At 35.9% G+C, this 72060-nt stretch overlaps 4 protein-coding genes across 6 annotated transcripts; 3 read left to right on the top strand and 1 right to left on the bottom strand.

Annotated features, from left to right (window-relative positions):
• Window positions 1-30569: 30569 nt before the first annotated feature.
• On the top strand, window positions 30570-31066 carry LOC143534907 (uncharacterized). The gene has a single exon (XM_077029277.1). The coding sequence runs from the start codon at window positions 30581-30583 to the stop codon at window positions 31052-31054; it is 474 nt and encodes a 157-aa protein (XP_076885392.1). The 5' UTR covers window positions 30570-30580; the 3' UTR covers window positions 31055-31066.
• A 4071-nt stretch (window positions 31067-35137) lies between these two features.
• On the top strand, window positions 35138-46156 carry LOC143534938 (uncharacterized). Of its 3 annotated transcripts, XM_077029305.1 has the most exons (5): window positions 35138-35421; window positions 38589-39069; window positions 39185-40328; window positions 40409-40475; window positions 45440-46156. In XM_077029305.1, exons 1-4 carry the CDS (start codon window positions 35163-35165, stop codon window positions 40436-40438), a joined length of 1914 nt encoding a protein of 637 aa, XP_076885420.1. In that variant the 5' UTR covers window positions 35138-35162; the 3' UTR covers window positions 40439-40475; window positions 45440-46156. The 3 variants fall into 3 exon arrangements, with proteins under 3 accessions (XP_076885420.1, XP_076885419.1, XP_076885418.1); XM_077029304.1 differs by lacking the exon at window positions 45440-46156 and having other exon boundaries at window positions 40409-40596; XM_077029303.1 differs by lacking the exon at window positions 45440-46156 and having other exon boundaries at window positions 39185-40596.
• Window positions 46157-48006: 1850 nt separating this feature from the next.
• Window positions 48007-51505, top strand: LOC143534939 (dormancy-associated protein homolog 1-like). The gene is made up of 3 exons (XM_077029306.1): window positions 48007-48162; window positions 49108-49306; window positions 51348-51505. Exons 1-3 carry the CDS (start codon window positions 48081-48083, stop codon window positions 51382-51384), a joined length of 318 nt encoding a protein of 105 aa, XP_076885421.1. The 5' UTR covers window positions 48007-48080; the 3' UTR covers window positions 51385-51505.
• A 2346-nt stretch (window positions 51506-53851) lies between these two features.
• LOC143534908 (putative E3 ubiquitin-protein ligase RING1a) lies at window positions 53852-60458 on the bottom strand. The gene is made up of 10 exons (XM_077029278.1): window positions 60137-60458; window positions 59970-60033; window positions 56584-56642; window positions 56255-56336; window positions 56055-56175; window positions 55913-55954; window positions 55282-55770; window positions 55027-55137; window positions 54742-54921; window positions 53852-53944 (listed from the first exon to the last, which is right to left on the bottom strand). The coding sequence occupies exons 1-10, from the start codon at window positions 60222-60224 to the stop codon at window positions 53909-53911; spliced, it is 1272 nt and encodes a 423-aa protein (XP_076885393.1). The 5' UTR covers window positions 60225-60458; the 3' UTR covers window positions 53852-53908.
• Between the last annotated feature and the right edge of the window lie 11602 nt (window positions 60459-72060).

Genomic DNA, 72060 nt, shown 5'->3' on the forward strand with positions numbered 1-72060 from the left:
CGACAACAGGCCGATAGCCGCCAAACCCATCACCTGAACCCAAGGGAAATCCATCCAAGAGGTCAGGCAGATGGGAAGGAGGCAGAGATTGGCGAGAAGCCCCAAGCATACCTGAAGGATCGGTCGCAATTGCCGACGTCGGAGGAGGCATGGAGGCCGCCGCGGTAGAAACCAACGGAGGTGAACTCACCGGAGGTGAACTCACAACCGTGGTCGCCGCTGCGGAGAAGCCCGCAGAAATAGTCACCGCCGGCTCAATGAAATATTCAGTAAATATGGCACTGACAGCCGGCGGAGATGTCATCACAGTTGGAAAAGTTGGCTCAACTGGGTGAGCAACTGAACCAACTGAAGCAGGCGCAGTCGCCTGGGTCACCGCCTCAGGTAGGTTGACCAAGCCTACCGTCATGGGTCCGGATGTGCTCCTCCCCGCTCCACCCTGGAATGCGGTAGCATCCACGCCTGTACAAAGAAGATATAAGTATAATGGCGGAAATATATGAAGTTAAAAGTAAAGCAAGTTTGTACTTACGGGTTTTCTTGAGCCTAAAAGTGCGAACAGGCGGGGACGAACCCGATGGAGCCGGCCTCTTCACGCCGCTCACCGTCGTCGTCCTGGGCTGTTCGGAGGGGACAGTCGTCTCCGCCTCCGGAGCAGTGGTCTTATCCCCACCAGGGTTCCCCGCCACCTCCTCGCTTTCGGTCTCTGAATCAGACTGATGCACCGGATCGGCAGTGGAGGCAACCTTCGCCTTCCCCTTCCCGCCGGCAGCCTTCTTTTTCCGCACCAACGGAGGACCATCTGCGGATTCCTCATCAGAAGATGACAAGATTAGAGGAATTCCAGCAGAGGTTTCAGCATTGAGAGGTCGAGGGTTGAATAACTCCTTACCTGGCCGCGTGGCGCTCAGAATAGGGTGGCCTGGCGGGTAGACCTCCACAAACCGATCCCCCGTTTGCTCCAAGATGGGCAACTCGTTCTCATCGAGAGCACGAGTACCCATCCGGGCGGGACCATCACTCTCCCGCGGCTGCAGGAGAGACTGCAAATCGTTTCCCTCTGAAATAAAAAAAAGAAACAGTTAGAAGAAAAACCTATATCAACAAAGAAGATAGAGCATACCGTAAGGGACAGAGTTCAAACCGTATTCGAGGACGATAGGAATCTGGGACGCCTCCTTCCACACCCGGCTCATCCCAAGCATCACCATCCCAGACTCCGCAAAGCGGTAAACCGGAGTCTGGATCCGGGAGATCTTGGCGAACCACTCCGCCTCCTGGTGGTTGAGGGCGTGAAGGGCGGGGAGTGCTCTCCCATTCTTAAACTTCATCGCAAGGGGGACGACGCGAGCGGAGATATAAAAAAACTCCCGCTTCCACGACCGAAGACTGCGCTCGGTAGCGCAGATCTTCAACCCCTTGATCCGATTGACCAAGGTGTACCACCCCTGGATGCACCTCCAGGAGTAGAAGGTCATCAACCGGTCAACATGGGGCTCCACGCCCAGAATGAGGCACACCCACTCAAAGTGGCGGATCTTGGCGATCGCCATCGGGTGTACCTCCGTCAAATGCACACCGTGCCTCTCCAAGACACGGTATACAAACTTCGTCAATGGGAACCTGAGATTCCCATAAACGAAGAATGCAGCATTGTAACATCCTAAAATTTATAATGTTGAATAAAGGAAGTTATGTTTAGTGATTTCGCGTAATTAATTAAGGTCGGGTAAGGAGCTAACCATGGACTTGGATTAATTGAGATGGGTTAAATGAGAATGGGATTTAAGGGATATAAATACCCCCTAAACCCAAAATATCTTCATTTCCATCTTATCCTTTCACACTTCCAAAACACACACACCACACACTACAACCGCCGGCCGACCGGAAGAGAGGAAGGCGGCAGATCCGAGGGAGAGAGAGAGAGATTAGTTGTGATAACGAGTAAACAAGACCCAAACAAGCTCAAAAAGGTATGATTCTTGATCTTTGAAGTTTAAAGATCCGAGCTTTTAGTGTATAAACGACCGAAAATGGTCGGGAAGCGTAGTGGGTGATGTTGGACCGTAACAAGGGTGTTAAAATCGCTCGAAATGTTGGACAGAAACCGAAACAGCGGCTATCTGGGCAACTTCGCCCTCATCTGGGCAACTTCGCCTTCAAAGCGATGAACTTCGCCTGCAAGCCAAGTTCGCCTGATGAACTTCACCTGCAAGCTAAGTTCGCCTGATGGCAACTTCGCTGTAAAGCTAAGTTCGCCTAACTGGCAACTTCGCCTGAAGCTAAGTTCGCCTGATGGCAACTTCGCTGTAAAGCTAAGTTCGCCTGATAACTTCGCCTAGAGCTAAGTTTGCCTGAGGTTTAACTTCGCCTAAAGCTAAGTTCGCCTAAGGTTTAACTTCGCTTAAAGTCAAGTTCGATTAGAAAATAAATTAAAAATCTAATGAAAAATGTGTTAAGACAGTTAATGGAAATACATTATGAGAAGTGATAGTTAATTGATACGTATACTTGTTATTCAGTCAACCGTGCACAACTGAAGAAAGAGATTACGATTAACGGTGAACGTAACCGTGTTCAGGTGAGTTTCTAACCCCATTTATGTGTTACGTTTTCGGGGCTGTGTGCATACTCAATATGTTTGTTAATACACTTATCCTAAGAGATAAGTGTATGCCTTATGTGGATAATGTGAAATGTATGAATGATTGCTTGATGGTACGTGAACGATCTTCGGATATTGCACGTACTGTCAGGTTGTAACGCTATGTATAAGGTAAGTATGTTATGTATGTTTATGTGTATGAACATGATAGAGATAATAGAAGAAAGAAATGATAATGTATGGTTGTATGGTTACGAAAAGGGTACCGAGCCCTAATAATACTCGAGGTATGATGTATGGTTGTATGGTTACGAAAAGGGTACCGAGCCTTACTAATACTCGAGGTATGATGTATGGCTGTATGGTAACGAAGAGGGAATCGAACCCTACTAATATTCGAGAACTAGGGAACCGAACCCTACTAATATTCGAGGAAAGAGGGTACCGAGCCCTAATAATACTCGAGGAAAGAGGGTACCGAGCCCTAATAATACTCGAGGAAAGAGGGTACCGAGCCCTAATAATACTCGAGGAATGTAGGGCGTAATGCTCTTTATAACGTAAGATATGAAAGTAAGTTAATATAAAAGAAAGTAAAAAAGTATGAAAGTAAGAAAGTATGAAATTAAGAAAGTATGAAAGTATGAAAGTATAAAAGTATGAATGAAAGGATATAATTTTATGTGTCTGGTATGATTATGTGATTAACTAGAACTCACTCAGCGTAGCTGACTTTTAGTATGCACGCAGGTGAGTAGATTGAGGCAGCTTGCTTGAGGAGACACGTGGCACTGAACAAGAGTCTGGCATCTGAAGACTTATGATGTTTTAATTTTAATGTTTTAATGTGAAAGACAAAGGATGTTTTGAGACAAGTTATGAAATATTGTAATGTTTTATGAAAGTTTTATATTCCGCGTAAATGTTTTAATTAACTCTGATATTTAGAACTGTGTTTATGAGTAAATCCAACACGAAAGTAGGGTTACCGGTAACGGGGCCTTACAAGCATACACCCCTATTTTGCCCTTGGGGGCATCGTACACCGTCTGGTGTGGCCCCGGAAACTCAGGCTCGAACGACTCGAGCATGAACTTCCGGACGATGTACTGAAAAAGCTCGGCCGGAAGAGCACACTGGCACTCGCCAGCAGTACTCTTGTCGTCCTTTTCAGACGTCGACGTCGGGTTCTCGACGAACAACTCCGACTCCTCGGCAGTGGCCTCAAAATCACGGGTAGAAGACATGTTTCGGATGAACAGAAGCGATTTCAGAAGAATGCTCGACGGAATAGTGAGTATTCGCCGGAAATCGTTTAGAAGATGAAGAGAGAAGTGAAAGTGTGGATTACAAAGGACCCTCTCCCCCTTTATATACTCATCGCAATTAATGCGATGAATTTAATGCGGAAGAGAGAGAAATCGTAGGTGCAATGAAACTATGACACGTGGTAAAGTGCAAGCTGGCAACAGCTGTTGAAAGGACGCGTGCCATTAAATTCGCGGCCACGCGCCCGAAAAATCGCGCCCACGCGCCTGAAAAAGCGCCTGGAATGACCATATACCGTCGCGTCGCCATAACTTCCTGCACGTCCTGACACTGTCAGAAGAAACCGTCGGACGACGTTTTAACAGTTTGGACTGTTCTTATCCTTTCACCAACTCTTCGAATTTCAAAAAGATTCAAAATTAAGTGGGAAAATACCCCTTACCTTGGCAACCAAGAAACTATAAGACAGGTGCGAGTACAGTGTTAAGGCAAAACCCTTCACATACTTAGCACCTGCAGGGAATTGAAGCCAAGAACACCTCGGCAACCAAGTAACCATAAGACGGGTGCGAGTACAGTGTCAAGGCAAAACCCTTCACATACTTAGCACCCGCAGGGAATTGAAGCCAGGAATACCTTGGAAGTAAAGTAACTATAAGACGAGTGCGGGTACAGTGTCAAGGCAAAACCCTTCACATACCTAGCACTCCGCAGGGAATTGAAACCAAGAAGGATCTTCTGGGCAGTGCTTGCGGAAACGGGAATAACATCCCCGCATAGCGGGAACGTCGAGAACTAGATTGTTTGAACCTCCAAGATGGAATTGGTTGTTTAAACATAATTGATCACTTTGTTCAAAACTACCAAAACCTCATGGAGAATCTACACAAGTGGAACTCAACGCTCCTGACTTGCGAGGAGGTTACAGACCTACCAGCATCACACCCAAAGATCAAGCAGAAAAGTCGGGAATTTCTGCACGTGACATTAGGACTTCCGCGGGAAGAATCCCAATGGAAAACCTTAAAACTAAAACCTTTTCAAAACCCCTTGTTTAAGTCCAAAAGTTCACCTCACTTATTAACAATTCATGAGAAGAACATTGGACTGGGGGGACTTGAAGAGGTAGGTACCAGCAGAGCCCAGTTGGACCCGCAAGACTCACCTTGAAAAGGGACGTCTGCGCAGAGACCAACTGGATCCGCAGGATCCACCATGCTCAGAGACGTGACGTCCTTACGCGCAGTACGCAAGCTGTTCCCGCAGGAAAAGTCTCCCAATGGTGAAGTACTCTGCCTGTTCCCGCAGCTGCGGATACAAGCCATCAGGGAAGGCTACCTGCGCAGCAAAGCTACATGCACAAGGCACTTAGCTCTCATAATAATTCAGTAATGTCACCTGAAGAAGGAATGAGCAAAGCCGGGAACTCTCCCGCACAAAGCCGGGAGAACTCCCGCCCAAATGAACCAGTCCGTACGATACTGGAAGATCTTTTGTACTGTACCTGACGAGGTATGGACAAAAGATCTGACCAAAGATACGACAGCTCACTGACAATAGTATGACGAGCAGCACGCTCTTGTACTGTATGTCACTATTAGCCGCTGCCTACTCACCAACCTGTCGGAGGACGTGCATAGCCTGCAGTTGGTGGAACAGGAATAGTACACAGCCGGCCTGGTCACTATCAGCCGCTGCCTACCCACCAACTACCAGCATGGCATGTGCGTAGCCCACAGTTGGCAGAACAGGAACACTATTCAGCCGGCTGTACCTTCTTGGAAACCTACCTTCGGCTATAAATACTCCAACACCTTGGAATGGTATATCATCTTATCATCTCATCTTATATCTTATACCTGATATCTGCTCTAGCAATCTCTTAATATACACTTATATTCAAGAGCAATCTAGTCTGATTCTCACGCCGGAGGGTGGTCACAAGGAGGTACCCCCCCCCCTTCTCAGTGACGAGCTCACGGTGTCTGTTTTGCAGGTTATCAGAGGAACCATTTTTGCCGGGTCTAACCCCTCGTGGGAAACATCTATTTAACCCCCAGATTATCCGTAATCTGCCCGGGGTCGATTAGTGTTTCTTCAGGTGGTGAATCGAAGGGACAAACCGAAAGAAATCCACAACTTTTTTGCTTCAAAATTCATGCTCCTTGTCTATGAGGTTTTTAACAATGTCAAGGTGAAAGCCAAGTTGACCTTTACTTGGGTGAGAAACTGGATCAACAAAACTCTTGATTCAGACTCCGATCCCGAGGAAGTTGTTAACAATGACAAGGCCAAAAAGGCAAAAGGGAAGAAGCTTAATTTGCGGAAAAAGTTTTGGAAGAAAATTCAAGAGAGATCCAGCCAAAGAAAGCTACATTTTATATTTTTTATTGCTAACGTTTCAATGTTATAACCTCACAGAAAAAAATTCATTACTGAAATTTATGGTCTAATCACCATTGTGACTAGGATTACTGGAGTGACTATATTCAAGGAGTATGCTATTTCGCAAACCCGTGCTAGTGTCCACAACACGATGAAGCTTCTAAATTTCGCAAACTCCTTGTATATCCGGTAATCCCAGTCCCAATGGTGATTAGCCCATAGATTTTGGTAATGAAAATTTTCCAGTGAGGTTAAACATTGAAACGCCAGCAATAAAATAAAATAAAAAAGATTCAGTAGTAAAATGTACCTCTCATTTGCCAGATCCTTCTTGAATTTTCTCTTCCGAAAAGTAAATTTCTTCCTTTTTCCCCTTGTTTTTGTTAACTTCTTCGGACTCGGAGTCTGAATCATAAGTTTTGTTGATCCAGTCTCTCACCCAAGTAAGCTTTCACCTTAACCTTGTTAATAACCTCATAGACATGGTACATGAACTTTGAAGGCAAAACTTGTGGATTTCTTTCGGTTTGTTAATGTGCCGAGCCAGACGCGGCTTTTTTTGCCAGGATCACGAATCTCGGCGGCGTAACGGCCCCATGGGCGCTTTCTTACGCCTCTAAAATGCGCCTCCTTGGGTTGTGTTTGTAGTTGTACACGTGGAATTGAGGTTTGGTTGTTGTGTTTAACGGCTGTTGAGGTAGTGGTGTCTTTAGGTGACAATAATAATAATAAAGGAAATAATAATATTAAGTAAAATAAAAGGTGATGGTGGTTTGGGGAGCGAGGAAATGATGGGTTTGGTTTTATAGGATGAATAAAGGAGAATGAGTCAACGGAAAGAGATGGGGCAGCTGCCTGTAAACGCGTGGTTACGTGGCATGGCGGCTTGTGTTTTCTGGTTAGACTCCACGCTATAGGTGCGTTGGAGGGGCATTTTTGGGCGCAAAACACCATCAAGACGTGCAGTTAGGGGTGGCTTCCGGACGATGGGCGCAGTGGAGGAGAAAAGGAGGTGGGGCCTTTCTCCCTCTCTCTCACACACATACATATATGTATATAGAGAAAAGATATATTACAATAATACCAAAATATACAATAGATACGCAAATACCATATATTCACGAAATCGATCAATTAAATCACATCCCAACATCTCGGAATCGTCAATACATATCCAATTAATCATTTGTTCAACGAAAAAAAAACAGTTTCGGATCGTTAATCGATCAATTTTTTATTTTTTTTTCACGAAAACCGTTTTTGAACATTTTAGGTTTTTGCTGAACGTTTTAGAAGTTTTTGCTATTGAGCGTTTTTGTTTTTGTCTTTAAGCGTCTCGCGTACCTATCGTACGTTAAGCAATTATTGTACAATAACATCACCATATGTTTGTGTGTGTGTGTAATTGAGGCGCCCAAAGAGCTTCATAGTGGGATATTATAGGTTTGGACTTTGTTGCCCACAGTGTTCACGTGGCGTTGACGTGGCACTGTGGAGGATCTTCGATGCCCCCACCGTAGAAAACAGCCTAAAGACTTGGTTACGTGGCATGGCGGCGTTGTGCAATTATAATAATAATAATTATTATTATTATTGAATGGACTAAAGGCTATATTTTCCATCTTGGTAACTAACTATATGCAACTGGACAATTTCAAAAATATTTTTCAAATACTTCAATATTATTTACCGGATAAAAATGGTAAAATTTATAATCCCTATTCATGTAGTAACATCATTTTAAATCCATTCAATTTGAATTGGTATTTTCTCCATTACAATTATTGTGAAGAGACATATACAATCGTTAATCTTGGGCAGTTTCTTTGTGAAAATTTATGTATAGCCAAAAAAGGCCCGCATTTAAAATCAGGTCAAGTTCTAATTATTCAAGTTGACTCTGTGGTAATACGATCAGCTAAGCCTTATTTGGCTACTCCAGGAGCAACTGTTCATGGACATTATGGGGAAATCCTTTACGAAGGAGATACATTAGTCACATTTATATATGAAAAATCAAGATCTGGTGATATAACGCAAGGTCTTCCAAAAGTGGAACAGGTGTTCCTTGACGTGGTGGAAGTCATCAGTTCGAGCCTGATTATCCCTAAACCCAATGTGAGTTTTTCATTTTGTTTTGCTACCCCGCCGTGATTGAATAAGAATGGATAAGAGGCTCGTGGGATTGACGTGAGGGGGCAGGGATGGCTATATTTCTGGGAGCAAACTCCGGGCGAATATGAAGCGCATGGATACAAGTTAGGCCTTGGAAAGAAAGACAATTCCGAATCCGCTTTGTCTACGAACAAGGAAGCTATAAGCAATGCAACTATGAATCTCATGGAGAGTTCGATCCTGGATCAGGATGAACGCTGGCGGCATGCTTAACACATGCAAGTCGCAAGCGTTATGATGAAGAGGATGAGCTTCAAGAGAATGATTCGGAGTTCTTGCAGAATGAGCTTCACTTAAATTAAGATCTCTTTTAGGTGAAGGAAGTATGACCGCTTTACCAATAGTTGAAACCCAATCGGGAGACGTTTCGGCTTATATTCCTACTAATGTTATTTCAATTACAGATGGACAAATATTCTTATCTGCCGACCTATTCAATGCTGGAATCTGACCCGCTATTAATGTGGGTATCTCTGTTTCCAGAGTGGGGTCTGCAGCTCAAATTAAAGCTATGAAAAAAGTAGCCGGTAAATTAAAACTGGAACTGGTACAATTCGCAGAATTAGAAGCTTTTGCACAATTTGCTTCTGATCTCGATAAAGCTACTCAGAATCAATTGGCAAGAGGTCAACGTTACGCTTTTTGGGGGGAGAGATACTATTTCAGCAATCGAGTCACAGGTATCTAACATATTCATACCTAAGGCTTTTCCACAAAGTGGTGACGAAACGTATAACTTGTACAAATCTTCCCATTTTCCAACTTGATCCAATCCATTCGTTTGTAGAGCTATTTACTCGATCGCAGACATTTCTGGAACACCTCTAACAGAGGGACAAATAGTCAACTTTGAAAGACCGTACTTCAAGTAGGTGATGGTATTGCTCGTATTCATGGTCTTGATGAAGTAATGGCGGGTGAATTAGTAGAATTTCAAGAAGGTACAATAGGTATTGCTCTTAATCTGGAATCAACTAATGTTGGTGTTGTTTTAATGGGTGATGGTTTGCTGATACAAAAAGGGAGTTCTGTAAAAGCAACAGGAAGAATAATCACATGAATAGTTGCATTGACAGTTATCTTCAGTCTCAAATCTGTATTGATAGTTACACTGTAAGTGGTAGTGACAATTCCAGTCACAATTACATTTCTAGTTCCATTTGTGGTGAAAGTGGAAATAGAAGTAAAAACGCGGATGCCAGAACGAGTGATCAAATTATATGAGAAAGTTCTACTGATTTGGAAAGTTCTACTGATCTGGATGTAACTCAAAAATACAAGCATTAAGTGGTATACTATAGGATAAAAAGGGATTCTAAATAGAATTCTCTATTTTTTTCGAATTTTGAATTCTATTTATTAGTTATTATAAATTGGTCGAAATTGAAATTGATTTTTTTTATCCTTTCTATTTGATTATCTTTATAGAACAGATTTAATTTCCCTTTTTTATGAATATGTCCTTTTGTCTCTTTTTTATTAGTGGTTTAGAATAGAACAAGTAGTCACAAGTAGTCAGATGTAAGAGAATGTAGAGGAATTTTCTTTAGAATAGAAGGGTAGAAGGGTCAAGGGTCTTGATATATTACTTTTATTAGAATCCAATCCCAATGGAGGATTTTCTATCGAAAGATAAGACTAGGTCTAAGTAAGGTATACTAAGCCTATTTTACGTTGTTGACATTTCCTTTTTTCGTCCCCATGCCGCCGGTGTGGTGACATGGGGACGAAAAAAGGGGGATCCTATCAACTTGTTCCGACCTGAGATAATAAGCTCATGAGCTTGGTCTTACTTCACTGTCGAGAAACGAAAAAAGACTTCCATCTCCAAATTTAACTCAGACATAGCTCCCTTCTTTTTGGGTGTGAAGCAGTGTCAAACCAAATTTCTAAATGTCGGGATGAAATTTCATTGACAGAAGCTGTTGGCAACTGTCTTCTAGAATTAATATGGGTTACTTTTGTTATTAGATTTTGTTAGGTTATTTTGGTGATGTTTCTTTCTTATATAGTGTGCTTACAAAGAATTATAAAGGACAAAATAAAACAAAATATACATTATGTTATTAGATGTAGATTATTTGGACTTTTCTAATGTGTCGAATCTCTTTATACACATATCTATAATCATATGGACTTATTGAGTGTAACAACTCGTCCTTCATATCACTGATATTTATGATAGTCATCTCCCGAGCTAACGGGTTATCCGAGTCAGAGTTGGCTCAACTGGATCCAGCCAGCTTAGGAGATGGCTATCATAGTAAGATTGTATGTTGTTATCTCGTGAGGAGCTTAAAATTTTGTGTTTAGTTGTCATTTTTGAAACTTCCCAGCAAATCACCCAACAAGGTATTTCCCACACATGATCATGATTACCTATAAAGTTTTTATTATTTTCACGGTCAAAACACACACAAAAACCTTGACGATATTTAATGTGTAATTCTTGTAAACCCAACATCACTTTTGTGACAAATATAACAAAATGGTATGGGATTTATAAACTATCACACTCGGAAATTTCAAATTTATCTACTTGTTTCAACTTTCAAATCATCTCCAACATTGAAAATACTACACGTGCCAACCTCACAACAAGACAAGACAAGACATGTTAGGGAAAAGTTTAAACGTAGGATTATTTAATATTTGCATACAGTCCCATGGATAATGGATATGGATGATACGATGATAGTTTACATACGAAATAAAATGTGACCGGCTGCCGAAAGAGTTACGTGTCGGATTAAGGCTGAGGGGTGTGGGGCGCTAACCTGGGCGCGTGAGCCCCTCCACTCGCGCCCCCAGGCGCTAACCCCACACCACCGGGGCGCGAACCGGGGCGCGAACGGGGCGCGAGCGCGAGCCCCCAGGCAGGCGTGAGTGTGGTCGCGGGAGAAGAGAGAGAAAGAGCCGTTGTGGAGGCAGGAAAGAGCCGTTGAGCTCCAATATTTAAAAAAAAAAACCTTAAAAACCTCTATATAATACCCCAAATTACTCCCATTTCAACCATATCAAAACACAATTTCACCTTACAAACTCCTATATAATATCCCAAACTCCTATATAATACCCAAAAATGTCTGGAAATTGGTACCCAAACCTAGATTCAGATTATATTGACGACGTTTTTTGAATATATTTATAAAAAAATAAAAAAAAAATCCGCTGGAGCCCCTGCTGGAGCCTCTCCACACCAGGGCCAGGGGCTCCAACGGGGGCTCCAACACCCCCCTTATCCAGTTTCTCTCTCTGCCACACGTCACAATATTATTGGCTGGAGCCCCCACTCGCGCCTCCATTAGAGCCCCCCACACCCCTCAGCCTAAAAAAGACAACAGTAGACTGCGAAGTGGTTTTAAGTTTGATTGTTTGAAGATGGGACCTACCACAGTACCGCCCACACCCTTGTCCAAATCCCACCTTACACGCCACCTTGTCTTTATTTTTAAAGTATTATTATTATATATTAAACATATTTTTTCTATGTTAGTTTTCATCAATTACATGTTCATGCATTATATTCATTTTTACTAAACCATTTTAAAACTTTTTTTTATCTATACTCAGCTTACTTTACATTTAGGGTATCAGGGGTATTTGAAGAAATGCCTAAATTATCTGATTTGAAAAAACCAATTAATTCATTGCATCTAAGTTTACCCAAACTAATATTAAAAAAAAGGTACCCAACACATATGGGGTTGTGTTGAAGAAGTACCTAATATTAGCTTATATGAAGGCTTTTGAGCCTATTTAGTTTGGGGTGGAAGGATCATCTTGGCTTCTTTTTCTTAAGTTGTTTAGCCTATAGTTGTTCTCTATAGATAATAATATCAATGTATGTATTGTAGTCTTTGTATTGAGCATAATAAATAAACTTTAGTTGCGGCCTGTAAACATAAGTCTTTTTGATCAAATTACGTAAATTTTATGTTCATGTGTAATTTTTTTTTCATTTGTGCGTATGTGTGATTTTATTATTCTGCTCCGTAGTTACTTTAGTCGATACCTAACTCCCAAATCACAATTCACCTTCCACACAAAAACAATCAAATCCTTAACATTCGGGTAGTAGAAGCAAAATAGTTACCGAAACCACAAACCAAGTTAAGGGCGTCAATATTATTGATGAAACTGATTGAGTATCCGACTGGTGCCCCCATACACTTTATGCGGTAGGCATAATGGCGGTGGATGTTTCCTGGAATTGGTTGCGGACTGGGTCACCAGCATGCCTACAATCGCAAACGTGGATTACCTTTCGTCTATGAATATACTCTCGAGGACGGGTTTTGTTGATCGTTAAACAATATAATAATATCTAGTAAAAGACCTTAATGTTCTACAATAATCAATAATGTCCTCTTGAACGTTGAATAAAACAAAATGATGTGAATTATCTTATATAATTTATAAAGAAGGTAAAACAGTGTATATGTGAAAAGAATAAAGGTTTGGTGGGTGATTTGGTCCACCTAATAAAGTGTCAGCCGTAGACGGCAGCCACACCTGACAACTCCACTGGCTGCCAGACGGCCAGCCCACACTCAATCTTCAATATGTTAATAAATTGTTTTAATAATATTTAATATTATAAAAAACTTGTCAATTTAGATAATGTCTTTTTCAAGTAACCAGTATTCAATAATGATAATCATTATAATATTATATGTATATTAAAAGCGTAACAAATAACATAAAGCTAAGTAAAGACATGGTTTAGTGTTTTTTAATAAATAGCATACATTTTTAAATGTAATATTTTATATAAAAGTTACATTTTTATGTACACCTAGCTTTGTAGTAATCGTCAACTAGAATAAACAAAGGGCTGCAGCCGGTATTTCAGCCCTACTATAGTTTTTTGGTGTATCAGAATTACTAAATTTTCAACTTAAAATTAGAATATGTATCATTAGTGTTGGAGGGAATAAAGTCGAGTATGTTTGTTTGGATGAAAAAAACAGGACAAAACAACTTTTTTTACGGTGTAATTGTAATGTTATCCATACGATGGTATTAGATAGTAACTTAGCAAGCCCTTATCTCTTGCTAAAATTGCGAAAGGTATTAAATCTCTTGGATTTCTTTGAATTGATAACTTGGGGGGTTTAGCCATCAACTAGGAAGATTGGTGGAAGTATTTTTTTTCCTTCTTTCCGGCCATGTCTAGTATGTATGTTTTTCGTCTTTGAAGACTATTATGTTTCGCTACTTACCCGATAGCTTGATATATTACATCGTGCAAACTTAATGTATTAGAGGTAATAAGTAAGAGTTGAATACGGGTATCTTTGGCAGAAAGCTTTTAAGAGATTATAACTTCAAGATTTTAAGAAAAAAAACTCATACTCAATTAAAAGTATTGTTTGGTTCAAGGAGTTTGAAACTTTTAGGTTAGAAGAAAAAACTTAAAGGTTCTACTGGTAGCGTTTAAAACAGCTATAAGCTTTTAGTATTTTTAATTTAATTAAATAACCTTCCAAAATAAATACATTTACTATTATTTTTTTTAATCTTGCCCGTTTTAGTAATTTTATGTATTTTATTAAAAGTTTCAGCTAATCTGTCAAACATTTAAATATTTCTAGAAAACTACATATAATAGCTACCAGCTAGTTTTGCTAACCATACAATATGTGTCGTTAACAAAAGACTCACACAATGTATGTATTTAAACAAATTGAGAAATCAAATATATTTTATTCTAAGAAACAGTTATGATAAAAATCAGCCAAAAAAATAAAGAGTCACTATCATGTAAAAATTTGTATGTCTTTGAATAAAATTAAAGGACGAATTATGTCAATACTGAATAGTTTAAACCATTTGAAGACAAATAAAAAATCCAATGTAAAAGAGTTTAGGGTGTTAATAGCAATTGTGGGCCAAACATTTTATGAGTATCTGACAATAATCTAGTCATGGGGCCCACAAACGCACACGTGTCAAAATCATACGTAACATGGGTCGAGATTTCACGTGGGCATAAGTAGGCGTTCACGGCGGTCCTGCGACTTTTGTGGTTCACTTTATTTTGTCTTTTTGTGGCGCAGACAGAGGCGACGGTTTCCTATATTGTCCTCTTGGTAGGGTGCATACTCCATCTAAGACTGAGGGGTGTGGGGCTTAAACGGGGGCGCTAGAGCCCCTCTTCTCGCGCCCCCAAGCGCTAACACCACACCACCATGGTGCTAGCGTGGGCGTTAACGGGGCGCTAACGCGAAAAATAATGCAGACGTGAGTCGGTTAGCTGGAGAAGAGAGAGGGCTACACAACTTTTGATGGTTTTTTGACCGTTGGGAGCCGAACAAACCAAAAAAAAAAAATATTTTTCATATATAATTATACCCCATTTCACCCATTTTTATACCAAAACTTCAAACCTTCACCCAAAATCAATTCATCTTCTCAACTTTTTTTTAAAAAAAATGGCTGGAAATTGGTTACCAAACCTTGATTCAGCTTATCTTGACGATAATTTATGGTCGTCACCGCACCAACCGATGTTTTATTCGGAGCCGCAAGAATCATCCGGCTTTCAACCATCCAACACACAACCGTCTCCTAACTTTGTTGTTCCGGTGACACAAGAATCACACGGTAAAGCTACGGGACCAAAAAGACGCGTCCACCGGAAAAAACAAGTTGCAACGAACGGGTCGGGACCAGCTTCGACTCCGAGGACGAAACGGAAAGCCACTCCGTGGTCATCGGATGAGAAGGAAACCTTGTGTCGGGCTTGGATAGTCATTTCTGAGGATCGGCGTTGCGGTAATTGTTTTAACGTTTTTAAAAATAATTTTTAATAAAAAAGTTAAATGGAAATCTAATTTATTTAGTCATTTTGCAGCCGACTATCAAAAGAGCAAGATTTTTTGGACAAAGGTTAGGGAGACGTTCTACATGCTCGTTGGGAGTACAGAGCGGAACGCCGATATGATTTCGGGTCGGTGGTCCGAAATCAGAAAATTTGCGGAGGAGGAAACGTCTTCACCGCCGAGGAGGTGGCCATTGGGAAGGGACGCCAAAGGGAAAAAACCGGCTGAGGGGGAAGCCGTAAACATCGCCAATCTTGTTGAATCCTCAATAAATTCAACAAAACCATGGAGGTGGTCTCTTATGACAAAAAGGAAAAAAGTCGAATGAGAGATTTGGACTTTCTTACTAGAGACTTCAGTAACCTAAATCCGGTCGATCAAATGCTAATGGAAAAGCAAAAGGAACGTATCCGAAAGAGATTGATCGAAGAAGACCAAGCCAAAGAATAAGAAGAATGTTTTTTTTAGTACTTTAATTTTTATTTTATTTTTAGATATTAATGTGTTTTTTTATTAATGTGTGTTTTTTTTAATAATTTATGAGTTTTTTTAATAATACGTTGTTTGAATATATTTATAAAAAAATAAAAAAAATTTCGCTGGAGCCCCTCCACACCAGGGCCAGAGACTCCAACGGGGGCTCCAACACCCCCCTTATCCAGTTTCTCTCTCTGCCACACGTCATAATATTATTGGTTGGAGCCCCCATTAAAGCCCCCCACACCCCTCAGCCTAAACTCCACAATTCCATTCAAATTACTTTATTGCTTAATTTCGATTCAGCTCGATTATTAGCCTTAACTCTTTAATGAATACATTAATCGGTTTAAAGTTGTGTTAAAATATTTTACTCTCAAAATATGGTGACGGATCCATAAAATATTTCTAGTAAGTTTACTGTTTTAATTAGACTCTTCAATTTTATAAAGACCAGGCATAAAAGCATTCGAGTCGGGTCCGATAATCCTAAGATTGAGGACTTTTATAGTATATACAAGTGATTATACGTGGCAAAATGGATTGAGCGGGTAACATATGGTATATTTAATGTACATATAAATTCATTTTGTCAAAACAGGTTCTGTTTAGATTAGTTAACGTAAACAATCCCATTTTTCCCGATATGCCTATAGACGTGCTTCGAGTTAGCAATTCATTTTTAACTAGTTAATAATAAAAAAATGCCTTTGATTGTGAGAATTGAACTCAAAACACTATGTTAGATCTCGTAAAATTTTCCCTTAACTAAATAAATAACGAAAACCATTTATACAACTTAAAAAACTAATTTATTTCGATTTATCTTCCTGGGATCATAGTGATTAATCCATCTTTGACGACCGGCCCACCGTTTACCTTTGCACAAACATATGCACGCATGGCCGTAGTTTTACTTGAGATTGCCAACCTCATCCCTGGTGGATCACATTATCCATGTTTTAATAAAAACATAACCTGTTAAATATCCAATTCTTTCTATTTACCAACTTTATAATTAACCAAACACACATCTTTTCTACCAACATTTTACCCATACAAAACCTAAAACTCTTTATGGATTCTCAAAAAATAAATGTTGACGGAACCAAAAGATCACGAGGAGCCAATTTGACTCATATTCGAATCAAACTTCCATTCGATTTACTTTTTATGCTCTTAGACGCCACATCATGTATCTAACGTAATATGTATTTACTTGATTCTGTTAGTTCATGGATATTGATGTGATTTCATAACGTAACGGTTTCTCACAATTAAAAACCGTGAAAATATTCTACATGCAATGACAAATATGATTATGACATCTTTATTGTATTGTTCATTTTTATATAATTAAGCATAACAACTTTTATATATTATTAGTATATAGCCGTCTATCATTTTTATATATAAAGAAAAATATTTTTAAGTTCAACTAAAATAACAAGGATGACGATATTATCTTGGTGCTTCTACTAGATGCTTCATTGAGTTTTGGCTATATGTTTCCTTCTTGTTTTTTTGCTTTCAATAATAAATTATTTATTTTAACAATTGTGATGCAAGTTAATAATACATCATTTAAACTTTATCCTAAAATCATATGAATATTTATACACTAGCTTTAAAGTTATTTAGATCATCTGAATTGCAATGGGTCCAATGACCCAAACTTATAATGTAGATACTCTTATTTAGATAAGAATTAAATATTTTCCGACTTTTGTATAATAATATCATGTATTAGTTGTCGTTATAAAATATCGGTTATAAATACTTTTAAAAACAAAGTAACACTATGAGAATTTGAAACTTAAGAAAAATTTTGAATATGTCAAAAAAAATATTTCTAAGTATCAAGAAAGCTCAACATTTAATAAATACGACATAAAAATAAGAAAGTAAAAAAAACATATTAGTTAATATTTGAGCAATCATGAGAACATGTATCTTAGAAACTAAAGATCTTTTTGAACAAGGAGATCAAATAAATCACAGTTTGTACTAAGCATGTGACGCTCGAAACATTTTCATAAAAAAAACCCGGTAAAAGCAAGATTTAAACTGAGACATCTAGATGTGCACCTTTTACCTTTATTCATAGTGGACTAGTGGTATTTTCAAAATTCAGACGAAACTTTTGTTGGATAGTTAATTACACTTGTTTTCCATAATCAAACTTTTAGGAACTTTGCCTTTTCTTTTCTCCCCCTTTTCTAATACTTTGTTACTTATCTTGTATTGAATGATAAATTAGTTTGATGCATGAACATGGTAATGAATCATATGTTTAAGTTACTTATTTTTCAATAAAATGTAGTTTTTCTTATTAAATAAAACTAAAAAAAAAAGATAAAGATGATTAACACAATAGCAAGTCAAGCTCACCAATCCTTTTACTACATTTAAATATACTTTACTTTGAACGAAGATTTTTAAAGTTACTCAAATATCAAACAGAGAAAACTTGCTTATTAAAAAAAAGGCCCACAATCCTTCAAGTTGGACATCGTTGGGCTCAAAAAGATAATTAGACGGCTAAAAATAATAAACAAACACTCAACTAATATCGTTAGACTAAGATAATCATATACAACTAACTCAATAGAAAACTACATGTTAAATGAAGTGGGAATGACGAAAATAAACTTAAAAATAAATAAATATCATTTTAATGCAAAAATAACAACCAAATGTCAAATGGATTCTGGTTTCCATACAACCTTATCAATAAAAGAAAAAAAATGCATAGTAATTTGTCATTTACCTTTTCTTTAGAATATAATTACAGTTTACAGTAAAAATAGGTGTATGATAATTAAACAAGGGTGTACGAAAAAAAGGTCCCATGTAAAAAACGCCTTTACGTACCGCGAATGTAATTATGTTTATTGAGCAATATATAGATGAATAACTTGGCAACTAAATAATATCACACCTTTGACAACATTAACTCTGCAAATACCTTAACGAGTTACTTACCCGCCTCCATGTCGATTGATTATCTCCTTCATCTCCACCCCACGTAACAATGTCCGATTGTGTCCTTCCACATGGGCTCTCCCGTTCCAGTAAAAGGTCCATGCCAGAACGTATATCATATTCGAAACCAATCGTGTTTCTAGAAAAAAAAATAAGATATTGTATTCGCTAGCCTTGCCCGAAATTCATTATCAACATGAGAAAGTGATTTGTTAGACTTTAGAACACAATAAGTCTTCGAAGTTTTGTTCGGTAATGAATGTTTTGATCTTTGTTATTTCAAAATTGAAAACTATATATGCATGTGTAAAAATCAAGTTGTAATGAGCAAAAACGTATACCACTACTCGTACTCGTTTGATATATATGTGAAAACAACAAATAAAAAAACGCAAAAATAACCATTTTTTAATCCAAAAAGTGTGATGAAAATTTGTCTTTGTTTCAAAATGAAAGATAATATTAAATTCTATATTCAAAACCCACAAAACTGTTAATAATTAACTAATAAATATTTTGTTTGTTTGTAAAACATATGTGAAAAGACCATTCAACTGTGGCCTATCTTTATTCTTACATTTAGTCGGTGAATATGTTCATCACAAAGATTCTTCTATATTTAATAATTTCGAAAAGACAATTCACCTTGAATTACCTCTTTTCTAAACTTTTTACACCATTAAAACTATTTATATAACGTATTAACCAACAAATGAATTACATGTATTTTTATATCAATAATTTTATTGTGTATTGTTTCTCTTTAAATACGTAGTATACCAAATTTAATTGAAAACGAACTTGTATTTTGTTATTTAGCAACGTAATGAACAAAACAAATTCCGACTGAACAAAATCGATGCATGTATTGATATTATCATAACCGCTACCGGCATTCGTTAATGCTACCATGACTACCGAACTGATTCCGACCAATAATATAAATTTTGTTCAAAACTAAACCTTAACTAAAACAAAGTGTTTTTATTACAAGTTATATGAGTGATAGTACAATCCAAAAAGATATTTGTATTCTTTTTTACATTTTTGATCAAAACACGTGTTGATGTTTTATAATAAATTTTTTCACGACCGTTTTTTCAAGAGGGGATGGTGTTACTTTAACGAATTGAACCAGTACTGACAAAAGTATTCAAAATATAGTTTCTTGGTATCTTCATCTATACGAATGTCAATTCGTACATATATCGTGACAAACTGAACCGATTTCATCATAACCATGTCAATACCAGTACCGGTATCAACATTATCCAAACGAATACTACAATTCTTTCATATAGTTTTCAAACAATGAATATGTTGATATTTCAAATATTGTATATCATTTTAAATAAATTAATTTTTTAATACTAAAAATGAATGGAATAGCCGAATAGCACATGTCATTATGACGAAAAGATAAGAGGAAGCAATCCAGGTAGGGCCCAGTCCAGCGTTATTTGAGTCAAAGGGGGCCCAGCACGCAACTAGCGGCTGTCTCCTGCACATGCAAATACGTCATTGTTGTACTATCCACTTGGCTACTCTGACACATGATTTAAACGTCAACGCAGACATCAATATACACTCAACATTTGTGTTTATTTATTTACTTCTGGTAAATGTAAATAGTATTGTACGAAATCAGTAGTAAATAAAATGTAAGCATAAACTATAAGTTAATTCAAAATAGTTTATAGGGTATTATTTTATAAATATTAATTATTATCTTTTGTACGTTATCGGTTGCGACTAATGAATGAATTGATTGTTGACGGTCCCATTTAAACTTATTTGTTCGTAACGAAATTTTAATGCCGTTACTTGCAGGTCACTGGAGAAACATTTTTTTGCCTGAAAAGTTACATTTATTTTCCCGGAAAACACCACCTGGAAACTACCAACCGATTCCAACGATTGTTTTAGGGTTTCGTCAACCTTAATAATTGGTATTTTTGCTAAAAAAATGGTCCTAAAGGTTAAATCCAAGATTATACAGATGTTTGTTATGAAATGTTGAATTTTCCAGAAAAAAAAAACAATGTTAATTTTCCGGCCAAAAATGTGTTTCTAGCGGCTTGCAACAAACGATGTTAAAATTCTGTTCATCACAAATCGTTATGAACAAATATGATAAAATATGAAAACATTATTAGTCAATTAATTAGTTAGGAACAACAATATCAAAATACGATAGTTGATAAAACCAATACCCATAATTTTCAAAACATTTTCTATGAAGTGTCAATATTTTATATATTATTATAAACTAAAGTGTTTGGTTTGTATTGAATTAATATTATTAAAAACGAATAATAAATGGAATAAAAAAACAAAAGCACCGCAATCAAGTACAACCAATTAGCAACTGGCACACACAACCCATATTACGTCACCTTCACCCTACTCTACCTATGCTGTCTCTGCTTGCTTTCTAGCTCTATTGTCTTCCAATTGTGCAGGCAATATAAGAATATTATTTACTTCACTATTTTAGTTTTACAATCTCACCCACAATAACTAAAGAACCGATTGGTATTTTGTAGATGTCCCGGGTATTTAAAGGTTACATACTTGTACATGTAGTGACATAGATACATATAAATTTAGTGATTGTAAATAATCAACATTGTGTTGTAGCCATTTATATACATTGAATGTACTCTATGGATTGAGGATACATAAGCATGGCTTCAGACATTATTAGTTGATGGCTAGCTGCCTATATAACCAGTTATTTGATTTAGTAAAAGACAATAACCGACTATGTGATTAGATTATGGCATCTCTATTTCTAAGCAGCTAGCCATCAACTAATACATGAATTGGTAAAATGAAAGGGAAAAAAGAAGACATTTTATTAGTTAGATGGTTATTGTGATTGATCACACCTCAGCTCATGTAGATCCAAAACATTATTAGTTGTGATGGCTAGCTACATGCCTTTTATGCTATCGATTTTTTGATTCAGTGAATGACAATAACCGATCGCCATTGTGTCCCTATCTATAAGTTTGATGATATAACTCGATAGAATATGATTCAATTTATTATCGACACGAACCGGTAATTAAAAGAGAAAGACATTTTACTAGTTGGATTGTTAGTATGACTAACCAAACCACGTCAATTTACCTATACAGGCATTTATATTATTAATGAGTGGTGATGCATGATCATCTTCGTGTAGGTGTCAAGTAAACAAAAAAACGCATTCACCGATTGACCATGTGTTATTACAACTAAAATGTAAAAGGGGCTTCAAAGGTTGAAAAAGTGCCAACTGGCGTGAATATACTTACGAGGTACCCACTCACGCTTAAGCGGAGTAGTGCTTCAACTGATCATATGTGGTAACTATGATCGATCATAACTGTGAGCAGTGGCACAGAGTCTTCCAACTAATATAACTAATAAAGCAAAACCGCTATAAAGACTACAATCTTTAACCGCAAGTTGATACGCTGTGATGGTTCAACTGTTCAAACCTTATATAAAGAAATTCATTCGGTCATTAAACAAACAAATTTAACTCTCCAGTTTTACATAAAATAACATCTAATTCTAGCATAACACGTTTAATTCTTAAAGAGCAACATAGACCGTTGCAAACTCACAATAAACACACTCAACTATAACAACATACAAAATCTAACACATTATATAAAAAAAACTCATGTTTGTAAGATGCACAAACACGACTTCCTAATAACAACATGACCCGAACATATGGATAGTCTCTGTCACTATACTATGTAGTATGTATGGCAGTTTAACAAGAAATTATTAGTTAAACCGTCACGTCACCGCCACATAAGAAGCTCAACACTTTAACTTCTTTACTTTTTTTAAACGGCAGTGATATTTTAACTAATTTAACAATTAAATAAGGTGTGGTGGGTTATTAACTTTTAACTATCTAGTTATGGATGGAAATAAAGGAAAGAAAAAAAAAGGTTTGATTGGTTGTTAATTTGATGACCCCACCCGCTTCTTGTTTAACACCCGTTGCTATGTTAACATACCAACCATACGACCGGACCCTTAACGCTGCGACACATAGTGCTATTCAAAAAGCTCGCGACTCGAAACTCGGGATCATGACTCACTTATAGAAGCTCGAATAAAACTAACTAAAAACAACTTGATTTAAAACAGCTTGAGTTGAGTTAGTTCATTTTTGTAACCGAGTTGAACTCGACCCAAGCTTTGCTTAGCTCGTTGGCTTGATTTTAGGCTTGATGGTCCCACCTGCTCCTTGTTTAACACTCGTTACTGTGTTAACATACCAACCATAAGACCGAAACCTTAACACCGCGACAAATAATGCTATTCAAAAAGCTCGCGGCTCGAAACTCAGGATCATGACTCGTTCAATAAAAGCTTGAATAAAACTAACTAAAATAAATTTAATTTGAAAAAATCTGAGCTGAGTTGACTAATTTTTGTAACTTAACAGAACTCAACCCAAGATCGGTTCGGCGACTCAATCTTATACTCATTTAACTTCAAAATCAAGCCCAAACTCACCCTGTCTCGACTCCTGAGCAGCACTATCGACGCAGTGTAAATATATGCATGCATGCACAATACTAATACTAATGTAATAATATCAAATTGCACATAAGTTGGGTTGGTTGTGTGGTTAGTTTTAGTTTTGTTTGGTTAAGTTGAATGGTTTGTACGAATTGAAAGTATGTTGGATACGTAAGCTAGCTAACGAGGGGAGTAAAGAGTGCGTGTGGAAAAAGTCACGTGACGCTACTTTGATAAGTCCTATCAGGCGGCGGCTGCCTCCGCATGGGATGGTCCCCCCACTCACCTACTTTTTTTTTAGAATAGCGACTTTCAACCCTTCCGAGACCAAGATTATGTTGTCTTAACTGGGTCCACGCTTGAACACTCGTGAGTTATTGGCGAACGCCTATCACCTACCGGATAAACCCGTCTCTCACGCCGGCCAAATAGCACCACAACGGAGAGCCGGTAAAACCGGTTCGGGATCGAGGATCGAACATTTGACCTGAGATCCCCAAGTCTTCCTCTCCTTTCCCTGGCCATCTGAGCTAGCCCAGATGGTTACCTACTTTTTATTAATATTAAATAATTTTACCATTCACTAAAAGCTTAAAAAATCTCGTCACAATACCCGACAGATATCTAGATTTTTTTTTGTATAAAAATATTAAGTGTGTGCTTCAACAACAGAAAAATTAGATTAGAAATCGAAATAACCAAAGTGAAATAGCGGAACAATATTCTTTAGTTATGGTATGGTGATAAAAAGCTTGGGTTTTTAATAAATACTCAAGCTCGATCCTCATTTATGACATTATTGATGGATATTGATATTGAAATATTTCAGCTTGTCTTGTGCAGTTTTCAGTTCGAATCATGAGATCACCTAGGTTTTAGTCATATCATGTGTTCCTTTAAAAAGTTCTGCTCTTGTGGCAACCCAATGACTGTTAAGTGGCAGCTAGCGGTATGGTTTTTTGGGAAAACGTCAAAGCCAAACTCTGAAGCCAGAGTGAGTCCGCTTAAGACATCATAGTACGGCGAGAGTGGGGGAACGAGACTCTCCAAATTAAAGAGTGCGGTAGCCTAACAGATAAGAAAGTTGTAGTTCTAGAAAAAAAAATAACGGAACCAAAATAAAATTGTTGGTTTGATTTTATGTTTTTCAAAAATCAAACTTTTATTTTGGCTTTGTTTTGCATGTAACTCATACAAAAAAATAAAATAAAAATCAAACCAGACTTAATAGATTATTTTCTTCTGATTTTAAGAATTTATAATAGTTAAATATTTAGTTTAACCTAATATTTTAGCCTAAACATATAATTATTAATTAGTAGTTGATTGACTAGCAAAAAAATTTAGGCCAAGCTTCATTTTTGTTGGGTAACGTCTTCTCGACCCAAACTATTAAAACTCGTATGACAAAACCGCAAAACCAATTACGAATGATTTTCGAAAAATTAAAATCCATCATATTAATTTTTGGTTCGGTTTTAAACTAATACCTAACCGAACCAAACCAAACCAAACCAAACCAGTCCATACATCAGTAAAATATAATTTGTTTAATTACTTAATTTCTGACACCGTTTGTTTATACCCATAAACAGGCAATGGTTATTCACACACCCTTTTTGGATATTATCACACCCTCTTAACACAAATATTATCTCTATATACACCCTATAAAGGGTGTATGAATAACACATCCACAAAAACATTGGTTTCCTTTATTTTTGCATAATAAACAAATTATTTGTGAACTCTTATTTTTCTTTGAATTTTAAAGATATACTTGACTGACGTTGGCAATGAAACAAAGTCAGGAGACACTGATGGAGCTTGTTTTTGACCAGTGTTACATTTTGAAGCTACCCTTTTCCTGTGACGGGTGAAACTTGAAAGTGTGAAACAGGTAAAAGAAATGTTTTCATTATTATATTTAAGTAATAGCTCATTCATGATGCAATATATAATTTTATTAGATAATTGTTATAAATATATGATATTGGGGGTTCTAAAGTCTAAATAAATTAACTTGTTTTACAAGATTCATGAGGGTTTTCATACATTTTTTTAAATATGTCAAGGATTATGTATTTGTGTATTGATTAAGACATTAATGAACTATTGGTAATTTTTATTTTAATACACATGTATTATTTATCTTGTCCAAAAACTTGTAAATAAGTTTGTGTCTAACACCACATGTAATCGTATATTGTCATGTCGTGTATGACATGTCATGCAGTTCAGCCTTCGAAACAACGAATCACTTGTTTTGTTGAGCGTGCTGGCTAGCTTTAAATTAGTCTGGGCCCAACTTTTAACCTAGTGCAAAATTACCCATAGTATTTGAGGTACTGTTTTTCGAGTTCCATGCATTCCCATCACAACTTTTAGGGTCAAAAGCTCATTAGACCATTCGTAATGGGGAAGTTTTGGAGGCGTTTTAGCCTATAACGCCGGGGGCACACCCCCCCCCCCCCCCGCCGCGTTTTGGCCTTTTTTTTAACGTTTTATATATAACACGATTTAATGGCTCCAATTTCAAAAAAATTAGCCGTTACTTTACCGTTGGAGATTTGGAATATAAAAAAAATAAAATTATTTCCTATATATTAAACCAACTCATTCTCAATCAAAACTCATCAAACTTATAAAAATTCTCTTTCAACTCTAATTTCTCACACAAAATTCACTATATAAATGGATCATCCATCAACATATAAACAGTTTTCTTGGGCCCGACCAACAAGCCAAGGACGTGGCGGAGGAACAGGCGGTTACGAGTGCGATTATGCTCGCGACAACTTATATGAGTTCCGTTACGAGTGCGATTAGCTCTCCACCACCTCCCGTTTCAAAAAGAGCATATATCGAACGAGATCGTACCGAAGCCAACAACCGGTTGATGGCGGATTACTTCTGCGAATCACCGAGATACAAGAACCCGAAGACCTTTAGGCGTCGTTTTCGGATGTCTAAAAATTTATTTATGCGCATCACCAATGATTTGGAGTGTGAGCTTTATTACTTCAAGCAAAAGCCTGACGGTCGAGGGACGCTAGGATTCACGGCTATTCAGAAGGTTACGTCAGCCGTACGTATGCTCGCCTACGGAAACACGGCCGACATCAACGACGAGTATTTAAAGATGGCCGCCAAAACAACTTAGGACACCTTGGAGTATTTTTGTTACGGTACGTTTTGTTTTTTTTTTTAAATAATTTTATCACTTGTTTACTTTAATCATTTATTTTATAAAAGTTTTGTAAAATATAGGAATATTGAAACTATACGGACCACATTATCTGAGAGAGCCCAACTGTAACGATCTACAACGTCTTTACGAGGCACATACAAGGGTGCATGGTTTTCCCCGCATGATAAGGAGTGTAGATTGCATGCATAGGGAATGGGCTAATTGTCCAACTGCATGGCGAGGTCAATTCACACGAGGTGACCAAAAGGGACCAACGGCCAGCCTTCAAGCGATTGCTTCATACGACATTTGGATTTGGTCGGCATTCTTTGGTGTTCCCGGTTCCAACAATTACATAACCGTTTTAGAGCAGTCTCATGTGATGGAGAGTTACATATCTGGGACCGTTCCTGTCGCTTCGTTTTGGGCTAACGATAACTTCTACCATCATGGGTACTATCTGGGTGATGGAATATATCCAGAGTATGCGATAATCATTAAAACATTCAGAGACCCGACTGATAAAAAAAGACAGTATTTTAAGAAAGTTCAAGAGTCTGCGAGAAAGGATATCGAGAGGTATTTTGGTGTTCTTCAACAACGATGGTATTTTGTTAAAGATCCTTGTCGTCTATGGTCTTTAGAAAGAATGAAATGTGCTATGTATGCGTGTATCATAATGCATAACATGATCATCGATGACGAGGGAATAACAATATGTCCAACTTTCATACCGGACCTGGATCCACACGGACTCCGGCAAGTATGGAGCAAAGGCTCGAAAACTCGGATTCCGTGCGGTCAAGAGAGATACATAACGCACTAAAGGAGGATTTGGTCCAACATATTTAGATGTATCGGCCTTTGCCTAGTGAAAACGATGATCAAAACGAGGGCAACAATGAAGACAATGATGAAGACGACGACGACGATGGTGAAGACGATGCTGACGAAGAGGACAACGGCAACGAGGACGAGGACGACGACGACGAAGTGGGCGAAGACGACGAGGACCACAACGACGACGAGTAGTTTTTTTATTTTCATGCAATATTTATTTGATAAAATATTATTGTTATTTGGTTATTCTTTATTAAAAATTAAAAAAAAAAACAAAAGTGTAAAAGTGATTGGGCGCCACGTGGCGCATAATGTCTGGGGGTGGAGATTTATGACTACAGCCTGTTTTTGTAAAAAACCATAACTCTGACTGGGCGCCACGTGATGTACATAGAAATATACATCTTTTCGGCATCAAATAATCACTAAAAACTGCAATTTATATCTAATAACATAACATAAAAGGCTACTTATTATAATAAAACATAATTTCATGTGAAACCAAGCCCCAAACGAAGAAACAAGCAAAAAAAGACGAAGAAAAACAGAAGAAAACACAAGAAAACAAAGAAACACGCTCCCATGCCTCAAGAAACACGCCCCCATGCTTCTAACACAAGAAAAGACAAAATCTGAAAGCAAAAGTACGGGGCCGTGCTCATCATGCACGGGGCCGTGGACAAGAATACAGAAAAGACAAAGAATAATTGAGCACATGTCACTAAAAAACACGGGGCCGTGCCTACCAACCACGGGTCCGTTGCCACCTCACAGAAAAGACAAAACAAATCTGGCACATGTCATAAAAATGCACGGGGGCGTGCTCATCAAGCACGGGGCCGTGCCTCACTATCTAGATTGCCTATAAATAGTAGCTTATGTTGCCCTAATTTGGTGTGTCTTGGAAAGAGTTCTCTACGGTTTTCACTTATAAAAACACACACTAACACTCACTTTGAAGATCCAGTGAAGAGTTTGAAGGCTTGGAGGTCATCACCATCATTCATCATCATCAACCATCATTACCATCATTAAGAAGAAAGATTCATCTACATTTGGTTAGATTGTTCCAAGTTTAATCATGTATTTGTTATTATCAATCATCTTAATGTTTATCATCATGCTCATTATGAGCTAAACTCCTTTTACCATCTAAAATCTATGAAGAAGCTTTGTTTTACTTGATAATTAATCAAGACATGTGATGTAGTCTAGTAAAGTACATGGTTATATTACAATTATCTTTAGATGAGAAATGTTTCACCACCTTAAATCACTAATTCAAAGTTGGTGGTTGTCAATTTCATTGGTAATCGTTTATGATCGATTCATGTTCTTGAAAGATAGAAATACGTTGATACATTATCGAAACTTGGATCCTTATATTGTACTTAGAAATGATGAGATATAAGTTATGATGTATTTTTCTAAACCTTGGTAATCCGAAAATGGCTTTGCTCAGGATATCAAATTAGTTAAAGAAACCATATGTTAACGGAATGTGTAATTATAATCATGAACTACAACCACCCGAAGTTGTTAGAATTGGTATTTGAGAAATCGAATACAATCCTAATCTTTCTACTTTACGAAACTACTTGCCAACTTAAATTGACATCATTGAGATGACATGACATTAGGAAATGATGGACTTTAAAATGCGCATGTTATCTCCTTAGTGCCAAAGATGCTCACTTAAGGTTTAAGGAGCTATCTATCATATATTGCTACGGCAAGTTTACCACATGTTTAAATATTAATTATCAATGCTAAAATGGAGTGGATTATTGATCTTAGATGGTAAGCTTCGTATAATTGAACAACTCGTTTAGAATTTCTTATCTTGGTCACCTATATATTATATATAAGTATTTACATTTTATAAAAAGTTCAAAAATTAACCCCAAAATGATTAAAACCTCCGATTAAAGTAAAACAACGATTTATTATTATAAACTTTGTGTCCACGGATCGATACTTGGTTCTTACCAATACTATTCTACATATACGATAGGTACACTTGTCTATTTTGTGTGTGTTTAGTCTTTGTAGAAATTACTTTTATAAATTTAAAACATGATATTGTGCAAAAGCAAATCATTCCATCCATTTTATTTTATACCACACGCACGCACCACATCACCATATAACGCATAATGCATGAGGTGGAGCGTTATGATTACTCATGGTCTTACAAGCCAATCAATCATATAGATCTTTTATAAGTATTACTCTCTACTAAAATTATTGGACCAAATAAATAATAGTTTATATCTAATGTCCCAATCAACAATATGTACATAACGCCTACACGTTTATAGGTAATCAAGTTGTTTGTTTTGGTATAAATGTATGGTGTTTTGGTGTGCTAACAGTTTATTGGGATATTATAATATTGACCACCAAACACTAATCCCTTTGAGTTAACCCAAATCCATAACTAACAATTTATAAAGTGTCCAATCATCATATCACATGTCACATATTTATTCATCTAACTATAGGTTATAAATTAAAATACACAATAAAACTAATGTATAAATTTATCAATTTTATAATTTATCCATCCACCATTTTACCACCTGCATATGAACCCCATCAATCGTGAAGATCTTTTACATCACACTCTTACCAAATTTTTTGGACCCAATAATAAAAAATAGTTTATACCTAAGCTTTATACACTTTGTTTTGGTATAGTATAATGTACGGTTTTTTGGTGTGCTACTTGTTTTTTTTGTGTGTGTGTTTTTTTTAGTTTGAAATATAACCTAAGATAAATCATGTTTAACCAAACACCAATCCCTAAAGGTTAACCCAAATCCATCACTAAAAATTTATAAACTGTCCAAACATCATATCACATGTCACATTTTTATTTACACAAACCGATTTAAAATTCAAAACCAGTTTTGGTTGAAAATGGTTCGGTTTGGTCAACAAGTCAAAAACGATTTAAGATCGGTTTCTGTTTGGGTTGAAACCGATTTCTTAATCAGGTAATTATCATTTTGGTTTGAGTTTTGCCTGGTTTTTGCCTTTTTCAATTCAGTTAACCGGTATGAAATCAATTTTGATGAAAAATTTACAAACCGGTTTATTTGCCCAATCTTTACATACAACTAAGTAACTAACTATAGGTTATAAATACACAGGAAAACTAATGTATACATTTATTAATTTTATTACTTATCCACCCACCATTTTACCACCTATATAACCACCTACTCCTTTACACCACCCTCCAACTCTCTTTCCAAACCCCTTTTACCTCATCTTTCATCCTTCATGTCAACTCCAGCACACTCACACTACCGAGGCGTACGAAAGCGCCCATGGGGCCGTTACGCCGCCGAGATCCGCGACCCATGGAAAAAGACCCGAGTCTGGCTAGGCACATTCGACACGCCCGAAGAAGCCGCACTGGCCTATGACGGCGCCGCACGGTCCCTCAGGGGTCCAAAGGCAAAGACGAACTTCCCAACACCCCCAACGTCCCCGCCGTCTTTGACTTTGGACCTGAACTACCTTCCACCACACCTCCACCAGCACCACCACCAACATATCAGGTGGGTGGCCCCACCACCACCCACCAGACATGTTTTGGTTCACCACAATGGTGTGGTGAACAACGGTGGGGGTCCCAGTGGGAGGGTGGTGGAAGAGGGCTGGGAGGATGGGAATAAGACTCTGGGGTTTTTGGGGATTGTGAGACGTGGGTTGGGTATAGATTTGAATGAGCCTCCGCCGTTGTGGCTCTGAGATTTGCGGTTTAGAATTGGTGAAAAGCAGAAATAACATTTCTCGTTAGTAAAAATAAGGTTGTGAGATGCAATGTGGTCTTTATTTTATTATTTTATTTTTATATTTTGCTTTTAGTGTATGAAACATGAAGATCTTTGTTAATATGAAATCCTATTGGTATTTTTATGCTTAGGTGCATTTTTGGGGTACATTTAATATGTGCATTACTTATTACTTAGCATTGTCATTAACATAAAAAAAATGGATGTGAGATGCAATGTAGTCATCATTATTATTACTACTATTAGTATTAGTATTAGTATTATTAGTATTATTATTATTATTATTTTTATTTTGCTTTTAGTGTATTGAGACTTGAAGATGAAGTTCTATGTTGATATGAAATTTGTTTGGTATTTTATGCATAAGTGCATTTTTGGGATACCTTTAATATTCGCATTGCAAGTGTTTGTGGTTATTATAGGTTGTAAATTTTAGTTATATTTTATGTTATTTGGTTCTTCACATCAAAACATTTTTTTATAAGTCAACAAATGAACTTGTCTATTGACCGATTTCAAGTGATTTGATGTAATGTTTTCAAAGGGGAAGCAATAACTAAACGGTTTGGAAATGGGGTGCATATTTTAAATTTTTATGTATGCATGTTTGTGTGGATATTTTAGCTACTTAAAATGAGGTCATTTTCTCTAACAGGCTGGCTTGTCTTTCAAAAACCGTTAAGAATATCAAATCGTTAGGCTTTAATTGGATTAAAAACTGCTCATCTTTCAAAAACTTGTTGTGAAAAGATTGGTGTAACTTTCACTTATAATTTTTTGTTTGATTGGTTTTCTAGCTTCTTGCTAGCTTTAATGAAATTCGCTGTTCAAAAAAAAAAAAAGCTACTTAAAACCAAATATAAAACTGCATTTTCTTTTGAATTAAATATAAAAAGATTTTGGAGCCAGCCAATACGTCTTAAATTATGATCAAGTTAATAAGGGTCAAGTATGTAAATCATTTGGAATTAAAAGGAGCGTATTCGAAAATTTAAATACCTCAGCCGAACCGAAAAAAGAAGGCCCATAGGCCTTAATGAAAAATACAAGCTAATATTTATAAACGACAATTAATGTTATAACTATAAACATAACAAAAATATAGTATTAATGTAATACCCAATTTTCAAAACACTGATAGATTAATTGCCGAAATGGTATGTTGTTGAATCAAAAGTTATTAAGTTTAGGGTAAGGTATAATTAAAACAAAACTAAAAAGGGTGATTGTGTAAATAATAGATTAAATTACAAAATAAAGTGCAGGGGCCGGTTTTGCCATTCCTTAAAACTGATTTTGCGTCATCTTCTTTCTTAAAACCCGTTCAATTTCCGACAAGGCTAATTTTCCGGCGAGCATTAAACACCACAATCAACTACCAAATCGACCAATTGACGGTGCCGTTTGATTCAATATCATTCACCGATATATATATATATATATATATATATATATATATATATGTATATATATATATATATATGTATATATATATATATATATGTATATATATATATATATATGTATATATATGTATATATATATACAATTTTGGCCCCTAAAAATTGCGTGCCCGGCCGAAGGTGCGGCTCGCACACCCCCTGGGCCGGCCCTGGAATTAACATAGGCCCATTTATACTAGAGGTGATCAAACTGGTTTAAAACTTAAAACTTGTTTGGGTTAAAACTTATTTGATTTGGTTAACAAGAGTCAAAACGGTTTATGATTGGTTTCAGTACAGGTTGAAACCGGTTTCTTACCATGTTACGATCGGTTTCGGTTTGAGTTTTGATCGGTTTCGGTTCGAGTTTTAACCGGTTTTTGCTCGGTTTTGGCCGGTTTCGGTTCGTTTAACCGGTTTTGATGGAGAAAACTACAAACCGGATTCAAACCGACAGTTTCAATCGGTTCCAAATCGGTTTCTACATAATTGGTTTCAAACCAGTTTGGTTTCGGTTTAATTTTTAGGTCGGGTCGGTTAACCGGTTTATATGCACACCTCTAATTTATACACAAATACACCGAGTTAATAAGTTAACTTACAAATTAAAAAATCTATAAATTATTTTGTTAAATAAAAACAGTTTAGATTTTGTTAGAAAGCCCAAGCCACCCTTTATAATTAATAAGCCCAGTCTAAATTAGGCCCACCTATAACCGCAAGTCAAATTGACCACATGACACAAGTCACACAACGCACAAGCAAATATTAATGGATCATTTAGTATTCCTTTTTTTTGAACAACGGATCATTTAGTATTCACATGAGTCGATTTTTTAATAATAATATTTTAAACAGAGGTGGATCCTGAATTCTTTTTTACGGGGCACAATACGAATAGACGGCGGGCAGCGGCCGCAATTAGGGGATGCGACATGATAGGAGGCAGCGGCCGCAATTAGGGGATGCGACATGATAGGAGGCAAGATATGAGAAGTCAGAGTGGTATTTAGGAAGTAGAAGTTGATTCCGAAGGCACAATGTATTCGAAAAACAAAATTAACAAATTAGGATTATATTTTAATTGGTTTGGGCATTGGACTTGAAGTTTTGAAAGACGGGTATTTAGACTAATGCAAGAAAATTAAGCTAATTATTACATTACAAATTTGAACTTACCTAGATACCATAAACTAAAATTGGATGGTGGGCCAAGGCCCACCCTTTGATTAATGTGAATCCGTTATCTATGGACCATGTATGATTATAAACCCATGGGCCATGACTAAATGATCTACTGGTAAAGTTTGCCTTCACAAATTTGAGCCGAGTCGATCCGAACCACGAGGAGCTCGTTTCGAACTTAAACAAGCTGATCAAGCTCGAGCTCGGATTCTTTTAAAAAAAACTTAAATACAATAAGACAAAGGATGTTATAAACAAACACCACCTCCAAGGTGTCTATACAAGTCTATACGACTCGTAAAGTGTTGTGATTGACAAGCGTACAGAGTAAACAAAGAGACAATTTTTTTCAGCCTACACGAGTTCTATCCTGGTCGCATAGAGTCATACAAGGCACCAAAACAGGACACATAGACAAATTGACATAATTCAGATCTTATACGACTTATATAAGCCTCAAGCGGTGTCTAGACAACCAAGGCGGTGTTCGCATAACACGACCTTATAAGATAACAATTATCAAAATACATACACATTAAAACGTATTTATTTAGCTGAAAACCTTTATATAACAAACATAGAAGAAACATATTAGGGGGGTTTAGTTACAAATTTTTAATCTTAATAAAAAAAGATAACTCTTATAAGCAGGGTTGTAGTCGAGCCGAATCAAAGGAGGCACCAAAATCAAAACACAGAGACACGCTGACACAAGCTAACACAATTTAGGTCCAATACAAGTCGTATAGGTCTCATGCGGTGTCTAGATAACCAAGACGATGTTTGCATAACTCTGGTTTAAGACAATAATAATTGAAATAAACGCATTTAACTGAAGACTCATATATTAGGGGTGTGCAAGAAACCGGAAAAACCATTATGAAACCGAAAAAACCGAAACTTCCAAACCAAAAAAACCGAACAGAAACAAAAATCGACGGTTTGGTTTTATGTTTTTGCAAAAACCGAATTAACGGTTCGGTTTTATTTTTCCATGTATTAAAACCCGAAAAACCGAACCGAACTAAATTCCTAAATTTTTATTTTTTATTTTAAGTAATTTATAAGAATTTAATAAATATGTAACTTAAATAGTTTTGGTCAAATGTATAATAATCTATCAGTTAACAATGAACAAAATTATTTATACTTAAATTCATTATTCTTTTACTGAATTTTTTTCGGCCTTAAATTTTCAAGCTCAAATAACAGAAACCGAAAAACCAAAACGTAACCAAAATAAAAAACGTAAAAACCGAAATTAGACGGTTTCAAAAAATCAAGTACGGAGCATTAGTTTTTGGTTTGGTTTTAGCCTAAAACCTCACCTAATAGCACGCACGCACGCACGCACGCACGCTCCTGGGGAAATTTATTAGTTACAATTACACATACGTTTAATCTCAAATCAAACCCTCACAACGGCCACCGCTTCCAATGCCTAGCTCCGCCGCAGCTCCTCCACCGGCCGGCAACCGATCCGCAACGGCATCGGACTCAGAGGAATACGAGTACGAAGAAATCGAGGTGGAAGAGGAGATAGAAGTCGAAGAAGAAGTCTCCGAAGAAGAAGAAGAGTATGAAGAAGTGGAAGTTGAGGTGGAAGAAGAGGTAGAGGAAGAAGTAGAAGAAGATGATGATGAACAACACGAGCCGGATGTGCCGCGAGCAATCGAAAACCTAGAAAATGTAAAAGGTGAGCTTCTGTTGACCTAATTCTGTTAAATTGTTGTTGATATTATTTGCTTGAGCTGTGATATTGGATATTAATTATGTTTTGTGAATAATGAATAATGCATGTGAATGTGTGTTTAATTTATGTGATTAGAGCATTCTAAGGTTTATGAAATGGTAATTGATCATGCTGAATGCTCATTTTATTTGTTTATGACTTAGGGCATGTGTAGTTATAAGTTTGTTATAGTCAACTGATAAATCAGATAATGCTGCAAACTAGAAAATTTTGAAAAAAAAATTATCATAGTTATCAAATGCGATAGGCGCACTCAAGGCGCATAGGCCTGCCTAGGTGCAAGGCGCTAAAACAATGAGTGCTTGAGAAAAAAAAGCAAAATTAATGTATTATTTATATGAAACATAATACTATTCTTCAAATAAAATAAACAGAAGCTATTATATAGCATTTAATATCATATAGTTAGTACCAAAAGTTTTTTAAATGGTCATGATTCAATGTAATTCTTATACTTGAATAACAAAATGTTCAATGTAATTCATTTGACCTCTCCTAGATCTAAGTTTTAATTGCACTCCTTGCATTTCTTTTGCTTGGCTTTTATCTTCTCGTGTTCGTGTTGTAGACAATTCCGAAGTGCTTGCATAGGAACTAGAAGCGCATTTATTGAGCCTCGCCTAGGAACTAGAAGCACATTTATTGAGCCTCGCCTGAAAATTGGGCATAGGCGCAAGAACCGAGGGCTTTTAATTATTATGAAAAAAATATGAAAAAATTGATGATCATGTCAAGTGTGTAACAAGTTTAAAAGATCTTAAAAGTTCTATGAAAAAAAGTAAAATGTTGATTTTGTTAGACAATATGTATCGTATTTTTGATGTACCAGATTTGGCATCAAGAAAGTCAAGTGTAGCTCTTTTCTTTTTTTGATTTGCAATAATGTTGTGTTGTAGAGATATTTATGTTATCTGAATGTTCAATTGAGCTTATATTATGTCTATGTGTTGGAATGTTGTTGGCTAATGAACTTAGTGTCCTTTTATAATTTTCTTATTGATGAGGATTACTAGAACCTGCAGAATCCGGTATGAATCTAAGTGGCCCTAGATATGAAGGTTTCTCATGGATTTCTTTTATTGGTCATAAGGCTTGGTTTATATTTAGAGAACTAAAGTAAAGAAGTATAGTGAAGTGACTGTTAGTTTATTTGGTGGGCTTGTATCTATTTCAAGTGAATCAATTACAAACGATGGTAAGGCTTTAATATATCTGTAAGTGTGTGTGACTAATAGGCCATCATTTGTTCTTATCTTATTTTTCGTTAGATAGTGGAAGAATTGCAAGTGTCAAAATCTAGGAGATTAGATGCATAATGCTGATTTCATAGTCATCTGTGAAAATATGGTGTAGCTTTCTGATTTGGCATGAACTGCACACAAGGAAAACATAGTGTATTATATAGAATTAAATTTCCAGAATGAGTAAATGTATAAGCCCTAATTAAGTAACACAGACAATGTAAAGAAGTTAGAACAGATATATAAAGGGTTCTTTTCAAGGGAACTTTGCAAAGAAACAAAGAAACAAATATCAATCATGTGCATACTCTAAACCCAATCTGCTTTAATGCTCAAAGAAGAAAACTGAAGGAAATAAAAGAAAGAAGAAAAAAGACAATGCTCTATAAACACGATTATACTGTTCAACAGAAGTAATGCCTCAACTGGATCTTGGCTGTACAGTCAGTTCTCTCTTAATCAAAACAACCAGATATGTGTTGTTGTGTCTAAAATTATTAATAGCTACGTACAACTGTACAAGTATAAGAAAATCTACAAAACCTGACTTAGTTAGAAGTAGCTGAAGTAACCAGCAAAACATTAATTTATCATGACATTAAATGACACAAATATACTACAGGGTTTAAGAGGGGGGTGGGGGGGGACCATCAATTCTAAAGAAAATCGATGAATGAGAACACGTAACTAAGATATATGAAATGTACAATTATTTGGCATCCGTAAATGCTGGGATTTCATTTAATAAAGCTACAAAATACCTAAATGAACTCATACAAAACCTGACATCATTGAAAACTTGGGTTTCATCCTTGTATACAACAAAGTTACTAAACAATCGAACCCGGTAAATCCCACTCATAGCAAGTTGTAAGTAGGGTCTGGGGAAGTGGGGAGGGTGGGATGGGTGGAAAACCTTTCTTCTATTCTAGAAGATAGAGAGGCTGCTTCTACTGCAACTACATACAATAAGGCTACTTAAAAATCTAATTGAATTATGCTTCTTCTAATTCCGTAGTTAATATTACTCTATAGTTTATACTACTAATAGTATCCATAGTAGTCAAAAGCGTATGAAACGCACAAACCAGCGCCTCACGTAAATGCAAGACGAGGAGCTCTTTCAACTTACAAGCGCACTTAGAAGCACGTCTTTGGCGAGGAGATGCAAGATTCATTTTTCCAGATTTAGATTTTAACCATTTGGTTGGTGATAACGAACATTGAATCTTGCTTAATTTTTGTTTTGAGTTATTTTTTTTAACTTTTGGTAATAATTTGATGATTTGAATTACCAATTCTATATATATACAGGCTGATATGTAGCTAGTTTATGCTTTTTAGTGAGTTGTTTTGACAGACGAGATTAAACAATGTGTGATTTTACTGGTATCTGAATTTCTATGACTAAGTTGAATTAAATGAAGTGCAACTTTTGACAATGCTAAGAAATCAGGTGGTGTAAACATGTGCAGACATCAAGACTTTTAGGAATTAAGAACTGTGTCCTGTGCTATTTTAGATACAAATTAGGCAAGTGTGTAGGCTGTAGACATTGATGGATGTTTTGTGAAAATCATTAAAAGTTACATTGGTGTTGAATTGTAAGTTTTATAGGATGACAACTAGATCTGTTTAGGCTGGGAACATACGGTAGGATGCAGTGACACACCGATGCAACTTATGCCATGGGCTTTACTTTGTAGCTATAATAAGTATTAATATTAATGTTCCTTTTATGCATGTATTAGATATGCTGTTTTATTATGGTTAGGCTTAACTTTATAATTAGGAAATAGGAATGTTGGTGGGGATCACGAACTTGGAATCCGATTGCTGATAATAGACATATACTATGGACCCTTGCAGGAAAAGAAAAAATCACATCTGATGATGTGGAAGATGATGAGAAAGCTTCTCAATGCCATGGTGGAATCGTAACTACTGAGACCACCAATCCTATTAAAGAACTCAGTAAACAAGTCACGGTTGGAGAATCTGTTCGGAAAGAAAAAATCACATCTGATGATGAGCAAGTCGATGAGAAAGCTTCTCAATGCGATGATGGAATCACAACTGCTGAGACCACGGATCCTATTAACGAATCCAGTAAACAAGTCACAGCAGGAGAATCAGTTTGGAAGGAAAAAATCACATCTGATGATGAGAAAGCTTCTCAATGTGATGGCGGAATCATAACTGCTGAGACCACTAATCCTATTAACGAACCCAGTAAACAAGTGACGGTTGGAGAATCAGTTGATGAATCTGACATAGTTCCAGTTTCTAAGGAACAAACTACACAGATGAACACAAAGGACGCGAATGCTGCTGATCTAAAGGAGCCCAGGTGCACTCGTGTTTTGATACTTGAAAATCTTGACTATCAGTCAACAAATATGTTGACTTTTTAGTAGCTTTAGTTTATCTAGAAACAGATACTAATATCTTTTAGGTTTTCTCAGATTGGAAGCTGATGTTTCTCTGATAAAACCTCAAAGCTCGTCACCTGCAGTGGAAGTTAAGGAAGTTAACAAAGCAACCAAACCACCGGCTCCTGTTTGTGATTTCTTTGCAAAAGGCTGGTGCATTAAGGGGACTTATTGTAAATTTCGTCATGTAAAAGAGTCGCCTGTAAATGTCGTTGACCTACGAAACGGGCATCAGAAAAGTCAAACTCAGGATGCTGCACCGACTCTCGTAGCTTGTTCTTCTGTGTCGCAGAAAGCTAAGGCTATAGGCCCAGAAGCCTATTGGGGTTCTGTTGCACCAAAAACGGAAGAATTTGGTGGTAAAGGATACCACTTCGGGCTTCATAATTACAATCATAACTCAGCTTATCACGGGCCTGTTTGGCCCAAGACTTCAACTGTTTTCAGTTCACCATCTTGGAAGTCTGAGGCAAAGTTTTCTAGTTATGATTGGGAGCTATCGAAGCCTTTTAGGTCAACGTTTCTTTTGTCTCAAGGAATATATCCTCAAGATATCCAGTATGATCTATTTCGTGATAGTATCGAGCAACCGGTAAAAGCTGATGAGAAGGTACCCAAACTATCATCTTCAAATTGCGTGCCATCAGTTTCCGGTACGCATTCACCTTTACAAGAGAGACTAAAAACAGAGCATGGATCTGACAGATTCTCAGTTGGTAGTCACGTAAATGACAATGAGAATGCTAATGATACTGATATGGATAGTAACGAAGTTGCTGATCCAAAACCGCAAAATTCAAAAAACGATAGTAGAGTGAAGAAACATACTGGGGATATAATACAAGCAAGTGAAGTACATGCTAGTGGTCACTCTTCTCTTGGTGGGCCCAAAAGAGAAGGTAATAATTATAAACTAGAATTTGATGCGGAAGGAGATATGAATAGAGAATCTAAATCCCTTAGACACTTTCGGGCTGCTTTGATAGAATTTGTGAAAGAATTAGTGAGACCGAAATGGCGCGATGGTAAATTGAGCAAAGACGCTCATAAACTGGTGGTTAAAAAGGCTGTTGATAAGGTTCTCTCCAGTTTACCGCCAGAGCAGGTTCCACTCATCCAAGAATCTATTGATGCCTATCTCACCTCATCACAACCGAAAATTGTGAAACTTGTTGAGGTGCGTTTTCTCAGTATGCGTGACCATAGGGTGTATAAAAATATTAGATAATATTGACAATTAGGTAATTTTGATCGCAGGGATATGTTGATAAGTATGGAAAAGTATGACATCCTTGTAAGAAAACAAGAATCGTTGTAAGAAGCTGTGAGTTTCTATGGAAATCTTCCTTTTTAGGTCTTATGGGGAAAATGATGGTTTCAAACTTTCGAATGTGGCTTATGTGTATTTGATGTGATAGACCTTATGAATATATGTTGGTAATTTTTAGCTAATATGATGTTGGTTTAGTTTAGATGGATTTGGAATGTGGATCCGCATTAAAACCCTTAAACGATGGTATTTAGTATGAATGATAAAAAATACTATTTGGTACACAATTGACATTCGACATACAAACTATCCCTGGTTTATTATCTTGGTATCAGAGTCAAGTTAACTTAAGCCGCCACCCACAACAACCATGATAGAGAGACTAGCTTCCGCCCACAATAGCTGCAACAGGAAACTGCATCCGCACAACAAGTCGTATCATGCCACATAGAGACGAGCATTGTGTTCTCACCTAGTTGGCGAACCTACGACTAGAGCATCGTCGGCCTATGCAATCTCACGCGCGACAGAAGTTCTTGGTGGAGTATCATTTCATGGTTGAATTTATTTTTTTGACGGCTATTTTGTCGTCAGTACCTACACCATTCTTCTAGTTGGCGCAAGTTGACTGAAACCAACGTGTTTAAGGTGAATCGCTGAGAGCAACAAAAAAATAAAAATAGAAAAACATTTAAACTTATTTTTCAATACCATGGCTTTAAATGCCGCATTTACATCAAGTAAGAAAACCGCCCACAAGGCTCACAAGTTTGCGTTTATCCTATATCCTATCAACCGTGGTTACCGAAAGGTTATCCTTCACTCCTTGATGCCAAAAACTTATTTGAATAGATGGATGGAGCGATACCCTCTACACCTAACACCGTATAACCCTAATGCTCCACGTGGTCGTATGTTGATAAATCCTTATCATTTTAGAAACTTCTTTCCAACATGGTCGTGTACTTGTCCTTGTTGGACGGGCCTATGCACCTCACGCATCTTTCATAGTATACACCCTAAAGAGAGAACTCCTCAAAATTTAGATGAAAGGCGACAAAATCCGAACTGCTTACCTCAGTTGCGCTCAAGAGTATGCATATGCCCTTGCCTCAGTTGCCTTGCCACCATTGGTGAACAATCTTGAATCCACATCATCTCCAACTTCTTTATTATTTATACAACAGTCACATAGGCAACTGCCAAGTGAGGCAACTACAGTAGAGTGGTGATGACGGGTGGAGGCGCGCGTGGTGGTGGTGAAAGGATGGCGAATTCTCAGGTTTGCAAATCGGAAATGGCTGGTGGTAATGATTGTAGAGGTGAGATGAAAAGATGTACCGATTTCAAATAGGACATGAGCGATGAACAAAGAACGAGAATGCGACGACTATGGTTTGTATCAAGCGATATCAAGATACCATGTAAAAGTAATGGGCTACATCTTCAATGAATTGTATCATTAGAATTCAGGAACCGGGAACCCTTGATATATAGGAAACCAAAGACCCTAAATAAACCTATAACGGGCACATGGGCTAAGCATAACTAAAACCTAATCTATTTAACACTTTAGTTAACAAATCGGACGTCTTCTTCTCCTTTAAAGCCTTTGTCGACATGGTAGAATAACAATTTAATATTAAACTTAAAAATGTTCAAGTTTGATTAATTTTCTAACTTGACCAATTTATCATTTCCACTCGGGATAATTCACATATGAGCAAAATGGCTTTGTTGAGCGTATGCATAGTCCTGCTGTTGAATCGTCTCTCTTCTTGTTGTATATGGTGTCCCTTTACGCTTCTAGAATTTTACATTTTATATCGCCGTCAACCCAGTTGACCGCATGTCATCTTGTACATCGACCAACAAGTCTTCTTTTGAACATCTATTCAAACTGTCTTCCGATTACTCTGTTCTTTTTGGGTTTTTAGCCGACGATGTTTTCATCTCCGTCCTTCAATCACCACAAAATGGATTTCTGTTAACCCCATTTGTCTTTCTTGGCTACATTCTTCTACATCATGGCTATTGATGCCTTGATTTATTTGCCCAACGGCTTTACATTGCTTGCTAGGCTATCGCCAAACCACCCTAACCATCAACAACACTTGTCTTTACACTTCCCCAACATCACCCCATGGCACTTAACCCTCCTCCACCGTCACCCCATCCTTCTACGTGAGATCAATAAACGAAAGAAAGGAAATTAAGGAGGGAGAATAAAGTGAGGGAAAGGAAAAGATACTATTTAATTTTGTGTTCTCGAGTTCGAAAGGGGATTTTACTTTCTCTCCAAATCCGTCCATTTTGGAAGGAAAGTAAGAAGGGAAAAGTACTAAGGGTATGTTTTGTTGGGGGGTAATGGAATGGAGGGGGAATGAAATGGGCCAGGGGAATAAAATGGATCATTACCATTCTTTTGTCTTGTTTGGTTAACTTAAGGGAATAGAATGAATTATTACTGTGGTGTTTGGTAGCAAAACAAACAATCAATCAATGATACCCGGTGGAATCCCACCAATAGCAAAGCTACAAGTAGGGTCTGGGGAGGGTGGGATGTAGGCACACCGTACCTATATCAATGGTAGCAAAACAAACGTAGGAATGAAATAGAAATGATAAAAAATACTCCTCTAAAAAATGTCAACAAAAAAATTAAAATTTTCAATGATGATGGTGGTGGCGGCGACGATGGTGGTGGTCAAGCGATGACAGTGGTGCCGGTGGCGGTGGTAGCGCTGGTGGTCCGGTGGTGGTGGAGATGGTAGCGGCGACGGGTGGTGGTCGGGTTGTGTTGGAGATGGTAGTGGTGACAGTGGCGACGACGGCGGTTAGAGGTGGTGACTTTGGTGGTCGAGTGGTGGTGGTTGTTAGGTGGTGTTGTCGGGAGAGTAGGGTGGAAGAGGAATGGAATGAAAAAAAAGAAGGGGGGATGGGAAACAATGGTTTTGATGGAATGAGATTCCTTGTGTAATCGTTGATTCCATTCCACTATTTCACTGACCAATCAAACACTTCTTTTCTTCGTCTTTTATCTTGAATTCCTTTGGTTACCCTTCAAATATCTCCTACATTAGACTAGTTAGGAAGATTGACTTCATATCTAGTTGAAACACCTCCAACCTCTTTTTTCTGAATTGACTGCAGCTGCTTGTCTAGAAAATTTCAAATAAAAACTCGAAGACTAAACAACTCAAATCTTTCTATTTTTGTATTGGATCCACAATGAATCCTATGGATCCTTAGGATTGGGATATTCTTTTAGATCCTGTAGTTTCCCTGGATCGAGACAGGTATCACAACTCTAGCATTGGATGACCTCTCGCAATATCAACTTTTGTTTTCATCATTCTTTGAAGATGACGGTGCCCGAGTGACTTGTGCTAAATTTCTGTGTTAGTAGGAAGGCGTATGAACTTATTTTGGATCACAAGAACACTTCTGCCTCTTATTCTAACATGTTAATATTTCTTTTCTGGTTCGATCATACACTTGACAGCAAAAATCTTCAAAGTGTAGTTTGACTTTCTTTCTCTAGTAGATTTGTGTAGGGCATAATCTTGTTTGATTCACATTTAATACACGTGAAACGGGTCATGCTTGGAGTAAAAACCAACGGTTATGGGCCGGATTTGGGTCAAAGAGTTCAGGGGCAGTTTGGTCTTTTTGGTAATTAAGGTTGTTAATAAGTTCTGATCAATTTCTGGCACATAGAGAACATCTGAGATTGGCGGGCTTCTACTCCTGAAAATAGATCTATGTCATTGCACATATGGTTCGTGCGACCACCATCAATGGGCCAACTTTCTGAAGAGACTGAAGTTGGATAACACGAGCAACAGCTGGTCTTGCATCTGGTGTTTCTGAGTATTGTTTATGCATATTACAGTTTCATGTCCAGCATTTATCTTGCATCTGGTGTTTCTGGTCTCCAACATTTGAACGGTGGGCGGTGGGTGACCCATCTTATTACAGTGCTTACTAGTTACAATGCTGGCATCTCTTTTTTCGTAGCCTCGACTTTGCTTTGATTTTGATTGCATACAAAGTCTTCAATGGCAGTCAACTGAACTTTTCTGTCAGCTTTTTTTTTCTGCGTTCGTTCTTCTCGGTGATTGACTATCAGAGCACCTTCAATGGCATGTTCATGTCTTCATAAAAAGCAGTTGGAATGACATGAAACTTGCTCTATAATTAGCAGTTTATGGATGTCAACAAAAATACTGCCCTTTGATGCCCAAAAGAATGCATGGGCAAGAGGATCCCACCGCATATATCAACGTATAACATATGGATAAAGTTTAAATGTATTACCTTAAGCTATCAACCAATGCGTGTAGAATCATGATTTCAATCATGCAACTACGATCATAGGCAATGTAGACAAATGAACCCGAAATAGAATGTGCTAACCTTAGCATAATCCATGTATGCAGATGTACATTTAGTACACTTTAGTTAGTACCCTGTTTAAAGTTAGATTAAAGGTGTCTTGAACTATAATAGAATGACCAAAAATACGTGAACAATATATCGTTATAACTACAGTTTTCTTATTTGCTGCTTTTTACCTTTAGAAATCTGGCTATGATGCTCATGTAATAATGGATTGCTTGATGAAGCTTATGAATTTTGTAATAAAAGTATGTTTTTTATAAAATAAATTGTGGAAACACTTGGTTTTCTTTGCTTACTGTCTTCCTTTGATTCAGAAACTTCTCTAGTTAGGAGGCTTTTGGATTTTGAACTATTTGTGGGCAAATTTGCAGGTTAAATTCTTAGTTTATATCTTTATATATTAATAATATTATCTTAACAGTTTTTCTTAAACCACCCTAAGATTCATGATTTTTGAAAATTAATTAATGCATAATTAACTGCTGCAATAACTGTCAGTTGCATGCTTTCAGTTTCTACATTGATTAGTTGTACCTTGTGTTATGTTCACAGTTTATGACTGCTGACGAACCTTAAATTTGCATTCTTTTTTCTAATGGGAAATCATTGCACAGATTATCATCAACCAGAGATTGTGGAGTAATGAAGCTCAAAGTTAATGCAAATGCTGACATAGTTGGTCAACTGGAGAAGTTGACCGGGCCGGCCTTGGGATAAGATTACTGTTCTTGATTGAATATAAGGCCTGCAGAGGAGAGAGAATCACATGATATTGTATCTATTGCCTCTGATCACCATTCAGGTATGTAACTTACCATAAGATTTTAACGGTGGAGCCCGTTTACTTAATGGGTCAATTCAGGGTTGGTTTTCTCTCTAAAAGATCACTGGTTAAACCAAAATGACATGTGGAACGGGTTGAAGTTGTTCTGTATTTAAAGTTTGATTTATTTTTCGGCTATGAAGTGTTTCGGGTCGAGCCAACCTGAACAAATAATTACCTGCGTTGATACATTACTCACGTGCATTTATATTTCAATTTACAAAAGAGTAGTTATAAAGTTTTTTTCTTTATTAATTGTCTATAGAGTACAAACCAGAAATTTAGGGCTGTAAACGAACCGAACCGAACAAGGCCTTGTTCATGTTCGTTCGTTAAGCTTTCTATCGAACAAGAGAATGGTTCACGAAGAGCTAACTGAATGAAATGTCTTGTTCTTGACTTCTTGTTCATTCATTAAAGAAATGAACTTGTCCGTGAACTGTTCACGAACACAGATGAACACAAACAATGTTATTTGATTTGGGTAACCGAGAATGGTCATTCAGTGGTTCGGTTCAGCTACCGAGTTTGTGTTGGTAAAATCATTAAAAAGTATTAGAAACCTTAAGGCTATGTGTAGTGGAGGGGCTACAAAATGGGGCGTTTTCTGCCATGTGTGGGGCCCAATCAGCAAATGACAGGTTTTTGTTTTAGGGTGTAGTGGTGTTTTTATATATATATATATATATATATATATATATCACACATACAAAATAAAATAATAATATTCAAACAAGGAAGCAGGCGACAAAAGAATATCGCCCCCCCTCCCCGCCCCCACAACATTTCGCCCTTTTGTAGCCCCGGGGGGGGGGGGGGGTCTCGCCCCAAAACCTCAAATGTCGCCCATATTACTCACCCACTACACATTACCCAAATTACCCAAATGAACAAACATAAACAAGCAACAACATTAACGGATGTAAACGAACACGTTATCGAACGTTCACAAACACACGTGAACTGTGAACTGCCTCTGTTCGTGTTCGTTCATTTAGTTAATCGAACGAAATTCCTTGTTCATGTTCGTTCATTTTATTATATGAACGAACATTCAGTTCGTTTACAGCCCTAAGCAGATTCATGAAGTTGTAACGCTTTTTTTTAAAAAGAAAAGTTTGCTTATTTTTACGATAGGAAATAGGAAATAGTTTAGGGATACTTTTATGTCTTAAAAACTGAGGCTGCAAATATGAAAGTAGGCATATAATTAAGGGTTTGTATTGCAAATATGATGACACGTCATACGTGTAAAATAATGTGAAGATACTATTTTTGGGTCCACCTCTTCCTAGTCTCTATCCTTATCCATATTATTTTCTTAAATTCCACTCTCTTTTTCTTTACTTCCACACCCCTCATAATTCATATTTGTTTTCTAGCTTCATGTGAGCTAGTATTAAATAATTGTAGTTAGTAAGTACTAAATAGACTTCTAGATGGATTCAAGTACGCGTCATCGGGTTGGTGGCTCAGTGGCAGAGATAAAATCTATTAGAAGCGTCTAAAGATCCTGGATTCTGCCCAGTGACAGAGACAAAATCTCTTAGAAGCGTCTAAAGATCCTGGATTCAAGTTCCAGGGAGTAAATGGAATCCGTCTACCAAAAATAAACAAAGTTTAAAAGAACTTATGGAACTGGATGGGTCGAGTCGGGTCGATCGCGGAGAGCTTAAGCTAATTTCAGTTTTAGTTCTATTTTTATCTTGAAATAAATAAAGCATTGTCAATCATTGTAGTATACAAGGAACATAAGTGAAAACTAAGTTATTATTTATAAGAAAGATAACAAAATTTTACCGGTGTATAACATATTATCTACAAAGGTAAAAGATATTAATGCTTGTTCCAATATCGGTCCAGTTAACCCGGTTTTAACCATAAACTCATAAACTCGAAACATTTTTTTTTATATTAGAAGTCTAAACTGCTAAAATCGTCTCTGAGGTTTAGTCACATCAATTTCATCCATTTTTTTTCAATCCGAACCTTGGGATTTCACAAGTCTTGTAATTTTTGTTCAGTGTTAACCCCGTCTATTTTTTAACATTAATCGAGGCTAGTTGTTTAGCATATTTAAGAGAAAACATGTTTGTTTAGAAAATGCTACAATATGATGTAGCAACTGACATGACACGTCTACGGTCTACACAAAGTGGACGCGGGGTGAAGATGTCGCTTGATCTGAGTCTGGTTAAACTTTAACCATAGTTAAAAAGATAACCACAGATGACTCTAGAGGCTGCTGTGCCTGGAAATAGTAATTCTAAAAGTTAACCATAGTTTAAAAGATAACCATAGATGAGTTAAGAGGCAATAAGATATTTTAGCACTCACTAGCCTGTCTATATATTGTCACTGAAGTAGCAACAATCTTCAATACACTTAATATTAATATACAATATATACATACAAAGATCAAACAAATAGCCATGTGGGATGAAGTTGTTGCTGGACCTGAGCCTGATCATGGCCTTGACAAGCTCAGGAGAGTCTCCACCATGACCGAAAAAGGTCCTTATTACTCCATGCACCTCTATTCAATACATATGTTACACATACATAAACATCAGTCTATCATGTTAATCACCTTGATATATAAGTGTTAGGATCAAGTACATAAGGCTCTTAACGTAAGAACGTACAAATAACTAGAGTAATTATGCTAACGCTAACGCTAACGCTAACAGTACAATTAATTTTTATTACTTCAATTTTTTTTATAGTATAATTACTCTAGCTATTTGTATGTTTAGTAGGTTAATTTTATTTGTAACGGATCCCAGCCAGATATATAAAATACGAATCTCTAAAATTTAAGAGAAATAAAATCGAGTTGCTCGCACCGGATCAATAAAAAGCTCAAATAAAGCTCGTTTAGTTATCGAGACAGAGCTCGAGCCTTGTATAAGAAGTTTGTTTAGGCTTGTTGTGAAGCCTTGTGTATTTCTAAGCTTTACATCTTTTTTGGACTTTTATGTATTAATTTTACACCACGCAGCCGAACTTGAGCCAAGCTTTGGCTCGTTTAAGTTTTTTTCAGAATATATTAAAATAACTAAATAATTTAATAATAAAGAGCCGAGCCTCGAAACGAGCCAGCTTGGCTCGTTTAAGTTTATTTTTCAGAATATATTAAAATAACTAATAAATAATAAAGAGCCGAGCTGAGCTTAAAAAACGACTCACGAGCAGAGCTCAAAACTCTCAAAAGAGAGCTTGAAATAAGTCGAATGAGCCAGCTTGGCTCGTTTAAGTTTTTTCTCAGAATATATTAAAAGAACGAATAAATAATAAAGAGCCGAGCCAAGTTTGAAAAAACGACTCACGAGCAGAGCTCAGAACTTTTAAAAGAGAGCTCGAAACAAGTCGAAACGAGCCAGCTTGGCTCGTTTACACCAATTGAAACATTATAGAACTACAGATCTGAACTTTTGTTTGAAATTTTTCGGCGTATAGGAGAAGGAAGCAGTAAGTTCCAGAAATCTCTATCGATGCCGAAGAGTCCAACGACGCCTGGAACTCCATCACCGACGGTGCGTAAGGAGAACGTGTGGAGGAGTGTGTTTCACCCTGGTAGTAACCTAGCTACCAAAGGAATTGGATCCAACTACTTTGATAAACCTAGCACTGTTGGATCTCCCACTGTTTATGACTGGTAATGATCTACCAAACAACTTATAAATATTTCATTTTATTTGATGTAATCATTAATGATTTTGTAGTCTCGGTGCGCACGGTTCAGGTTTGGTCGACTTTGGGCTAAAAATGAAACAAAAACTGAAACTTCGGTTTTTGAAGTTTTGAAAACTTTTAGTTTCGGTTTTTCCATTTGAGCTTTCAAAAAACTTTTTTTTCCAGTTTTGGTCAACTTTGGGCTAAAACCAAACCAAAACCTGAAAATTCGGTTTATTAATTTTTGAAAAATTTAGTTTCGGTTTTTCCATTTGAGCTTTTAAAAAACTTTTTTTTTCTCCCTCAAGATGATCGAATTTAGGCCTAAATCATTTTATTATCTAGTAGCTAGTGATTATTGTACATTTGTGCTGAAATACTTAAAAAGTTAAAAGTACATATTTATTAAATTTTAATAAATTGCTAATAATAAAAAATGACCGGATTTGTCATAAAATTGATATTCTTTCGTTTTCTTCCTTATCAGAGAGGTGGTTTGTATGAATCAGTATGACCACCATAGTATGCTTTCCTGATAAATCTGTCTTGATTCTGATTTGGTATGTAGATAGGCCAATCTTCCTCATCATAATATCTCAAACGAAAGATGCTTAGAGCTAGTGATCTTTATTTATTATTATTTTAAAAATGATTCTTCGCCACTAGTGGCAACGAAGTTCTTGGTAATTAGCAAGGGGGCACCTAAGAAAGCGCGGAATAGACCTACGTGTCGGCCAGTGCCGGGACAGAGATAGGGACCATGAAAGCATGGGATTCAATCGAACCTTTTCGGACAATTCCTAACGCAGAAGAGGGATGCTAATAAGCTGACAGCTCAGGCATGGCTTCAATAGCGATAAATTCGTTTATTCTTTTTTTTATGTTCAATAAAAAAAACGAACAATTATAATTCGCAACAACCACGGTAGTAGTTGCGGAACTACTGGGCCGGGAGAGGACAACCTCTTGTTCCTGCTCCTCTTTCTTCGCTTCGGGGACGGAGGTCCTACGGTAGGTAACAGCAAGTACAAGCAACTTGACCACCCCCTGCTCTTCTCTTTCAGCCCTTGCCGACTCATCCCCATCTTTAAGGAAGAGATCGGCGACCCCAAGTTCTTTTACTCCATTCAGAAAGTCTTTTCTGCCGGGCAAACCTACGTCAAGATAACCCCCCTTGAAAAACTTTGGTAGTGTTCCTGAATCTGAATCAACATAATGACTCAGAGCACATGGAGCCAGTCGAAGGAGCGGAGCTTAGAGCCTTGACTTTCTATATTAGTCAAGCGCACTCACTCTTAACGGCGTACCTTTTGCATGATGGGTCAGCGAGGAAGGAGGCGGAATGGATAAAGGAAAGGGACAAAGGCGGTCTTGCTTGGCGCGAAGGCTGCTAGTTCGGGGGTAGAGTACAGTACTAAAGGGAGATTTGCCTCCTACTAGACCTGGTATACCTTGATTAGATAGACTCTTTTCTGTGTCAAAGAGAAAGAGCGGGTTCTCCAAACCACAATGCTAGCAGATGGCGGGAGCTCCGCCTAGAAGAAAGACACAAAGGGGATAGAATGCTGCAATCGAGCTAGCATTGAAATGGAAAGAGTAGAGTGAAAGTAGGACGAGGTCTGCCCTTACACTTCCTGTTAGTAGGAGTGGATTAGTTAGAGTCGGTCCGTTCTCTTGGGAAAATCTATAAATTCAGTTTGGTTAGGTTTTTATTAAATTAAAACTGAAACTGAACCGTAAGTTCGAATTTTATAGAAAAACATAATTCTAATAACTATTGATTATTATACATTTGTGTTAAATACTTAAAAATACATATCAAATTTTTATAAATTGCTAAAAATAAACAATGATAATCTATAAATTCAATTTGGTTCGGTTTTTATTAAAAGTAAAACCAATACTGAACCGTAAGTTCAGATTTTATATAATAACATAAAAACAAAACCATCGGTTTTTGTTTCCATTTGTTTTTTTTTGTTTTCTCATTTTCATGCACTCCCAAAATCTTGATATTTATGCAGGCTCTACAGTGGGGAAACAAGGAGCAAGCATCGTTAAACAACTGCAAAAGTAACATGCCGGTGATGTAAATATGCAACTACTATCTTGTTCTAGATCGCCACGTGTTGTCTAAATGTTGTGTCTGTCTGAAATTTGAATTAAGTTGGCTTTTGTTTAAGTGTATGGTTATCTGATAAGCCTTCTAGGTTGTTGGATGGATAAGAGTTACTACTACTATATGAGAGCTTGACTAGTGGTGTTTTAATAATTTTTGTTTATATTATAATATATATGATAATGGCTATCTTATTACTACTTGGTCGAAGATGATTACGATGTTACCATGAAATTATGTGTAAATTTCGAAGGACAAAAAATAAATAGTAATATAGAGGTGACATACAAGGATATTATTATTGATGTGGACTAATTTATTATTTGTCATTGATGGAATTGAACTTTAAAAAGTATTGAGGTAGATACGATGTCAGTGTATGAAATTTAATATAGTTGGAACGGGATACTGTTAGATATTTAAGACAATTCTCTATACAACAAGGTACGACATCATTACCGTCTTTGTTAAAATCTTTTGGTCTGAAGACGAAAAAGTTTTTGGGCGGCTTTAGAACTTTTTGTTGGATCTGACAATTAAATTTTTAGATGTCCTTATTGGTTATGATTTGGGGTGTGAAAAAAAATTTGTTTAAAAAAAGGCTTAAATTAGCTAAGTAATTTGATTTAAACATTAAAAATATATAATTGTATTTTTAAATTTTTTAAAATTTTCCGAGCCTAATAAGGGTATCGGGCTGTGTTGGTCGACCACCCTGCCCTCCTTGAAAGCCAGCCTTGTATAACATGCTAATGGTGGCTCAATAACGCTTCATTAATATTTGTTCTTTCATTCGGTTTGGTTCGAGTCATATGAAGACAAATCATACATTTGATAAAAGAAACGGCTTATTGACCATTAATTTATGTAAGTATTTTTCGACATGTCAAATGTCCTATGATGGATGATTCATGTGTAGAGTTGATTTTAATTATATTACAAATATGATATGACAGATAAGCTGATATAAATAATATAGAGATAATTTAAATGTTTGGACTATATTACCCTTCAATTATGTGTAAATTTGAAAGGGACATATAGTAATTTAGAGGTGACCCCCCGATGGCAATGTATCAATATAAAACAATTATATCTTAGGACTAATTTGTCCTTAACAATGATTAAATTAAGTAGGTAAATAAAGATGAACAAAAAAGTTGTATGTAAAATAATCATATGTTCAACATCATGAAAGCAAATATTAAACTTAAATGAATACAATATAATATCTCAAATAGTAATTTTTGTTCATACGTTACTAAGGTATATATAAGAATCATATGACATTATCTAATATCTTCATTGATTGTCTATACTTTCGTTAATTACGTACAATATATCACAAAACATTTCATAACATCTTATTTTCATCATAAACTAAATTTGTTATAATTAAATCTTCACATTAACCACATTTCTAAGCAAACACTAATAAATATTACATTGAATGTGTTATTAACTACCAAATATCGTCGTTATATGTTAAATTGGTAACATATGGAATGAAATTATTTTAGCCTTATTGTAACTACCGATTTTAACAATATCATACAACTTGAAGTATTGTAACCGCATTTCCGTGCTCGCCTATTTTGATAGTGTATAAACTAATAAACTAATAAATTAAAAAATCATATATATGGTTTTCTCCAAACGCTTCTATCAGATAAAATGTCATAAACAAGCAATGCAAACTACTAATGTTATATCATATTGTCAACCTATCAAAAGGTAAGACGAAAAAAAAAACTTGCTAAAACGTATAGTGACTGGATTTAAGTGTTGCCAACTTCTCATTCATACAAAGCAATTTAAAAACAACGTTTGGCCAAGCGCCCAAGTGTCCCAACTTTTTTTTACTCTCTCCGTATGATGCACATTGACTATAGAGTATAGACGTCATTATATGCAAGCCATACTCATTAAAATCCTACCCATATCTAGGCTGTTATAGGGTCTTGGGATGATGGGATGTAAGCAAATGGCAAATCATAGCTCCATCGAGAGCCAAGGGATAGGAAGGTTGGTTTCATTAAGACCCTGACCCCAAAACCATCTTCGAACGTAAAAGTATTATAGAAACACATAATGTTACTCGGAAAGAATACAAAGAGTACTAACATATTTTAGTGAGCTACCGATATCGGAAAAATATGAAACATAGTGAAACGATCTAGTAGCAACTTAAAAGACATGGTAGAGATACGACAACTAAAGGTCGAAGGTGACATGTAAAGATCTTCGAAAGATAAAAGAGAATTATACGCAAAAACCGAGAAATGGTCATTTTCATGATTTTTTCTTACATCCATCCTTGCAACATGACATTTATGGTTGACCTTTTTATTAGTAACCATTTTACTGTAATATAGATAGATAGAGAAAAGATGTAATAGTTAATTTACTCCGAAATGACCAAACATAAGTTAAAACTCCATCATGATTTATAACCATACAACGACCTTATGCGCCAAACGACTTCTTCCTGTAGGCTATAGTCTGGAAAATAAAACACTAGATTAAAAACAGACGGGCCAAAGGGTATGTGGAGCTATCAAATGGGCCAAGTCATGTCATTGCACCACTACTTTTCTAGAGTAGCAACCTCTGACATGACATGAACCGAACACGACACGAAAAGTCGAAAACAATCTTGTTTTGTGTTTTATATCGAACCCGTTTAGTAAACAGGTTGACCCACTAATCCGTTTAAACCACTTTTTACAACCCATCAACTCGATAACACATTAACAATTTCTGACACAAACCGAGCATATGAAATAACCAGGTTTTGGGTTGGCATATAACTTGTTTAAAAACGGGGCGTATTTGGTTGACCTGTATATAATCCGTTTAGTAAACATGTCGACCCACTAACCCATTAATGACCGTTTAACACATTTTTTACAACGCAACTAATACGTTTACAACTTGATAATTACCCGTTCGACACGTTTAGAAACATGGGTTTAACGGGCTGTGCTCGGTTACACGATTTTAAGTGTGTGCAGGTTACAGACAATTTTTCTTTTTTTCATGAATAAAAAATTGGGTCATGTTCAGGTTGTGCAATTAAACCCGCAATCTGTCAACCCGACGATTGATACCCCTACGCCCCTACCTTTTCCCGAGTTTTTGAATATTACACGTAACTAATGTATTAAATATGATTACAGATATTATAATATTCCAATAACAACTTCACGCATATAAACCGGTGTACGAGGTTTTTAGTAAAGTGTGAGCTTACGTTTGACTGCACGCTAACTCTTATTGTTTGGTTAAAGAGAACTTACCAGATTGATTTGACTGGAATTTTTGGCAACGTCTGACATGAATCGATGGCCTTCCAGTAGTTGCAATTCACGCGCAACGAGTTCAGCAGCTGTAACACTTGACAAGCTTATTGGAATGATGTCCTTCACTACCAACAACTCAATCTCGTCAGCTTGCAAACCGTTTTTACTAGCAACATACTGATTAGAATCACATCACCAAACCAACATCAGTTACCAGTAAGAAACAGAAAAAATAAATAAATAAATATAATAAAAAACAAAGAAATAGAAAATATGTTTAACCTGACGGATATTAGTAGTCGTCATGGTTGGCTTGCAGCAAACATGTAATAAACTCTGCAAATTGGGTGCACATTGCTTGTTCAAAGATACGAGCGCAAGATTGATATCTAGCTGGAAAATAGCATATCAAGCAAGAAAGACAAACTTAGAAACATAACGCATTTGACTTTCGAGTTTCAAATGTGTTGCTTTTCAAATTCAAAAGCAAGAAAGCATTGTTTCATTTTGTAGAACAAATAAGAAATCAAAGTTTACCTCATCATCATTTTTGGGTAAGTTTTGGAGATGATGAATCAGCTTCGACTGCTGACTGTTCTTTGCACTCTTACCAGCACCACCTTGACCACCACCATGGCGTGTATGACTCCTCATACCGCCACCGCCCCAGGCCAAATTTTCAGGCGCAACAGGCCCACCAACCGGTTTTCTAGAACCTTCTGGTTTATTGTCACCACGTCCTACATTTGCACCACCTGATCTCTTGTATCTTATCAGTTTCACTTCTGTAGCGGGCTCGGCTTCATCTGTAGAAGACGAATCTTTACCTTCATTTCCATTATCAGCATCAACCTCATTTTCAGAATCTTGAAGCTCAATCGACCTTCGACGTTTTCTTCTCCTGAGATTCCGGGTGGTTGACTGTGACCTTCTGACATATGCATTCTCTGTAGCTTTGGCAGCTGCCTTCTTTTTTCCAAGTGCTTCTAATTGGCGACGAGAAGTTTCTTCACTTGACGCTTGGATCTATAAGCATCACTCACGATAATAATAATAATAATAATAATAATAATAATAATAATAATAATAATAATAATAATAATCATAATAATAATAATAACAATAATAATAACACTCGAAATATAAAGTATATTAATATTGAACTCACCTGTTTATTCCGAGCTTTTTCATCAGTAGAAAATGCGGCTTCCTTTGTTCCAGTAAAAACAATATGAACATTTAAATTTTTAGTATCATGGTAAAAATAATATTATACTATCAAAATGAAAGGCGAATTGGTAAAAGTTTACCGCTGCCTCGTATCCATCAATGTCAGGATACAAAAATGCAATTAGGGCATCAAAGTTTGGGTCATCCCTCAAAGAACGGCGGCTTGCACAATGAGCACGACACGCAGGGCATTCGTTATTCCTGTTGCATATTGTTCAAACAAAGTCAGATATTATATAGGCAAAGCTGACTTATGTTATCTAAATGTTTTAATACCTACCCGAGTCTCATGGATTTGTCTATGCACTCTCGACAAAACCTGTGAAGGCATTCCATAACTTTTCTGGTCTTCCGAATTATACCTATAACATAAGTATAAATGATAAAACGATAATATTTAACTTAAATATCCAAGTAGACATATGGAACATATGGAATGACCAAGACTGAGTTATATCTATGAATAACACATTGTATTTTCATTTTTTAGCTTGCTAGTAATCAACATATACTCTAGGCCAACAATATCACAATATATTCCTGAATCTTGCTCGCCCGTACTGAGATACCCATATTATATTAAGTGAATTTTGTAAGCGGAAATAGTACCTAAACAAATTGGGCATTGCACGTCATCACGAATATCAGCCAACTTTACATAAACAAACCTGCAAACAGAATAAACAGCTAAATACATACTATTGAAAACATAATTGCAGAGTAAGAGATATGACACATCAACTATATTTTTTTCAGATAACTCAATCATGTTTAAGTAACATAAGATAATACTGTTTTTTAATCGTTCATTCTGTTATTAACAGCATATGTGCATGTGGACACATGTGTATGAACTATATCCAATATATAAAAGAAAGCATTTATGCTCTTACACTTCAAGAATATAAATATCAACAATTAATGTGACCAGAAACCACGGGAATTATACATTTTAGTTACTTGATTATCAACAAGAAATATAATAACTTAGACAAACAGCCCATGTCTATCTTTACAGAATCCTTTACTAGCTTGGCATACACTTTTGGAGAAGAAAATGAGACTACAAAAGGACTAAAAACGAACTAGAAGAAGACTGCAAGAGTGGTAGGCACAAAAAGTGTGGATTTTTTATATTATGATTACGAGTAGTGATAGTAATTTTTGTAGGAGTATAGCTAGAAATTTTCATCTCTTATCCTAATAAACAGCCTTTATCCTACATAAGCAAATGAAATGTGGATTGAGAACTTATAAACCTTGGTTTCCAACAGAAATAATGAAGTTGAAGCTTTAATACGCAGGACTTTAACATTTCGAGCATTTATAAGCAGTTATCATTTTCGTTGCCCAATTATAAGATAGGCCATATTATCAGCTTGTATGATAGAAACATTTCATGACAGGAGATGTGACAGGATTATGATAAATGGAGAGATGTTTTGCTGGCTTGCCTACTGACTACTGAAGAATGTAGTATTCACACTTTTTTAAAGATATAAATACCTCATGTCTTAAGCAAATTGAGAAATAATTATATACCAAAATTCAGATAAAGGATTCCAACACTATTAGTACATTATACATCTCTCTAACTATTTAACTTCTCCTTTCAAATTCTACCATGTTGATCTTTTCTGTATGTAAGGGAAGAGAAAATTCTTTGTACTCGTAAAGTTCAATTCCTATGCAGTTCCTAGAGCATTATGCCACATACATATATGTTTTCTTACCTTTCAATAGTTGTAAATAAAACCTTTCATACACCATACGGAATTTTTTTTTAGGAAAAAGAGTTGTCTATAGACTACACATTATGCTACATTATGTTAGCAGTGTTAACATAAAGTTTGGTTTTCAAAAGTTGTGTCTACATTTACTCGAAAGAGAATGTCTACATTCCCAATTTCCCATTCTACCACTGAAGAGAACATACTATTAGAACACCAAATGGCCAAATATACAATTACTTTTGGAAAAAAAGTAGTTTACGGGCAGTAATGTAGTATATGGCTAAAACATCTCCTTTTCAACATCTACTTGTTGCATATCTTGTACATGACTTTAATATTTGAATCCTATGAACAACTTTACTTCATTTAATAAGTTAATAACATAGCAAACTCTAACTTGGAAAGTTTACCAAGCACTTGAGATACTGCAAATAACAATGACTTACACAAATTACATGTATATCAGAGGAAAATTCAGTTGTTCCATATATCTATTTTCTCTTAAAAATCTCCTAATTAGTACTCCTTACACACAAGTCACACCTGAACATAAAATAATCCATCTCCTCAGAAATTAAGTTTTGACCTTAATGCTTAACTAGATATCATTTTTCAGATCCAAACTAATTTACATTCAGTTGATAAACTTGCCTATAAACACCTTTGAAGCTTCAAAACTCCAACTACTACTTCGAAATCAGTATCACAACCAATCGAATCTAAAAATAACAGCTATTAAATTTCCTTATACTATGCTTCACATTCTAAACGTCAGCTACTACACAACCAGTTAATTAAACTAGTCAAATTAACAAAAAAAATGCAAACCCTCAATCACAACCGATCACACTACAAAACACACTACACAGACTCAAAAATCGCAACTCATAACATTATAACAACTAACAATACATGATCGCAAACCGAAACAGAACAAAAACAATACAGCTAGCGCACCTTATCTCTATCTATAGGTATATAGTGAACAGAAAGCAAACTACTACACTACTAGAGGCATACAGATCCACTGCAACAATTGATCGTTTACTAACTTAAAAAACTCAAACTAAAAAAACATGCAAATCTTCAATCACAACGATCACACTACAAAACACTCTAAACAGAATCAAAACCGCAACTCGTAAGTCGTAACATAACACGATCGCAAACAGAAACAATAAACAGGGTATTGAAGATCTGCATGTTTTTTAATTTGAGTGGTTTGATTCAGTAAACGATCAGTTGTGGCATTGGATCTGTATGCCTCTAGTGGTGTAGTAGTTGAATCTAAAATCGCGTTTGGAGTAGCCACTAGAGAGATGACTACATAACTTCCTCACACTACGCTTCATACTCATAACATTCAACTATTACACTACTAGAGAGCCGGCATACGGATCCACTGCAACAACTGCTTTTTACTGAATTAAACCACTCAAATTAAATAGCATGCCGGTCTTCAACAGTCCAATCACAACCGATCACACTACAAAACACTCTAAACATAATCAAAACCGCAACTCATAAGTCGTAACATAACAAAATCGCAAACAGAAGCGATAAACACTCAAACTAAAGCAAATTATCTGTATCTATAAGAAGAGAACGGACAAAGAGCAAACTCATTCGTCGAGCTTCTGTCCAACTATTATGAATCTAACATTCTTACACTACACTTCATACTCATAACATTCAACTACTAGAGGCATACAGATCCAATACAACAAGTCAACAACTAATCGTTTACTGAATTAACCTACTCAAATTCAAAAACAAGATCTTCAATCACAATCGATCACACTACAAAACAGAATCAAAATCGCAAGTCGTAACAGCTAACATAACAAAAACTAGGGCTATATATCCGTATCTAACTATCTATAGTTTACGAACCAACAAAATTAAATCAAACTCACTCGTCTTCATCGCTAGTGTAAGAGCTTCTAACATTCTTACACTACACTTCATACTCATAACATTCAGCTAATACACTACTACTAGAGGCACACAGATCCAATACAATAAGTCAACAACTAATAGCTTACTAAATTAACCTAAACCTACTCAAATTAAAACACATGCATATCTTCAATAACTCAATCACTATACAAAACACACACTAAACATAATCAAAATCGCAACTCGTAACACCTAACCATACGCTATCGCAAACCGAAACAGAACAGTCACAACTCACAATAAAACTAGGTCAAAATATCTGTATGTATATATATATATATTAATATATAGCTGCAAACTCACTCGTCTTCTTCATCATCGCTAGCGGACGAGCTTCCGTCATCATCGTTATTATCATCATCCGACTCTGCTTAACACAAAATGACGTCATCATCGCAATTGCAGAACGCTAAATCACGTAATCGGAACGTATAATTAGATGAATTAAAGTCAGTTTATTATACACAAACCTTGTGGTGGCTGTTGTTCTACGGCGTCGTTTTGGTTGTTACGTTGCAGGTCCACGTCATCGGATGCAGGATGCTTATGAGCAGGCATTGACTCCAGTCGCCGGTGGTTAAAGCACCGAATGATATTACGGTGACTGTGTGTGTGTGTGTGTGTGTGTGAGTTTGATTTTGGTATTATGATTTACGAATTACGATTTGAGGGGTTTTTGTTGACGGTAATGTCCTTGGGTTGCACGTTGTGAATGATGGACACGCATGCATTTCTCAGGGGTATATTGGTACTTTTTGATGAAGGACTGTTGATAGTTATTACACTCGGTCAAAACTTGTTTGAAGTGGTATCCTGGTATTGGTTCGGTTCGTAACGGGTTGGGCTGTTCATGACTCGAGCTCGGGTCGAGCCATGGTGGGTTCGTGCTTGAGCTCGGGTAGAGCCATGGTGGGTTCGTGCTCGAGCTAGAAATTAAACAAGACAACTTAGCTAGGCTCGAGATTTATTTTGAAGTTAAACGAGCCTAACATTGAGGCAACGAGCCGAGATTGGATCGGTTATAATCACAATGAGCCATGACCGGAGTTGAGTTTGGGACGAGATTGGATTGGATCGGTTACAAAAATGAGCCAACTTAGCTCATGTTGTTTCAACTCATCCACGAGCCCGAGCTTCAAGCCGATTAGGACGAGATTGTCTCGGTTACAAAAATGAGCTAAGTTAGCTCAGGTTGTTTCAATTCAACCACGAGCCCAAGATTCAAGCTGCTTATGACGAGATTGTCTTGGTTACATAAATGAGCTAAGTTAGCTCATGTTGTTTCAACTCAGCCACAAGCCCGAGCTTTTTGAACAGCCTTGGTAACGGGTTGAGTTGTAGACGAAGCTGACTTCATTGGGTGTTAACTTGTTTGGTTGACTCGTCTAACTGTTGATTATTATTCGGTTGGTTTGCATTAAGACCTTTTGTTTCTTGTGAATTTTAATAATCTAACTAGGTCAAAACGGACCGAGCTGAGTTTGAGCTCAAGTTTTCAACTCGGTTGAAAATTTGAGCTACGTTGAGCTCGAGCTCGCCCTCACTTGGTGAACAACTTTAAACTCGATTATATTATTCTTTTGTTAAGAAACCTACATCCATAGTCATGAATACATTATGATATATCTCTAGATGTGTTTGAATGAGTTTAAGAACTAATGATACTCATTATCTAAACATCTTAAGTAGTAAACCTAAACGTACATTATGTTTTCATTCTCGTCTCCAATACGTGAAGAATACGGATAATATGCGAGTCGGTTTGTCACTTGTCAACTAACAATCACTGTAAGTAAGTTTGTTCATGATGCACGAGTGGAAATTTACAAGTGACAATAGATTAACGTATGACATGAAAGATAATGGATACCCAATAACGGTTTTGTGCATCTCATGGACATCGGTGTAATTAGTTCATGACATGGCTATAAGAGTGTAATTTGTGGACACTATAAATATTAAATTACCAATGTTTTTATTTCTGTCCATTTTACTATTTTATTGTCCATGTATGTTGTTGCTACGACTTCAAACACAATTTTTTTTATTTATGTTAAAAGACAACACTTGTTTAGGCACGTTTAAAATCACATAATCCAAACACGATCCTTGTAAAACGTTGTGTTATTCGAACATGGATTGGTGAGTCAAAATGTGTTATCGAGCCGCGAGTTTTTAAAGAGTCATAAACAAGTTGTAATGACTTATAACTTATTTAAACAAGTTGTAAATGGGCTAGTGTTATGAGTCTGATGGACCAATTTGACAGCCCAATCCAAAACGCCCATTAGTGAACAAGCGCATGGGATTGATGAAAGAACCCTTGTCGGATATAGGGCTGTAAACGAGCCGAGTCGGGCCGAGTCGAGCCTTGCTTATGAAATGTTAGAAATTGGTTGTCTATTCTTCTCATTTCTTTCTTATAATATGTTTCCCATTTACTTCTATGTTATTGTTTTGATTTCTCTTTGTAATCGTTCCACTGATTAAATCGAATCACACATTTACTTCATATTTGGTTATCTTTTTCGTTGTGTAAATTTGAATACACAACAGGCTAGTACGTTTGTCTATAATATGTTGCTACTTGGGACGAATAGAAGGCTAAACAATGTATGTTTCATGTTTGTGTGTATACACGCCAATAGGTTAAGGCTTTATGTAGATATTTGGGCCTCAAAAATGTTTGGCGGCACAATTTCCGATAGACATGTGCAAATCGGGTTTTATCCCAAACCGGTTTGAGTTTAAAATCGGTCCGGGTTGGTCAACCCATGGTCAAAACCAGTCTGGGAGAAACCGGATCGTCCCTAAATCCAGTTTGGAGGCAAGCCGGTTTGGATCGGGTTAAAACCGGTTTGGAAATAAAACTGGTTTTTTTACATGTTTTTCAAATTGGGCCGTGTCCAACCCGGTCCATCGGTCCCACCCGGTTTTTTGTAGATGCCTAATTTTGTGACTTTCTGTTTTTTCATCATAATATTTAATTAATACTTGATTAATGTTATTTACATATTATAAAAAATATTTTTTTATTAAATTATACTATTTATATGTCACACTAAAAATTTTAAAAAGAAATAAAAGCCCTAACTCTAATTCGCTCAACCACATTTCATTTATCTGTCTGATGTGTTACATACTCAAACCATCATGAAGAGGTATGTACCCGCCTCAACACCGAGAGAGGCGGGTCAACCCACAAGATATAGACAAGAGGCTTGAAATCAAGACATTATGAAGGCACAAAGCCAAAACCTATGCGCATGGCGCATATCACATATGCTCACGCATATCACATATGCTCATGCATCACATGCTCAGGCATCACATGTGCTCAGGCATCACAGATGCTCACGCACCACACATATGCGCGTGGCGCATCCGCCCGTGGCGCATATCACATGCTCGTGCATATCACATCTGCGCATGAAACATCTGCGCGTGAGAATAAAGAGAAGACCTCGCGCATCCTCAGGATAGGCGCATATCACACATGCACATAATCAACCTCGTCCTTATCCAAATCAGGATTAGGGCAACCTTGATTGTGCACGTCAGACAACCTTCCAGAAGGTATCTTTTTAAGGAATACGAATATGCTGATGTTGACAGCTGCCAATGAAAGGTGGACAACTCAGCAAAACCCATGTGCTACCACGTGATTATAACCAATGAAAAAGCACCAGGTGTCCCAAGGACACGTGGCGCAAAGCAATTGGAGGAGGCCAACAAGGCCCTAATTAGGTCTGAGCCCAATCATTGGAAACCCTAGCACTATAAATACCACATCAACTCCACAAGGAGAACACATCCAATTACAGAGTATTCAGCTATATTAAGCAATACATTCCAATTTCCTTACTCTCATATTATTATCTTCTCCTACAAACTCTTATTCTCACACCGGATGGTTACCCCAAAGAGGACCCCTCTGTCCCTTTCTGAGGGGTAAGTTTACGGTGCTGTTTATTTTGTAGGTGGAAGAACCCAGATCCCAGAGAACCATCGGTGAAATAGCATAATCACACCCGAGGAAAGTAGATCGTCTACCAGTGAGTCGATCCACGTTTCTTCACATCACATTTGTCGACTTGTGTGTTCTAAGAATGACAAAAAAACATGAAACATATAGCAAACTAAAAACATCGAGGGTGAGTAATGGGACAATATTAAAAGATGGGGTGAGTTTTAAAAGTACTTTTTTCGGGTTTGGGAATAGTATGTGATCAGGCAAACCCACCTGATTACTCAAATTGTTTTACCCGCGTCGAATATACTGGATAGTGGTAAAAATGTATAATAAAGGTAAAAAGTTGTAAAATTATTAAAAGTTTAACCAATAATTTATATCTGAAGTTGACATCCAACTATTAAGTGTTAACTTCTAATTACATAAACTATTATAGCAGTGGTTCAAAACTGTGTTTAATTTGTGTAAACAAATGGTCATGTTGAATTTAACTTTATCATGATTTTATATTTGGGGAAAGTGAATACGGTGTTGTTAGTCGTGTAAGGTTAGACGTAAATCATCAAAACTACGTAGTTTTGATTAAAACCCATCAAAATTAATTCAATCCCTAATTCAGCTAACTAAATCACACAAAACAATATCATGAGAAGTTTAACACCTTGATTCTAACCACTTCTTTTGCTACAGCCTAGTTGTTTCATAAATTTCTTCATTTAAATGGTTATACATTGCATATTTCAAGCTTAACAAAAAAGAGCATAATGCAAAATATATTTTCTACAGCACCATCTTGAACTAGCAGCACCAAGGGAATAAAAAATCAGATATAAACAAAATGTATCTAAAATAAAAAAAGAAGATATAAACTATATTTAATTTTGAGGCAGTCAATGACAACATTGTTTTTGTTGTATGAATGCAAGCAAAATTAAAACAAAATTACTTTTGATTCCGTCGGAAACCCAATTTTGGAAAAGTTATCTTTTTATTTGAGAACAGTTGTCAATAGCCATGTGCTCCACTGGATTAAGGATTGAGTCGACTGTAATGGAATTGCTACAAATCGACGCCTTGGGAGATGGTGGATGGGAAATCAGGCATGATAGATGGTAGGAATTAACGTACTAAACACTTATCAAAACTACGTAGTTTTGATAGGTTTTGCGTGTAATCTTACACGGTTAACAGTACCGTATTCATTTTCCCCTTTATATTTTTATTTATTCATTACCAAATAAATTTTGTGAACAAAAATATTGGTCAAGAAAGCTACATTTTGAATTGTTTTAATAAATTTCCTTTTATACTTATAACATTGCTTACATGCATTAACCATAATACAACTTTCACTTTAATAAGTGATTGTTTGGTAGTCTCTTAATAATATCAATTAGCATTTAAGCATGTCTGATTTACTATAAATGATACCTCTGGCTCTCTGTGTCAATCAATAAACATATTATCCATTAAACTTCAAAATAATGTTAAATGAAAATTTTTATCTTTTTTCCCCTTAAAATGTATTCATAAGAGCATTCTCAATGGGTTCTTTATCTCCATCTTTAAAATTTAAGTAAAAAATATAATTTCTTTAATTTATACATCAATTGCTAATAACATCCTCCAACCCATTCTCCATTACCATCTCTATATTTATTTGTCTTATTATTATTTTCAATATAAAATGATTTCTAATATAAATTTATAGAACGGTAGATACAAATGGAGTATTGTGGAACACTCTAAATTTGGAGGCTTCTTATATCATTTAACTAAAATTTAGAGATGGAGTTTGGAGATAGAGAATGTGTTGGAATGATTATTTGAATGTTTTTTCTAAATTTTATAAATAAAGATGGATATGAAGAACCCATTGAGAATGCTCTAACCTTTAGTATGCCACTCATGTATCACCTCCTTGACCGACCTTCATCAATCACCACCATATCAACGTACTAAACACTTACTGACTTAGAGTCTGCTAACCATTCAAACCTCTTACTGATTCAGCATTTACTGATACAGTAATACGGGAATCTAATGCAATCTTTCTTTGACAACCCAAGACCAATAGATCACGACTCGTGGGGTACCCACTCATATTTCTTCTGTATTATAATAATAAATTTTTAATTAAATTATAGTTTCAATGTCGTGGTGTAATTATATGACTTGAATTATTGAATCGTTTTTAATATATATTTATTTCGTTGTATCACTATCACCATCAAAATCTTTAATTTTGATTGCATTATGCATATACCATTTTCAACATGTTTTGATCATTATAGGATTTATTGTTTACCGAGTATTAGTAAATGATATGTAAATATAAATTATATAACACCTATACCGATCTTTTAAAATGTCGTATATACAAGCGATTTGTATATGTAATTCTTGCGTGTCCCACTACATATTTACAAATGCGTGTATACGACCCATACTCTATTAAATTAGTTACGTGTTAAACATGTCCCATTTACATACGCGGAAATATGTGTACGCATTGTACGTACTAATAATATATTTTCTCGAGCAACTAAACATCTTTTTGCTTGTACCCTTGACCGATCGTATATGTTGCAAGATTATTTATAATTGTGTTAACTTTATAAATAAAACATAAAGTACAATATTATTAATAATGTTATGCAAATCCTATTCATACATTATTTTTTTATTTCCGTTCAAAAAAACATCATTTTGTTATTTCAATTTTCTAATCTTACTATACTATTAAAATAATACAAGATATTCACATGACATTCAATTAGCATGTCCACATAGACTTCTAAGTCATCCGATTTTCATCTATAGAAATATCATATAATTCACTAATTAATATTAATTAGAATCATAAGCTCACTAATTAATATTTTCTATAATCATTACCAACTATTTTCTTTTAAATGATTTAAAAAATGATTCGGCCGCAATTAATTATTTATAACTGATTTTGTGTTTCTTTTTTAATATAACTATTATTTTAGCAATAACAATTTAACTAGCATGTCCATATAAGCTTCAAAGTCATCCGGTTTTCATCTAAAAAAATGTCACATAATTCACTAATTAATATTTATTATAATCATAACCTCACTAATTAGTATTTTCTATAATCATAACCAGCTATTTCCTTTCAAATGGTTTAAAACCCGATTTCGACAATAATTAATTATTTATAACTGATTTTGTGTTACCTTTTTTAGTAATGACTATTATTTTAGTAATTCAACGATTTGTTAAACAGTTTCTCATTCCACCATTTATACATATTTTTCCTACATCTTGTAGTTTTATAAAGAACAAAGTAAAAAATTCTTATAATATCTACATATATATATATATATATAACATTTGAAATATTTTTCACTCGTATGTAACACATGCCAGTATTATAGTTTCCAATAAAATAATAAACGATATCACCCCCAATAAAAAATAATACCATTCACATCCTTAACTTTCAAAACAACTAATTAATTAGTATTACTATTTTATTAATTAAATAAACAAATAATTTGCGACCAGAAAAATTGTAGTGGGCCAGAGAACAATAAAGAAGCAGAAGAATCCTAAAGAAATAGGCCACATGTGAAGGGAATGATGATGAAATTAACGTTTGAAATCCATTTTTTCAACAAATTAAATTATATTACCGAAAGAATGGTTCAATTTGTCTCCTTCTAGTCTTCCATTGTGCTTATTTTCTTTTATGGATATATTAAACTAAATATTTAAAACGTAAAATTATTAATATTTAATAAAACTATGAGAACCGCGTAATGTTTGTATTCTTACTTTGAAGTTTGAGTGTGATACACAAAATGTTAAACTTGGTTTTAAAATTTTAAACCCTTTTTTTTTAAGATTGTTTGGTTTTCCTTATTGTGTATCCATATATAAAATATACTAGTTTGTATTCCTCGTATTACGGGGTTTTACATTATTCGTTTATAATATTTATATATGTTTTGTATTTTAAGTTTATCTATTGTACTATAAAATAATAATATACTTAGTAGTTTATGATGAAAGGGTTTCACAAATAATTGAGGTATCATAACCCGGTTTAAAAGCTATTGGGTTTGATGAGACTCATGACCTACTTATTTTTTTAAAGAAATCATATATTAATTTTAGTATGTTCCTATTTTATAGGATTTTCATATAAAATATTTGGTAAGATTAATTTTTAATTTAATGAGATGTTATAACCCTTTTAAGAAATATATGGGTTTGGTGAGACCCATACCCGTGAATTTGGGTCAAATGCATGAGAAACCTTCATTTACAAATAAAACAATCTGGTGACTTGAGATAATGTAGGGAGCTACCAAAGAGCTTTAAATGTATTGTTTATATATATTATTATAGATAGAAACGCTATATAAGTTATATAACTAGTATTTAAAACCCGTGCATTGTGGATGACGGCGCAATTTGTTGCCCATTTGTCTTTCATATGTAATAACGATTTTTAAGGTTTAAATTAATGAAAAATTCGTTCATGTTAAAAAAAAACAAAAAATAGATGTAAAAACATTCAATCACCTGCACGCTGACTAGTAAAGCATAAGTTAAATAAGCTTATAAAGTATTACAGACGAAAACATTATAACGAAAAACGAAAAATAAATTTGCAATAGGTCTAAACGTCACCTATGGCCTAATTCTATAGTATTGTTTTAATCAATCATACTGATTTTCTGAAAGTGAGATAAATTTGATTGTAAACAACAAATGAAAATACCATATTGTCGAATGAATATTAATATGTGAAAACTTATATTTGCTAAATAATATACTTTACATATTTTATGGATTATACACATCATGATTCATGACAACAAGATAAGATGACAATGGGTTGTTGTAGGCTATAAAATGGTTGGACTTTAGCAAGGTAGTTAACCGACTTTTTCTATGAAGGAATGTGTGTTACATCAAATATTGTGATTGTTTTAACTTTGCACTAGGATGATAAACACGTTTTTTAACATACCTTCTTTTAAAGAATGGTTGAAATCAACTTGATAAAATATTATGAGCGAGCAATAACCGAATTATTAACCAAAACTGAGCCAAAAACTAATAGAACTGAACCGAAGTAACCGAATTTAACCGCACAACACCGAACTCTTCATTTTTCTTCATATTTTCCACCATTTTTTTCTCTATTTCATGTATTATACGTATTAATAGTTTATTACTATCATTTTCATGTATTCATATACCCATCCCATGTACTAATATCTCAATTTCATATATTTATACCTTCATTTCATGTATCTAAACATTCATTTCATGTATTTTTAAGCAAAATTTTAGCTTATGTTTGATATCGGTTAATGCTAATAACCGAACTGAACCGCGCACACCCCTAATTAATATACACAGGAAAACTAATTTAAAACGATAAATAATATTTGGAAAAAAGCAAACTAATTTATGTACTTAAACTAGTACGAAACATGGAAGTAAAGACGTGTGTTACATAAAATGTATATAATTTAAAAACCCAAAGATAAGTTATGTGTCCAAGGCATCACGTTAACAACGCACGTAATAGAAATAGGATAGAAATGAGCTCAGCACCGGTATCTTATATTTATGCAAAAGATAAATTCATGACCATATATAAGGTCATGACATAAGTTTGTAATTTCTTTTTCTGTCAATTTAAAAGTTTATATGTATGTATTACATGCATTATGTTTGTACTCATAAAAACTTGAAGATTGGCGCAATTAACGTGAGGTGTATGTTGAGATACTTTCATGGATTCATCTCTATGTCCTTTGGGAGGTCTCACCCACATATATTTAATACCTCACTTTGATTTCTTTGTCCTCTTTTGTTTGTCTGTTCTTTTTTTTACCTTCATTCCAAAAGTAACAAAGTGTTTGCAAAATCAAACATATATTTTTTACATCATTTATCCTTATTTTGTGAAGCCCTTGAAATTCTATATTCTTTATAACAAAATACACAGCCTTTGAAGAGTTTTATTAGTTAATGTTTTTTTTATCACATTCTGTTTCTTAAGAATTTATAAATCCAACATTTCATAATTTTGAGTAGCACTAATTTTAACTAGTGAGTAATAACTCCTGGTCCGCGGTTGGCCAGGCATTCGAGCGGTATCGGTTCGTTTGTCACAGTACCAGACTACCAGTACGCATCTAAAACTCGGTATAGCAACCGAAAGAGAAAATCTGAAAAATAAACTAAAAAAAATATAGGACACGTATATAACAAGTCAAATTTAGCAAAATCCAAAAACAAATAAAAATAATCGAAGAATTGATTAAAAGCTACTTACTAATTTGATTAGTTATCACTGTTAACAAATCAAAATCCCCATTCAAGATCTAGTATCATTATCTTAAAATACAACCTTAAATCTTAATCTAAATACACACAAATTGCATAATGCATACCCCATGGGCACATACATATGTAGTGTATTTGCATATATGTAATTAGACAAAAATGCTATGAATATCAATTTTTAAAAAATAAATCTTGATATTGAAATCCATACACATTGTAGTCTGTATATAATAAATAGTAGAATGGTTAAAACAACATATTTAATTATCAACATATTATACCTTTTAAAGACCCAAGCTTTTACTTCACAGACAACACTCTGGATAAGGCATGAGTGACTCAATAAAGAAATGCCGACATCTTTGTGATCTCCGCGCGTGAGAGCGTTCGAGTTTTATCATAAGTGGACCTTCGGGCGGTGGGTATTCCCTGGAACGGAGATAACTTTGAGACAGTTAAGGGCTCCGAACAATTACTAGGTTGAGCTTGCTGGTGGTGGTCTTTTGCCAATAGGTCATCCCGAACAGATTATTGACAGTTAAAAAATATATCAACATATTATTGGTTTGAAATGATCATTCAAGATTCATTATAACAATTTATCAATATTTTTAAATGATAATATATACTCAAAACAAATTAAAATAAAGTTATAACATGATAAAAACACATTCTTTTTAACGTAGGCGAAAATTCTGTTAATAACTACCGAAATGTGTTACTATCTACATATGTATATGGTCGTCCACTAAGTTCCTGTTTTACCACTTGCTACGTCATGTCCCTTTCGTGGGAAGGTTCACAATGATCACCATATATACATAATCCCCCAATACACACATATATATATGTACGTCTATATATGTGTATATGTACAAGCACACACATATCTGTATGACACTTATAGGTCAACTGTAGATAGTGGCTTAATGGATGGTTTTTGTAAGTTACCACGTAGAAAACAAATGAAAATATCGCTTTAATAATAAAATCTAAAAAGAATTACTTTATACTTTATATATATAATAATTTACAAGTTTAGTGTCAGAAAGCCCTAATGTACCACTTTACAACACCCTATTGGTAGATTTTTATTTATTTTTTAGTTTCAGCTCGTAATGAACGTAATGAAAATCTATCGAATGTGAATTTTGTTTTTGTTTTTTTTTTATTTTGTTTTAGTTACGATACGGTGCCGAACGTGACTGAAACCGACTGAATTCGCATTGGCTCACCGCATTTTGTTTTAGTTCCAATAACATAACGAAAACTGTCTGAATGCTGATTTTTGTTTTTTAGTTCTGTTACCGTTACGAATATGACGAAAACCAACTGAATTCGCATAGACTCAACCACCTCAACGCCCGGGATCGATAACGGTCGGGCTTTAACAATGGTCGAGTTTTACCGACGCCACACCATTGATCGACCCCAATTTTTATAACTTTTTCATTTTGTTTTTGTCTTAATTCTGGTACGATAACACACGTAACTAAAACCGACCAAATTCGCGTCGACTTTCCGTATCAACGCTTGGGTTTTACCACCGTCCGGGTTTTACCAGCCTAATTTTGTGCCGAGAAAAAAACTATTTATATATATTTTATATGAATTAAAAATCATCTTAAAATTTGATAATTATAGTTTCATGGGTTTTTTAACTTCAGCTAATCTTGCTTTTATAGATCTTTTAATCATAATTATAGTGATTTTTTTGCCTTTTCTCTCAAAGAACAATAACGTACGAATCCTTGTAAGTTATCTATAATCATTTAAAAAAGATGAATTAATGACTTAATGGTATAATGGTATGACGTTTGACTTTTCAAAAATGAAGTTATGACCCTTATGGGTTTAAAACTTTTGCAAATGCAAGGTTAGATAAAACTTTAGATGAAAACATGTACTGTCAATAGCTGCGAGTTACTTCTTACAAATTAAAAATTAAGTCAACTATGAGGAAGAGAAATCAAATAATTTGGTTTTAAATTCCGTTGCATAATGTCCATGATATAAAAGGCTACGTAGAGTAGTAGTAGCTAGTATGGTAGTTTCATTATTAGTATTTACTCAACGAAT

Source organism: Bidens hawaiensis, unplaced genomic scaffold (assembly GCF_021521415.1).
Source record: "Bidens hawaiensis isolate Kalapana, Puna unplaced genomic scaffold, B.hawaiensis_p1.1 tig00010382_1, whole genome shotgun sequence".
NCBI lineage: Eukaryota > Viridiplantae > Streptophyta > Magnoliopsida > Asterales > Asteraceae > Bidens > Bidens hawaiensis.

Bases quoted from the DNA above. Each gene is read 5' to 3' on its own strand.
- LOC143534908 (XM_077029278.1), bottom strand. From the start codon at position 60,224: ATGCCTGCTCATAAGCATCCTGCATCCGATGACGTGGACCTGCAACGT. The intron at 55,771-55,912 runs GTGAGTTCAATA...TGATGCTTATAG, and splicing joins AAAAAGCTCGGAATAAACAG to ATCCAAGCGTCAAGTGAAGA. The intron at 54,922-55,026 runs GTTAAACATATT...GATTCTAATCAG, and splicing joins CGACTACTAATATCCGTCAG to TATGTTGCTAGTAAAAACGG.
- LOC143534907 (XM_077029277.1), top strand. From the start codon at position 30,581: ATGTCAACTCCAGCACACTCACACTACCGAGGCGTACGAAAGCGCCCA.
- LOC143534938 (XM_077029303.1), top strand. From the start codon at position 35,163: ATGCCTAGCTCCGCCGCAGCTCCTCCACCGGCCGGCAACCGATCCGCA. The intron at 35,422-38,588 runs GTGAGCTTCTGT...GGACCCTTGCAG, and splicing joins AAACCTAGAAAATGTAAAAG to GAAAAGAAAAAATCACATCT. The intron at 39,070-39,184 runs GTGCACTCGTGT...AGGTTTTCTCAG, and splicing joins GCTGATCTAAAGGAGCCCAG to ATTGGAAGCTGATGTTTCTC.
- LOC143534939 (XM_077029306.1), top strand. From the start codon at position 48,081: ATGTGGGATGAAGTTGTTGCTGGACCTGAGCCTGATCATGGCCTTGAC. The intron at 48,163-49,107 runs GTCCTTATTACT...TTCGGCGTATAG, and splicing joins CTCCACCATGACCGAAAAAG to GAGAAGGAAGCAGTAAGTTC. The intron at 49,307-51,347 runs GTAATGATCTAC...ATATTTATGCAG, and splicing joins TCTCCCACTGTTTATGACTG to GCTCTACAGTGGGGAAACAA.